The 69,484-nt window shown below is 41.9% G+C and overlaps 7 protein-coding genes across 11 annotated transcripts in view; 3 read left to right on the top strand and 4 right to left on the bottom strand.

The window, feature by feature from the left end:
• Positions 1–184, bottom strand: part of LOC122036855 (double-stranded RNA-binding protein 2-like) — a 4,220-nt gene extending 4,036 nt beyond the window's left edge. Inside the window, exon 1 of the mRNA XM_042596274.1 lies at positions 24–184. The gene's annotated coding sequence lies outside the window, so the exon portion shown is untranslated. The remainder of the gene's footprint in view (positions 1–23) is intronic.
• A 19,022-nt stretch (positions 185–19,206) lies between these two features.
• LOC122036851 (choline/ethanolaminephosphotransferase 1-like) lies at positions 19,207–29,584 on the bottom strand. Its single transcript, XM_042596268.1, has 19 exons — positions 29,401–29,584; positions 28,989–29,125; positions 28,446–28,455; positions 28,287–28,337; positions 27,349–27,426; positions 23,296–23,371; positions 23,191–23,213; positions 22,993–23,093; positions 22,260–22,354; positions 22,046–22,114; positions 21,546–21,615; positions 21,126–21,189; positions 20,994–21,034; positions 20,827–20,911; positions 20,513–20,575; positions 20,287–20,345; positions 20,165–20,217; positions 19,754–19,826; positions 19,207–19,668 (listed from the first exon to the last, which is right to left on the bottom strand). The coding sequence occupies exons 2-19, from the start codon at positions 29,123–29,125 to the stop codon at positions 19,647–19,649; spliced, it is 1,170 nt and encodes a 389-aa protein (XP_042452202.1). The 5' UTR covers positions 29,401–29,584; the 3' UTR covers positions 19,207–19,646.
• Positions 29,585–31,419: 1,835 nt separating this feature from the next.
• LOC122036838 (pentatricopeptide repeat-containing protein At1g08070, chloroplastic-like) lies at positions 31,420–33,366 on the bottom strand. The gene has a single exon (XM_042596258.1). It carries the CDS (start codon positions 33,364–33,366, stop codon positions 31,420–31,422), a length of 1,947 nt encoding a protein of 648 aa, XP_042452192.1.
• A 227-nt stretch (positions 33,367–33,593) lies between these two features.
• LOC122036852 (choline-phosphate cytidylyltransferase 2-like) lies at positions 33,594–36,637 on the top strand. 2 transcript variants are annotated; one of them, XM_042596270.1, is made up of 8 exons: positions 33,598–33,889; positions 34,091–34,204; positions 35,010–35,105; positions 35,571–35,613; positions 35,701–35,856; positions 35,996–36,076; positions 36,248–36,337; positions 36,404–36,637. In XM_042596270.1, the coding sequence occupies exons 1-8, from the start codon at positions 33,654–33,656 to the stop codon at positions 36,530–36,532; spliced, it is 945 nt and encodes a 314-aa protein (XP_042452204.1). In that variant the 5' UTR covers positions 33,598–33,653; the 3' UTR covers positions 36,533–36,637. The 2 variants fall into 2 exon arrangements, with proteins under 2 accessions (XP_042452203.1, XP_042452204.1); XM_042596269.1 differs by having other exon boundaries at positions 33,594–33,889; positions 35,571–35,856.
• Positions 36,638–38,923: 2,286 nt separating this feature from the next.
• Positions 38,924–42,879, bottom strand: LOC122036850 (sucrose-phosphatase 2-like). Of its 3 annotated transcripts, XM_042596267.1 has the most exons (9): positions 42,746–42,878; positions 41,319–41,382; positions 40,932–41,231; positions 40,731–40,832; positions 40,426–40,620; positions 40,040–40,330; positions 39,532–39,718; positions 39,305–39,351; positions 38,924–39,229 (listed from the first exon to the last, which is right to left on the bottom strand). In XM_042596267.1, the coding sequence occupies exons 2-9, from the start codon at positions 41,376–41,378 to the stop codon at positions 39,137–39,139; spliced, it is 1,275 nt and encodes a 424-aa protein (XP_042452201.1). In that variant the 5' UTR covers positions 41,379–41,382; positions 42,746–42,878; the 3' UTR covers positions 38,924–39,136. The 3 variants fall into 3 exon arrangements, 1 of the variants encoding a protein (XP_042452201.1); XR_006127451.1 differs by having other exon boundaries at positions 39,305–39,718; positions 42,746–42,879; XR_006127452.1 differs by having other exon boundaries at positions 39,305–39,718; positions 42,743–42,862.
• Positions 42,880–43,289: 410 nt separating this feature from the next.
• LOC122036849 (rho GTPase-activating protein 2-like) lies at positions 43,290–46,419 on the top strand. 2 transcript variants are annotated; one of them, XM_042596266.1, is made up of 6 exons: positions 43,290–43,419; positions 43,561–43,929; positions 44,285–44,405; positions 44,501–44,620; positions 45,303–45,533; positions 45,624–46,419. In XM_042596266.1, exons 2-6 carry the CDS (start codon positions 43,604–43,606, stop codon positions 46,242–46,244), a joined length of 1,419 nt encoding a protein of 472 aa, XP_042452200.1. In that variant the 5' UTR covers positions 43,290–43,419; positions 43,561–43,603; the 3' UTR covers positions 46,245–46,419. The 2 variants fall into 2 exon arrangements, with proteins under 2 accessions (XP_042452200.1, XP_042452199.1); XM_042596265.1 differs by having other exon boundaries at positions 43,302–43,484.
• Positions 46,420–47,482: 1,063 nt separating this feature from the next.
• On the top strand, positions 47,483–55,385 carry LOC122036853 (rhomboid-like protein 19). The gene is made up of 8 exons (XM_042596272.1): positions 47,483–47,681; positions 51,399–51,523; positions 52,076–52,136; positions 53,811–53,977; positions 54,385–54,484; positions 54,568–54,770; positions 54,852–54,992; positions 55,141–55,385. The coding sequence occupies exons 1-8, from the start codon at positions 47,679–47,681 to the stop codon at positions 55,229–55,231; spliced, it is 891 nt and encodes a 296-aa protein (XP_042452206.1). The 5' UTR covers positions 47,483–47,678; the 3' UTR covers positions 55,232–55,385.
• The last annotated feature ends 14,099 nt before the right edge of the window (positions 55,386–69,484 follow it).

Raw genomic sequence — 69,484 nt, 5'->3', positions numbered from 1 at the left:
TTAAAGGAAAAGGACTGTGTGACCTTCGATCGAATCCGATGGATCCCTATCTGATTTCTGTAGATCGATTGCTCGAGTGACGGAGGCGGAAGAGCGCAGGATGGCGGTCGCCTCTCTCGCTTTCTCTATGGCGTTGCTTCTTTTCGTTGCTTTTGTACCATTAATGGCTTCCGTGCCTTGTTTTGTCGCCATTATTTTCCGATGTGCATTTATAATTAAAAATTGATAAATTAAACAAAATTCAAATTGATAAAAAAAAACAATCACTTAATTAATAATATGACGGGTAGGTTTTATACGTAAACTGCACTTAATTATTCTGCTTTATTATTATTATTGTTGTTATTGGTTTGTTCCATTAATTGTTTACTAACTTTATATCAAAATATTTTTTTATCATTGGTTTCACAAAGTTAATTTTAATTTTTTTATCAACAATTATCTGTTTTGTCGATTAGTAATTGCAATCGAACTGATAAAAGTTTGACAACGCACCAAATCGAACCACTTCTGATTCAATAATTATGCGCAAATATATAAATATTATTTATGATAAATTCGTCAAAAACCAAAATCATTTTGTACCTCAATATTTAGGATCATAAATGAATATGAACCGATAAAAATTTATTTATATTCATTTAATATATATATATAAATAAATAAATAAATAAACTTAAATAATTTATCAAATTAAATAAATAAGTTTAAACATAACAGGTTAATTAATATTCATCAACAAAATTTATGATTAATATTAATAAACAACATTCATAAATAAAATTAGTAAATAATATGGAACCATATTCACCAAAATTCTTATGGATATTGATCCGGTAGTAAGAGCGGGCCCCCCCTTCTCTTGCAAAGTCAACGCCAAGTGGAAGTCACCGGAACAGCCGCCCACCCAGAGGAGAGTGTGGTCCGACCGGACGGACGGCCATAGATGGCCGGTCCGACTGGACTGCCGGCCGGCCGATGGAATCGAGTACCCGGAAGGGGCCATCAAATCGGGGTTCCGACGCTCAGTTAAAAAGGTCATGGACCGAGCTGACCTTTTGACCGATCACAGTCATAAAGCACCCCTGTTTGTTAGTCTCCACAAAGCACAAGTAAACCACTGCGGATGTCCGGTCGGATGTTTAGGTATCTTTCCGCTCGGACTACAAGTTTGGAGCAAAGGAAAGGGCCAGAGGATTTCTTTCTCTGACAACCTGTAGGTTTCACGTGTGTGTCATGCTCCAAATCTTGTGACAGGGGATTCTGCTGTCCCATCGAGGGCATGCTTTGACTGTAGCGATATGGGTCAGGTAAACTTTCTGACAGCCGCGTACCTAGGAAAGGACAGGTAAGCTCGACAGACGCATACCTAGGATAGGACAGGGACACTTATGCACCTTGGCACGCGTGCCCAAACCTTTCACTCTATATAAAGAACCTCGTGTTTCATCGACGGGGATTCGGTATGTACTCGAGACTTCGAGCCACCTTGTTCATCGTGATTTACGACTTGAGCGTCGGAGGGTCGTCGGGAATCCCTTCCCGACCCGACTGTGCAGGATAGCCGGAGCATCTCGACACTAGTTGAAGACCTACATCGCGAGCCTTGGAGCGTCACGTGCCCCGCGTCTGTTGACTTCGGTTCGGCGCCGTCTGTGGGAACGCTCCCGCATCCGAGCATAGACAATGGACGGTGGACGGACACGGTGACGCTTTCAGGAGGAACTCGGCCGGTCGAGATAAGGGCCAGAACTCGTTGAGCAAAGCAAAAGCATCCGCCGGCGGAGCAACAAGCAACGTCCGCGTCGGGGGGCCGAGCGGAAGCACCTCCAGCCACCGTCGCATTCCACCGGGCCTTATTTCGCACCCCTGGAGCCACGCCAGCCCGAAGAGATATAGGATCTTCCTCAGATGAAATGCCAAGGCGGGATGACAGGAAGGGGAAAGCTCCCCGGACGGACTCATTGTTGGTGCAACCTTAGGTCAAGGTTGACCTGGTTGACCCGACTCGAGTTGACTTGACTCGAGTTGTATTTTGATGTTTGACTTGGGAAGATTGTTGATGCAACCTTAGGTCAAGATTGACCTAGTTGAGTTGCATGTTGATGTTTGACACTCGTGGAAGAGTTGTATTCTTGATGTGAGACAAGAATAGATGGTTGGGAGATTATTGGTGCAACCCTAGGTCAAGGTTGACCTGGTTGACCTGAAAAGTCCAAGTATGGAGACTTGGCAAACGAAAAAGTCCAAGCAGGGAGCGCGCGAAAAGTCCAAGTATGGAGACTTGGCACGGAAAAAGTCCACTGATTCGGGAAAAGTCAAGTATGGAGACTTGGCACGGGAAAGTCCAAACAGGAGTTTGGCACGGGAGAAAGTCCCAGTGAGTGAAGCCAGGCGGTGGAAAGTCTGGTGAGTGAAGCCGGGCGGTTGGAAAAGTCCGGTGAGTGAAGCGGCAGGGAAAGACCTAGTGGTGAAGCTAGGCGGTGTGGAAATCACGGTGAGTGAAGCCGGTGAAAATCCTAGTGAGTGAAGCTAGGTGAAAGGAAAGTCGTGAGTGAAGCCGGTGAAAGTCCTGTAAGTGAAGCCAGGCGGTGGGAAAGTCCTAACGGGATGTTAGGCGGTGTGGAAATCTGGTGAGTGAAGCGTGAAAGTCTAAGTGGAAGCGGAAAATCCAGATGGATCGGGATGATCGGACATCCGGTGTTGAGAAAGTCCAAGTAGGTCAAAGATTGACCGGACACTGGGTGGAGTTCTAGCAGTCAAGGGAGTGACCGGATGCTAGGGATGAAGTACCAATAGGTCAAGGTTGACCGGATATTGGTTTGAAGTCTTGGGACTTGGTTTGGGCCAAACAGCGGATCGGTCACCGGACCGATCCGGTGATCTGTTGCTCGATCGGTCGGTGACCGATCAGATAGCTCTGTTCGATTCTTGTCGATCGGTGACCGATCGCCAGCAACAGAGGCAAGAGAGGCGGTGATCGGTCCGCGCATCGATCAGGCCATCTGATCGGTGGGGACCGATCGAGACGATGTCGCTGAGAAAGCAAGGTTGGGATCGGTCGTGGACCGATCCAGGTCTTTGATCGGTCCACGGCCGATCGAACCCGCATGAAGGTGGGCAGCTTCGTGAAGAAAGCGATCGATCCGGGACCGTCGAATAGGTCTGATCGGTCCCCGACCGATCGTACCAGCCGCCGCGCAACGCCAGATTTCTTCGTGTTTTCTGCTTTCGCGGTATAAATGAGGGCTCTGGGACTTGGTGAAATCTCTCCGATCATCGCTTCTTCCTTCCGAAGTTCTCTCTGCCTCAAGCTTCGCTTCGGTGCTCGAGCTTTCTGAGCTCAACCTGAGCTTTGCGTGAGCTTCCCCGACAGTGTTTTTCTTCGACTGGCTTGCTGTTGCATCTGTCCGTGAAGTTGCTACTTCATCCGGGACCCCAGTCGACGAGAAGGCGAGTTAGTGTTTGTACATTGTTCTTATCTTTCTACTTGTATTCCTTGTATTCTATCTTGTTGTTGCAAGTTATTGTGGCGAGGTTTCTCCACCCACAAGGAGTATATTGTATTAGCCGGTTCTCCGGGGACTCATCCACCGACGGATTGACCGGACTCGTCCACCTTACGGACACGCCGAGGAGTAGGAGCCCTAATCTCCGAACCTCGTTACATCCTTGCGTTGAGGTTTGTTTTTCTTCTCCTTAGTTTCTTTCTTGTATTTCCGCTGCGACTAACCTAATCGTAGGAAGAAACGCGAAAGATTTGGGGCGGCTATTCACACCCCCCTCTCTAGCCGTGTACAAAGGATCCTAACAAGTGGTATCAGAGCGAGGACGCTCTTCGTCGGATCAACATCCGTGGGAGCAAAGCTAGAGATGGATCAATTCGGAGAAGACATCACGATTCCACCCTTCTACAACGACAACTTCACATATTGGAAGGTAAGGATGATGTATTTTCTTAGGACTAATATGTTGAACTGGTTTTGTGTACAAGAAGGGTTTTCTCCTCCAATGGATAAAGAAGGAGAGCCACTTGAGAAGAAGGAGTGGACAAGAGAACAACTTCACAAATCCGAGATCAACAATGAGGTAACTAAAACAATTGAATTTTCATTACCTACTAATATTTTGTGTAAGATAGGTAAATACAACAATGCCAAGGAGTTGTGGGATAACTTGGCCAAGTACCATGAGGAGAGCTCCACCTCAAGCCATGAAGAGGAGCCTAGTGAGCCAAGTAGCTCACATCATGGAGGGAGCGAATTGGGAGTTGAGGGCTACTCAACATCCAAGGAAAAAGAGGAGGAGAGTTCCCCTTGTTCAAGTTCGGAGCAAGAAGAAGAAGTTTCCACCTCCGGAAGGGTTGAAGAAGAAAGCTCATCTCCACCCTCAACCCTAGGTAACTCAAGCAATTTAAGTTCAATTAAATTACACATTGTGTGCTTTGAGTGTAGGGAACATGGGCATTACAAGAGTAAGTGTCCAAAGAGGGTAAGAAAGACTCCACCGGCGCCAAAGGTCAAGGAAGCCGGAGTCCCGAAACGCAAGGGCAAGGAGCACATCGTGTGCTTCCAATGCAAGCAAAGGGGACACTATAGGAGCCATTGTCCGAGGGGGAGGCAACCTCACAAGGGCAAGAGACCGGGCACAACGATAAGGGGAGCTAAGGCAAACCCTAAGGTAACCTCTAAGGTTCATTATTGCAATTCTAATAAAACTCATGCTAGTAGTTTTGTTGCAATTGTTAATAATGATAAGCATGTTAACTTTAGGAACCAATACATGTGCTTAGGAGCTAAACATGTTAGCCTAGGTAAGGATAACACTAGAAATACCAACCCTAGGATTAACGCTTCTAAAGTTAAGGAAAACCTAGGTAGAAATCCCAAGAAGACTAGACACATGCCTAGGAATATCTCAAGAGAAAATGACAAATTAAAACTTGAGGTATTAGAGAGGGAAAATCAAGTCTTGAGGTCAAGACTTGATAATTTAGAAAAGGCTCTTAAAAACATGGAGAAGCCATCTCTAGGGTTTAAGAGTCAAAAACCCAAGTCCAAGGACAAGAAAGGTTTGAGTCACAAACCTAAGCCCCAAATGGTCAAGCCCACATATCATAATGTTCCATTTGATTATGGAACAAGACCTAGGGCTAGGAAGACCATTACCAAGGTCACAAGGGGAGTCACCCCTATAGTTGACCTTGATGAGACCCAAATGACCAAGGCTTTAAAGCCTAAGAGGGTCATTAGGAGGGTTGCTAGGGAAGTCATCCCTAGTGAATTTTTAGTGAACCCAATGAGCTCAAGTAGGTATTGGGTTCCTAGGAGCATTTTCTCTACCCCATAGATGGGTTAGAGAGTGTCAACTCCAATAAGAAGGGTAGTTAACCCAACTTTGAGGAAATTGACACTAAAGGAGCATTTTCAAGGTTTTTGGGAACCTTTGAAAATGAAATGGAATAATCTTTATCATTCACTCCTTGGAAGAGTAAAGTGTGCCAAAGTGAGAATATATTAATCTCACTTTAAGTTGACACAATTTTGAAAAACCTAGAGAAATATCAAATTGGGATTTTGATATTCTCTTAGGTAATCAAGGCAATCCGGGCCTTAAATTAGAAGTGCTACTCTTGTAGAATTTTAAATGGTATAAATCAAACAAGAGATCAAGAAATGCCAATTTGGGTTTTGACATTTTCTTGGAGCACTTTGGGCAATCTAGGATTAGGACTTAAGTTAGCTAAGTGATTAAGGATACTTAGATAGGGAATTTAGGTATTTTATTTGTGCTAACTTGCCATGATTGTTTTCCATATGCCATGCCATGACATCATATTTATTTTATTATCATTTGAAATGTCATGATAATGCTTAGGTTATCTATATGTCATGTGTTAGTTTAGTTTCAAACTTTATGCCATGACATCATGACATTGGCACATGTTTTCATTTATGTTATTAATTTATGCCATGTCATCATCTCTTGCATTAATAATCAATGAAATTGATTTAAGGATGAAAAACACATTTTGATATTAAGATCAAATTTGTGTTTAGAAAATGCATGAGACCTTAGTCTAAGATACCTAAACCCATATCTCACATCAAATTGACTTGAATGTGATTTGATACACCTTAGATGTGTGTGAGATATTAGGATCATGAGTTAGGATCAAGGTACATAGTTCTTGTACCTAGATGAGCCTAATTCAAGAAATGGGGGATCATAGGGAAAGCTTGTGTACAAGTCATGTGCATATAGCCCTAAGATTGTGGTCCCAAATTAAAAGGTTTAAAATCATTTTGAAATTGATTTGAAAAACCTTGATGAAGCTTTCCTAGTGATAGCACTCATCATTGAACATTGTGATACAAAACTGACTTAACTTTGAACTATTTCAAAGTTTTCGAATTTTGTATCAAGATTTGAAAATGGAAACTATTTTCATAGAAAATTATTTTTCCATGATAGTGTATGATATGAGGAATGTATCCTCAAAGTTTCGTAATTTTTTGAATTTTCTGGAATTTTCTAGGAGTCTCTGAATTTCCGGAAGGGAAATCGATTTCAGTGGCTGGATCGGTCCGGGACCGATCCAGGGAAGCTCTGATCGGTCTGCGGACCGATCCAGAGTATTGTGGATCGGTCTGCAGACCGATCCAGTGAGTTCGGGACCGATCCAGAGGGGTTCTGATCGGTCCGGGGACCGATCAGGGCGTGCCAACCTGCTGAATTTCAGCTGTTGTCTGAAATTTCAGTTATGGAAGTTGTGATTTTGGATTTCTAAAGGTTTGGAACTCTCAAAGACATTGTTGGTGCAATGGTCAAGGGGGAGTTGACCTTTAAGGGGGAGTTTTTACCTAATTGTCAAGGGGGAGTTGACTTTTAGGGGGAGTTTTTACTCCTTAAAACTTTTGAGGATTAGTGATATGAGATTATCACTAAGTTGATTGTTGAGTTTAGTATCAAGGGGGAAATTAAGAGTTTCAATGAAAGGTATGGGACTTTCATTAGGAAGAAACTTTTGACCTTGATATCCTCCTTTTACTTTTTGATGTGTGTCAAAAAGGGGAGAGTGTTTATTGGAGAACCCAAGTTAGGTTATCGGGTTAACCTAAGCTAGGGGAAGAATGTCAAGGAATGTTCAAGGAAGAACATTGGAATTCTTTTTGATGTGTGTCAAAAAGGGGGAGAACTATTGGAGAACCCAAGTTAGGTTATCGGGTTAACCTAAGGGGAGAATGTCCAGAGAATGTTCAAGGAAAGAACATTGGACATTGGAAGATGGTTGGAAAACCTAAGTTAGGTTATCGGGTTAACCTAACTTGATTATAGTTTTGTCAAACATCAAAAAGGGGGAGATTGTTGGTGCAACCTTAGGTCAAGGTTGACCTGGTTGACCCGACTCGAGTTGACTTGACTCGAGTTGTATTTTGATGTTTGACTTGGGAAGATTGTTGATGCAACCTTAGGTCAAGATTGACCTAGTTGAGTTGCATGTTGATGTTTGACACTCGTGGAAGAGTTGTATTCTTGATGTGAGACAAGAATAGATGGTTGGGAGATTATTGGTGCAACCCTAGGTCAAGGTTGACCTGGTTGACCTGAAAAGTCCAAGTATGGAGACTTGGCAAACGGAAAAGTCCAAGCAGGGAGCTTGGCACGCGAAAAGTCCAAGTATGGAGACTTGGCACTGGAAAAGTCCAAGTACGGAGACTTGGCACGCGGAAAGTCCAAGTATGGAGACTTACGGAAAGTCACAGGAGTTTGGCAGGAGAAAGTCCCGTGAGTGAAGCGAGGGAAAGTCCCGTGAGTGAAGCCGGCAGTGAAAAGTCCCGTGAGTGAAGCCGGCAGGGAAAGACCTAGTGAGTGAAGCTGGCAGGTGAAATCAGTGAAGCCGGTGAAAATCCTAGTGAGTGAAGCTAGGTGAAAGGGAAAGTCCCGTGAGTGAAGCTGGGAAAGTCCCGGTAAGTGAAGCCAGGGGGAAAGTCCTAACTGGGATGTTAGGCGGTGTGGAAATCCGTGAGTAAAGCCGGTGAAAGTCCCGTAAGTGAAGCCGGGCGAGGAAAATCCAGATGGATCGGGATGATCGGACATCCGGTGTTGAGGAAAGTCCAAGTAGGTCAAAGGATTGACCGGACACTGGGTGGAGTTCTAGCAGTCAAGGGAGTGACCGGATGCTAGGGATGAAGTACCAATAGGTCAAGGTTGACGGATATTGGTTTGAAGTCTTGGGACTTGGTTTGGGCCAAACCCAAGCTGGATCGGTCACCGACCGATCCAATGTCTGTTGCCTCGATCGGTCCGGTGACCGATCGGGCGTGGTATCTCGATCGGTCTGGTGACCGATCGCCAGCAACAGGCAAGAGAGGCAGCCGATCGGTCCACATCGATCAGTTATGTCCCGATCGGGGGACCGATCAGACGGCGTCGCCGAAAGCAGGGTTGGGATCGGTCGTGGACCGATCCATGTTTGATCGGTCCACGCACCGATCGTAACCCGCATGTAAGGTGGGCGGCAGAAAGCGATCGGTCCGGGACCGATCGAATAGGTCGATCGGTCCCCGACCGATCAGTAAGCCCGCAACCTCAGATTTCTGTGTTTTCTTCGCTTTCTTGCAGTATAAATGAGGGCTGACTTGGTGAAATCTCTCCGCCTGCCACGCTTCTTCCTTCGAAGTTCTCTCTCAAGCTTCGCTTCCGTGCTCCGAAGCTTCTTGAGCTCAACCGCAAGCTTTGCGTGAGCTTCCCGACAGGTTTTTTTCGATGGCTTGTTGTTGCATCTGTCCGTGAAGTTGCTACTTCATCCGGACCCCGAGAAGGCGAGTTAGTGTTTGTACATTGTTCTTATCTTTCTACTTGTATTCCTTGTATTCTATCTTGTTGTTGCAAGTTATTGTGGCGAGGTTTCTCCACCCACAAGGAGTATATTGTATTAGCCGGTTCTCCGGGGACTCATCCACCGACGGATTGACCGGACTCGTCCACCTTACGGACACGCCGAGGAGTAGGAGCCCTAATCTCCGAACCTCGTTACATCCTTGCGTTGAGGTTTGTTTTTCTTCTCCTTAGTTTCTTTCTTGTATTTCCGCTGCGACTAACCTAATCGTAGGAAGAAACGCGAAAGATTTGGGGCGGCTATTCACACCCCCCTCTCTAGCCGTGTACAAAGGATCCTAACACTCATCTCCCGAGCGGACCAACCGCCAATTTTCGGAAGCCATTCTGCGAGATCCTCTGCCCAAGCACTACGTGCCCCCTACGATCGGCGAGTATAATGGAACAACGGACCCGGATGATCATTTGGGTAAGTTTGATAATATCGCCACGCTCCACCAATACACTGATGGAGTGAAGTGCCGAGTCTTCCTTACCACGCTCTCGGGATCGGCTCAGCGGTGGTTCCGTAGACTGCCGGACGGATCCATCACAAGCTTCAAGGACTTCCGAACGGCCTTCCTCCACCACTTCGCCAGCAGTCGGCGTTATCAGAAAACAAGCGTTAGCTTGTTCGCCATCAAGCAAGAACCAAAAGAATCGCTTCGAGCTTACATCCAGCGATTCAACCAAGTGGCGATGGACATCCCAACAGCCACATCGGAAACGATGATGAACGCCTTCACACAAGGCCTTGTTGATGGGGACTTCTTGGTCGCTCATCCAAAGCCGCCCGAGACTATGATCACATGCTACATCGCCAACGAAGCGCAAGCCGCTCGGAAAAAAGAAGCTCCAACCGAACGTGCACTTGTTCATGCCGAGCGAAAGCTGCACTCCGCTCAGCAACCACCTAGAGGACCAAGGGCTGAAGCAATTCGATCTCCCCACACCAGATCGCACGTGCAAGAAGTGGCTGCCGCTCGGCCCAAGCCAAAGAAGAGGTGGACCCCAATGTTCTGCAAATTCCACCAAACGGATACGCACAACACGAGGGATTGCCGAAGCCTTCCCTTTGTGTCCAATCCTGTTCCCCGGAGAGCCGAACGACGGTCTCCTCCCCTCAACACGAGGCAAAGGACCCAGGAAGCCGACCGGACCCGCATAGAGAGGCGACATCACCATACGTCCGATCGGCATAGATCCCCAAGACAGGAGAGTCGCCGGACGTCCAGGGAACGGTCCCGACCATCCACTCGGGAGGAAGAAAACAGGAGCAATACTTCCCGGGGCGAAATCAACGTTATTGCTGGTGGGCCGACCGGAGGAGACTCCAACCGAGCAAGAAAGGCAGGCGTTCGGCAGCTGCAGATCCATACGGTCGGCTGTAGCCAAGAGCGGGCAAGTGGACCGGAAATCACTTTCGGTCCCGGAGACTTGGAAGGAGTAGAAGTACCCCACGACGACGCGCTGCTCATTAAAGCGGTAATAGCAAATTACACCATTCACCGCATATTTGTTGACACAGGGAGCTCGGTCAACATACTATTCAAGAAGGCGTTCGATCTCCAAATTGATCGAGCCGAGCTTCAATGACGACCCCGCTCTGGGTTTACGGCAATGAAGTTAGGTCGCTGACAAATCCGGCCACACCGAGAAGAGCCGCCAGAGGACCAGACAACAACTGTGGTGGTTGACTCTCCTCATCCTACAACGTCATTTTGGGACCAGGCCGGCGAATTCCGAGCGGTTGTCTCAACCTTCCACCGGAAGATAAAATTTCGTGGAGGACAAAGTTGGAGAAGTGCGGGAGATCAACTAGCTCGGCGTTGCTATATAGAGATGATCCGAAGAGGCTTCTTCCGCTCGGAAGGTCCCCGAATCGAGGTACACGCCATAACCGAGAAACCTCCGCTTTAATTTATGATGAAAAGGAGGAAGTTCAGATCCATCCGACCCGATCGGAGGCCACCACTTTCATCGCCTCGGATCTAGAGGAAAAAAAGAAGAAGCTGATCCAATGCCTCCAGAAAATCATGATGTCTTTGTTTGGTCGACACACGAGTTGCCGAATTTCGCCTAGCCTAGCGCAACATGAGTTGCATGTCCGACGACGCCGGCCAAAAGCAGAAAAAGAGATTTTAGCGGAGCGAATGCCATAATCCGCGGAAGTAGAGAAACTTCGGAGGCCGCCACATACGCGAGGTGCAGTTCCGAGCTGGCTAGCCAACGTGGTATTGGTCTCCAAGCCGGGCAAGTGGCGAGGTTGCATTGACTTTCGGGACTTAAACAAAGCATGTCCCAAAGATTTTTATCCTCTGCCGATAGATAGATTGGACTCTGGATGTGAGTTAATTGCATGCTCGACGCCTACCGGGCTATCACTGTGCCGCCCGCGAAGATCAAGAAAAGGTGAGCTTCATACGCCGGCACATATTGCTACAATGTGATGCCGCTCGGATTGATCGGGCCACCTATCAGCTTGATGAACAAGGTATTCAAGGAGCGATCGGGCGGAACTCGAAGTTTACGTGGGCGACATTCTTATCAAATCCGTCCGAGCGGCCGATCTTTTCAAGGATATGGAAGAAACCTTCCAAACACTGCAAATATGGAGTCAAGCTAAATCCCGAAATGCCTGTTCGGAGCTAAAGGAGGTCTTGGGGTATATAGTGACCGAGCGGGATCAAGCAAATCCCAACAAGGTGAAAGCTCGCAAGACATGCTTCCTCCCAAAAACACAAGGGAAGTGCAACGGTTGACCGGTCGGATAAGCTTGTCCAGATTCATCTGCCGACCGGAGCCTGCCATTCTTCAAGATCCTACGCAGAGCTACTAAGTTCCAGTGGAACGAAGAGTGTGACCGAGCATTTGAAGAGTTGAAAACATATCTGAATTCCCTGCCTGTACTGGCCAAGCCGATCGGAGGTGAGTCACTGTATATGTATTTGTCGTCAACTGAACTTGTAGGCTCGAACGGTGAGGAGCAGTCGGTGTATTTCTAGAGCCATATTTTGAAAGATCTTGAATCTCGCTACACTGGTCTCAAGAAGCTTGCTTTCGCATTGGTTCTAGCCGCTAGGAGGCTTCGCATGAACTTCTTGGCCCACACAATCATTGTCATGACCAACTCCCTCGAGAGTCTTGAATCCGAGCGTCGGCGGCTTATCAAGTGGACGACGGAGCTAAGCGAATTCGACATCCAGGCCCAATCCTTGGCTGATTTTGTGACCGAAGTGCAGAGGCCCGAGCCGGAAGCTCTGTGGAAGATATATGTGGATGGGTCTTCCACTCGACTCGGAAGCGGGATTGGGATATTACTTATCTCACCGCAAGAAGAAAAGATGCACCTATCCGTCCGGCTGGACTACAAGGCCACCAACAATGAGGCAGAGTATGAGGCCCTTATAGCCGGATTACAGGCGGCACGACATGTGGGGGCCGGTCGGGTAACTCTCTATTCGGATTCACAGTTGGCCGCTCAGCAACTTTCCGGCACCTTTGAAATCAACTGTGTTCGGCTTAAACTCTACGCTGAGGCCTTTGAGAAACTCAAAGCTACTTTCCGAGAGGTGCTTATTCAGAAGATTCCCCGAACGGAGAACCAGGCGGCCGATGAGTTGGCCAAACTCGCGAGCTCAATAACGCCGATCGCCATTCAGCAGCCAATTGAAAAAACGCTGATGGTGGCGCATGTCGACCGGATGCAAGGCCTCGCGTTTCCAAGTGACTGGAGGACACCTATTATAGAATTCCTCCGTTCGGGCACCACACCATCCGATGAATATGCAGCCCGGCTCCTCAGAAGAAGAGCCGGTCGGTTTACACTCATCGGAGATCAGCTTTACAAGAAAGCTTTCTCGCGCCCTCTGCTAAAATGTGTAAGCTCGAGGACTCAGCACATCCTCCAGGAAGTACATCAAGGATCATGTGGAGGTCATCCGGGCGGACGTCGTTAGCAGAAGATCCTTTTGGCCGGATACTTTTGGCCAACTTTACAAGCAGATGCTGCTCTACAGCCTTCCATGCCAGAAGTATCACAACTTCTCCCACCGACCGGCAGAGGAGATGAAGGCATCAACCATCTCATGTCCGTTCGATCAGTGGGGAATGGATATTGTAGGTCCATTTCCGATGGCGATCGGGCAGAGGAAATTTTTACTAGTGGCGGTAGACTATTTCTCCAAGTGGGTGGAGGCCGAGCCGCTGGCAAAGATCACTGAGCAAATGGTTAAAAAATTCATTTGGCAGCACATCATTTGTCGGTTCGGCATCCCTCGCCGATTGGTGTCCGACAACGGGCGGCAGTTCACAGGGAAGATGTTGGAGGATTGGTGCCAAAGCTACGGCATTGAGCATATCCTCAGAGCAACGGTCAAGCTGAAGTCGCCAACCGGGAAATTCTTCGTATTCTGCGCGCTCGGCTCGACCATTTAGGAGGGAGTTGGCCGGACGAGGTGCCGAGCGTCTTGTGGGCTATCCGAACGACGCCAAAAGAAGGGACGGGAGTCACACCGTTCCATTTGGTATATGGCGGTGAGGCTGTCATACCGGTCGAAGTCGGCGTTGAGTCAGCCAGGATCCAGAACTATGATGATGACAACACCGAACGAAGAAACATAGAGCTGGACTTGGTAGAAGAGGAGAGGGCAAAGGCGTCCGTTCGGCTGATGGCGTACCGTCAGCGGATGAAGCAAAACTACAACCGGCGCGTAATTCCCAGATCGTTCCAAGTCGGCGATCTCGTCTGGAAGAAAGTCAAGCCGGTCGGCGACGTCGGCAAGCTTGAAGCGCCATGGGCAGGCCCTTTCAAAATCATCGAGAAGCTCGCTCGCCAGACATTATCCGGAGGATGAGGACGGACTAGATAGACCGTGGAGCGAACCACCTCCAGCCTTACCGAAGCGTGAAAGGTTCTCCAGAATCACCCCTGTTTTCACTAAATACTTGAAATGCGAGATGAAAAGTCAAAGGAGCGAATATAAGGCATTATCATCGTGGCGAAGGCCCCCAGGCCGATCGGCCGGGAGGTTTATGTGGTTAGACTTGTAAGCAAATAACCCGTGCCGTTCGGCCGGAATTAAATTGGTCAAGCCAAACGCTCGAAGATCGAAGGCCCCGTACCCTTCGAACGGAGGTATATTATCCGAGCCAAAATACTCGATGAAGTAGATCCTGAGCCGTGCGGCCAGGAGGGCATTATCCAAGCTGGGGGAAAGGCGAAGAGCAACTCCGAACGGAAGTGTCAAAATTAGCCTTGACGGCCGTCTAGCCCAGACGTTAAACCGCAGAGCCGCGCCGACCGGCTATAAATATCCGCGCCGACGAGCACCGTCGTTAAAAATCAAGAGACGAGCCGGCGTCTATAAACCCTCCGAGCGGAATACCGACGAGCTCCGTCGTTAAAGATCGAGAGCCGCGCCGACCGGCTATAAATATCCGCGCCGACGAGCACCGTCGTTAAAAATCAAGAGACGAGCCGGCGTCTATAACCCCTCCGAGCGGAATACCGACGAGCTCCGTCGTTAAAGATCGAGAGCCGCGCCGACCGGCTATAAATATCCGCGCCGACGAGCACCGTCGTTAAAAATCAAGAGACGAGCCGGCGTCTATAAACCCTCCGAGCGGAATACCGACGAGCTCCGTCGTTAAAGATCGAGAGCCGCGCCGACGAGCACCGTCGTTAAAAATCAAGAGACGAGCCGGCGTCTATAAACCCTCCGAGCGGAATACCGACGAGCTCCGTCGTTAAAGATCGAGAGCCGCGCCGACCGGCTATAAATATCCGCGCCGACGAGCACCGTCGTTAAAAATCAAGAGACGAGCCGGCGTCTATAAACCCTCCGAGCGGAATACCGACGAGCCCCGTCGTTAAAGATCGAGAGCCGCGCCGACCGGCTATAAATATCCGCGCCGACGAGCACCGTCGTTAAAAATCAAGAGACGAGCCGGCGTCTATAAACCCTCCGAGCGGAATACCGACGAGCTCCGTCGTTAAAGATCGAGAGCCGCGCCGACCGGCTATAAATATCCGCGCGGAAAATCAAGAGACGAGCCGGCATCTATAAATAATCCGAGCGGAATATCGTCGACACTGCGATTATTCGTATTCCCCGCCGATTCAGACCGAAGCTATTTTCCGATCGGACTCGAGGTATAAAAGGTTCGGATCGGCTTATAGCGAGCGATTCTGGCTAGCAGCCCAGATTGATATTCGGCCGGACGGAAGAGCTGGGGAAAACACTTCATTCTGGAAGAATGCACCTCGAATGCCCAAGGTATGATGTGATAGAAGACGAGCGGACCGTACAAGTGTTAGCCAGGGAACAGTGCAAAAAGATAGGGTACACGAAAGGAAAGCATTTCATTAAAATTAGAACCTTAGGTCGAGTGGCCTAAGTACAAAAAGGTTCATGTTCAGCCGAGTGGCGAAATTACAAAAATTACTCGATGTAGTCGTAGAGGTCCCTCGGAATGTTGCTCAGGAGCTCCACTTGATCGCCGGCTGGAATATTGGTGGACTCCGGAAGAAGGCCCTTCGACTTCAGATAGGTCATAGTGGCCGTAATTGCCAGGTCGAAAGCCGAGTACATCCGCTCGCAAATTTTCTCCGAGAACTCGGGCGATCGGATGTAACTTTGTCGGAGAGCGGCGACTCGGCTCGGCTCGGCATCCTGGTATTCCTTGAAGGTTGCCTGGGAGCTTGTCAGGGCCTCATTCAGACGTTCAATCTTCTCCGCATCGGCCGCGCGGTCGAGCTGCTCCGTCAGCTCCTTTATCTTCAACTCCAGGCCCCGGGCCTCCACGTTTTTCTTCTCCAGATCGGAGATGGCTGTGTTCTTCCGAGTGGTGGCCAGAGTTATCTTTGTGTCAAGCGACTTGACCTGTCGCTCGGACTCGGCTAGGGCGTGGGCCTGATCAGCTGTTTTCTTCTGCTCAGCAGCTAGCAGAGTTTGAGTTTTCTTCAGCTCTTTTTGCAACTCGGAGTAGGAAGGTCCTTGGGAGCCGCTCGGACCACCTGCCGCCCGCAGTTGTCTTATCTCCTCGTCCGCCATAGCCAGACGGTTGGAAACTGCTATCTCTTCCACCCACCTCTGAAACGAGAAGGCGCAGTTGTTAGAAGCCGAGCGGAAATATTTTAGGTAAAACAAAAAACAAAAAACAACGAAGAACTTACCCCCGTAGCCGATTGCCTGTCGCTGTTGGCTAAGTCCTGGAGAGGGATAAGAGCTACGCGCGCCCGAGCGTCGGGCCCTTTCAAAGTAACGGTGTGCTCGGGCACGGTCCCCGCCCCTCTTGATCGGAAGATGAAGAGTAACCATATTGTGCGGCCGTGACCAGGGATCGCCCGGGATCGCGCAGAAGACCGCGAATGGATGGTCGAACGTTGACCGAAGCGAGCGGGGGAGAGTGTCGACGAGTGGCCTCGACCGAGCGTCGTCGTCAAGGCGTCCGGTCGATGATCTCGGGCACCGCCTTCCCTTTCGCAGTCGAGGCGGCCCGGTCAGAGGGTTGGACCGCGGAGGTAGCCGAGCGTAGCGGGGTCTCCACTCGGCGTCTCTTTTGCAGTGGCTGATCCTCCTCCCGAACGGACCCTTCCTCGGGGGCCGTTGGTTCCCTGGAGGGGGTAGCGCCGCTGTCCACATGCTGTTGAGAGGCCGGCCGATTCAGCCTGGGTGCCGCTTTCTCCTTCGTGAGAACCGACCGGCTGAATACCCAGCGTCTCCATTCTGCCTTTCTCTTTAGAACGCCGGCCATCACGAGTCCATGACGATGTCTGCATGAAGAGAAAAAGAAATCAGTTAGCAATTAAAGCAAGTGCCAAAGCAAAGTTCTTACCGAAGCCGGTCGGAAGTGGGGTCCGTATAGGACTCAGCCCAAAAATGTACATCACTCCCTCGTGAAGAAGCTTGTTGATGTCAAGTCGTAGACCGGTAGTACATTTGTGGCGTGAAGATAGTCCGGTCGGTTCTTGAATTTCTTCGGGAGGGAGGTAGTGACTTGCCACTGGGTCGGAAAGTTGGGCATGCGGAGGTAGAAATAATAGTCCTTCCAATGTTTATTGGAAGTGGGTAGTTTATTGAAGAAGACTGAACCGGGCCGAGCTTGGAACATAAAGGTGCCTCGGCTTGCTTAGGATAATAGAAATAAAGAAGACCTCCGGGAGGGGAATGTTGTGAATCTTGAACAAAACGACAACGCCGCAGAGGAGACGAAGGTGTTTGGTACTAAACTTCCGAGCGGCACGCCAAAATAATTGCGACGCCCGCTATAAAAGGATGGACGGGAACCGCAGATGTAAATTGGTCGCGAAGACACGAAACCACTGCGGTGGTGGCCGAGGACCAGCTAGCGAACTCGATATCCTCGGGATTTCAAATTGTCACCAAAATATCAAAATCCGTTGTTCAAACGAGATCGCATGGTAGTATACCAGGGGCCTAAGGATTTCGGGATGAGAAGAACTGGCCATGATCGAAGAAATCAAAAGGAAGTTCCAAAGACGAAGGAATGGAATTTCAAAGACTCGAGCTAGGGGAAGAAATACGGATTAGATACCGGAAAGGAAGGAGGAGAGATCTAAAACCTTACTGAGGGGAGATGAATCGAGGAAAGGCGCCGGAGAGCGTCAGAAGGCAGCAACAAGATCGCCGGAGCTCCACAGCGCAGAGAGCAACAGTAGAGGTAACGGAGGCGTGTGAAGGCGAGAAGGAAACGAAGAATTTATAGGGTGAGGGCCGGTCGGCCTCCACCGTCGGATCCAGGTCACGGGAATCAATGCATACATCTAGCCGTTTATTTCGAATTGCTTCGGTCACATCCAAATATCATGCAACCGCCTCCGTACTCTGATGGCATTGCTCCACGTGGCAGTCAATCATTCGGAGCATTTAATGAAGGTATGATCGACATTGATGTCGAAGATTGGCGCAGAACGCGAGGAGATCCGGCGAAAGCCATCATTGATTCATTCAAGGATATCTCTGCCGCTGACCGGGCGGAGAAGATTAGCATGGAAGAGCCGTTCGGACTAGTCAGTCGGACTATGCGCCTCCTTCGACTAGACTTGAAGGGAAGGCAAGTGATCCGGTAGTAAGAGCGGGCCCCCCCTTCTCTTGCAAAGTCAACGCCAAGTGGAAGTCACCGGAACAGCCGCCCACCCAGAGGAGAGTGTGGTCCGACCGGACGGACGGCCATAGATGGCCGGTCCGACTGGACTGCCGGCCGGCCGATGGAATCGAGTACCCGGAAGGGTCCGGCCGGTTTGCACTTATAGTTGGTAGGCACCCTGTCAAATCGGGGTTCCGACGCTCAGTTAAAAAGGTCATGGACCGAGCTGACCTTTTGACCGATCACAGTCATAAAGCACCCCTGTTTGTTAGTCTCCACAAAGCACAAGTAAACCACTGCGGATGTCCGGTCGGATGTTTAGGTATCTTTCCGCTCGGACTACAAGTTTGGAGCAAAGGAAAGGGCCAGAGGATTTCTTTCTCTGACAACCTGTAGGTTTCACGTGTGTGTCATGCTCCAAATCTTGTGACAGGGGATTCTGCTGTCCCATCGAGGGCATGCTTTGACTGTAGCGATATGGGTCAGGTAAACTTTCTGACAGCCGCGTACCTAGGAAAGGACAGGTAAGCTTTCTGACAGCCGTATACCTAGGATAGGACAGGGGACACTTATGCACCTTGGTACGCGTGCCCAAACCTTTCACAGCTCTATATAAAGAACCTCAGGTTTCATCGACAGGGGATTCTGGTATGTACTCTGAGACTTCTGGAGCCACCTTGTTCATCGTGATTTACCTGACTTGAGCGTCGGAGGGTCGTCGCTGGGAATCCCCTTCCCGGCTCGACTTCTGTGCAGGATAGCCGGAGCATCTCGACACTAGTTGAAGACCTACATCAGCGAGCCTTGGAGCGTCACGTGCCCAGCGTCTGTTGACTTCTGGTTCGGACAGGATCAGATATAATAAATAAAATAAATAAATAAATTTATATTATCAAATTTAATAATTAATCAGCCAAGTTAAAAACCATTTCAAACAAACTTGCAAGCTCTAAAAAACAAAATCAAAACAAACTTAAACAACCATTTCAACAATTTGATTCATTTTAACTTCAACTTGGCTCAATTATCTTACTACAAAACTAAACCCACTTAACTCATCTACAACCGTATCAATATTTACCTCTTTTTCAAAACGAGTCTTGAATTTCAAATTATATCCTTTGCAAGGGATCAAATAATAATAATTTAAAAATTCAAAATATTTTCACAATTTTAAAATTCCCGAGAGCATTAAGAAATAGTTAAAATACAGGATAACAAATCTCAAATTACTCTTCAATACCAAATAATATAAAAAGGTTCATCTGATACAGACTTATACTTGGAAGCCCGGTTGACAAAAATAACGAAATCTGAACACTAAACTGGACAAAATCTATGATATTGAATCATCATCAAATCCTACACCAAATAATTTACTTGCACGACATCCAATCTGCATCAGCATCTATCTGTTCTTCAAATACTTCTAAATTAAAGAGTTTATTTGACCCCTCAATCAAAGGTGTGGACAATCAATCGTAATATTAGCTTCTGAGACTTTGCAGTCGGAAACATACAAAAACAGTGGTAATATTCCCTAGTTCAACTCAAATCTTGCTTCAGTTGCTCCAAATCTCCACGAAGTAAACGAAACAAGTTGACAAAATATCAGGTTGTGTCATGATGGAAACTCAAACTGCGTGTTGAATTGCTTAAGCTTCTTTCCTGGTTATCCTGTTGTTGTTCAAAGTCATAGTTACATGCTCTTGCGGATGTGTTAGTGAATGGAGAGAGAAATTGAAAGGGAGGCGTAGCAAACCTGAAGCAGTAAATGCCAAGCGCGCTTGTGATCTCATGAATGACAGAGGTTGCAAAGTGCAGATAAAGCGACACTGGTTATACAAGAAATGAAACAATTTTTTATGGCATCAGATGATGTTCATAAAGGTATTGAAACTAAGAAGATTAGCCGTTGAATGTGGAAGGCTATGGGCAGGGGGATTAAGGGGGTAAATTGACTCGAATAAAAATACTCCATAGTTTCAAGATGCACATTGTTTTAATTTTTACAGACTAAAAGACGAATTGCTATTTTTAATCCTAAACCAACAACAGGAGAAGAAACAACACAAAGACCAAAGTCACAATGTCATAAGAAATATTTCACATTGTTAAGCTTTATCAGAGCGAAGACATTAACAAGAATTAATCTATTAGTGATAGTAGTTACCTGTGAATAGACAGTAGAAAACAAGAACCACTTGTTCATCGACCAGAGGAGCTCTGCAGGCAAGAAAAAAATTTGAAAACACAATAATTATGAAATCTAGCGGTCCTAAAGTATATACATACCCATCGTTGAGTTTGGCAGTGAGAGCATTCGCTATGGCAAGTGGAAGAAACAGCAGGGACTGTTAAGGGAGAGAGATAGAGTTAATAACTATACGACAACTTATAGTACTTTGCTTTCGCTACCAACAATTTCCTCAAGGTTAATGAATGCAAAGGTGAAGATTTCAAGCGCTCAAGTGCGAGATCTATAAAATCTGTAAATATGCATGATGGAATAAGTAGATACCATGCACATTCCAGTTTTTAAACCTTTGGGTTCATCACAGAGGTGAGCAAGGATCATTCTTCCCTGTCAAAACATTGATATTAGTTTCCAAGTTCCATGCTAACAAAACTGAAGCATAGCTTTCATGAAACTTACAATAAATTATTTACTAAGAAGTAGAATAAAATCAAGACCACAAAATGATGACAAATTTTTTTACAGCATATATGACATCGATGTTAATGTCATAGCAATCACCTCCTAGGAAACAAAAGTTGCATGCACACAGTTACACACAATACGTTCAAAAGCCTGTAAATTGTTAGTATGCTTACCACTAGAAATCCGAATGCAAATCCAGTTCCAGTTACAAGTAAATGAGGATAATTACGCATAATGTCGGAAGGCGACAAATATGACCTGAGATCATAATAGAATGGTATCATGACACACTAAAACTACATCTCGTAAAACAATCAACTAAGTACTAACGTATACAAACCAGATAAGAACTCCAGCCATGAGTACACCAAAAGGAAATAGCTGTCAATAAAAGAAACCACATTATTCAACCCCCAAAAGCAAGTTCATCAAGTATTGATGTACATCCATGATTTAGAACTGAATGAATTACCATAGCTAAGGCCAAAATCATGCTTCCTTTTTTTGCTTGGACAACCTTCTGGACATTGCTAATGCTGCCAAATAGAAGTGAAGTTAATTTTGCAGCTATTTGCTTAAATAGCAAAAGAGAAATTGAATTGATTTCTTGAAACTTCTAGGGATAGTTCCTGTTGAAAAGAAAAGAGGAAAGCACCAAAACTATATGCATCTTCTCCATGCAAGTCTTTCTGGATATGTTTTAAGTGCATCACAGAAATAGAAAGAAAAAAAAGCTATCTGAACCTCACACTAAACAGAAAATGGCTTCAATTAGGCTACTCAAATTAAAACAATAGCTTGTATCATGGTGGAAGATATATTTGTCAGCAAAGTTAAAGCCTAAGATTACTAAGGTAGAAGAAGAAAAAACACAAGAGAAAGGGATACTTACTTGGAACTGAGAGTAGGAACCACAGCAAAAGCAATCATCAGAACTAGCACAATGACATACACTGGGATCTCTGGTTATACCAGCAAGTAGCAAAATAAGTCTTAATTCAGATATCACAAGGTATAAGTTGTATTATAAACTTTTAGGAAAAAACATATTTAATAAAGTATCAGAAATTCCCAAAAAAATCTCTCAAAGAAGCTCCCAGTAAAAGTCTTTAAAGCTCAATTGGACTTATTAAGAAAACTCACACATAACAGCTTGATGTTTGAAAGAATCAACCAAGCAAAATGGCTTTTGTCAACAAATACTTAATCTGCTTAGATACTTATCATAACAGCTTTCGAGGCCTTTATTCCTATGTTTGAAGAACTAGAGTAAATTTTAAATAATAAGTAATAACTTAGACCCTTATGATATTACAGAATTCAAGGGAATTTTTTTTCTGAAAATTCTTCAAAAAAAAAAAACTTTTAAAAATGTAATGGTGTCAGCTTTACCAGGAAGAAATGGCACCCAACCAAAAAGAGGAATTGACTTTCGGAAATCCTGTGCCCACCACTCAGCTCCTGTACACAAAGGAAAACGAACACAGCAGCATTTTGAAAAAAGATGATCAGTCCAACACAAAAGAAGTGGCTAACAAATGAACTGAGAAAAAGGCAGAAGACTAATATTTTCTGTCAGTGCAAAAGGAATTCAAAGTTCACGTACCCAAAAAGAATGTCAGCCAGTGGCAAACATAGATAAGCATGAGGCCTTCGGTAGGCCCATTAAGTATAGGAAGGATGAGTGTATTTGTAAAGAAGCTGGTAAAATAAAAATTAAAAAAAAATCAATAAATGAACCGCTATCAAACATAATAATAGCAATAAAACCACATTCTACAATAGCTAGACGTAAAGATCACCTGAAACCGAGACAACCATTTATGACAAAAGCCAATTTGCCAAACATATTTAATGAGGTCCAACATATCATCAAACATAGCTAATAAGCATCAAAGCAGATCTGTTTTGTTGTAAACAAACACCCATATATATTTAGATCTGATTCTTCTACTAATGCAAAATATACTTTCTTGTCTCAGATAGCTGCTGCATGATGAACGTTTTAAGCTGAATATTTCAAAATATGACGCAAGTTTTAACCTGAGACATTAACTGGCTGATAGTCATGAAGTTTCATAATCAACCAATACAATTCATGCGATTCAGTGTTAGTCAAACGTGCTTATGAAAAAGAAACACAAGCAAATTAGGTATCAAATGACATCAAATTGAGATTATTTTCATTAAGCAATCCACCATAGGTACCATACAAAATGTAAGGCATGATTAAAGGAAATGATGGCCAAATAAAGGAATACTTCAGAAAGTACCAAAAAACAATCTTAACTATAAAAAAACAAATGAATGAATATCAAGATCTAAGAAGAAGAACCCACTGTTCCCATGTTGCAAAGTAAAATGGAATAGCTGCAATCACCCAAAACCAGAAAGTTGACCTGCCACACATAATAGTGCTCCCAAATGCCAAGGCTTCAAACTAGTGAGAAAAATAAAAGAAAAATTGAAGATCACAAATGATAACATAATACAAAGACTATAGGTTAACATAAAAAAGATGAGATGAGAGAGCATACAGCACATGCAAGTGCATCACATCCTGCAATCACATAGTTTTAAAGTATTAAGAATAAGAACAAATCATAAATTAACCAGGTTAACCATTCTGGTAGAATAAATACCATGATCAAAAAGTTCACCCAGAGGACTAGATGAATTGGTACGCCTAGCTTGTTTACCATCAACAGCATCAAAAGTCTGGAACCGAAAAATATTTTGGCATGTGAAGTTAGTTGAAAGCAAGAATACTATAAGCCACAAGTGAAGAAGAAAAAATATAAAAGTAGGCATACAAGCATCAAATGAAAGGCACAATCAAATCAACACAGTAATGGCAAAACAGTCCTACAATGACAAAATCAATTGAGAACATTAGCAACTTCCAATTGGAGTAGCTTATTAGTCTCCACAATAGGCCCACAAAATATTATGCATAAAAAATTGGATCTAATGCTCTGTTTACCCCATAGAGGGAGAGGGAGAGAGAGGGAGAGAGTGGATAGAGGGGGAAAAATCACCTATGGAAACACGTCCACCACCACCAACAACCAAGCCTTATCCCACTAGGTAGGGTCAGCTATATGGATTCTTTTACCACATTGAGCTCTATATCCACTATATCATCATCTATACTTAAATAAATTTTATCTTATTTTATTGTTGCAAACCAAATCTTTTTTTGTCTTCGTCTTCCTAGTTTGATATATGTTTGCCATAATTTCACATCGCTTAACTGGAGCATTTATTGGTCGTCTAAGTGCATGTCCGTACCATCTTAAACGTCTCTCGGAGTTTTCCCTCAATAGATGTAACTCCGACTTTCTCTCTAATGTTCTCATTTCTTAGTCTGTCCATACTCATATATCCACACATCCAACTTAACATCCTCATCTCTACAACTTTCATCTTCTGCTTATGTGCTCGAATCATAACCAAATATTTAACTCCATATAACATAGCAGGTCTAACTGCGATTTTCTAAAACTTTTCTTTAAACTTTAGAGGTACTTTACGTTAAAAAAAACACTCGACGCTCTCCTCCATTTCAACTATCCTGCTTGTATTCTATGTAAGGCATCTCTCAATCCCTCTATCGTTTTATAAAAATGATCCTAAATATTTAAAGCTCTCGATTTCGGGGAACTCATCATCTCCTATCTTAACAATTATCTCATAACGTCTAATATTGCTAAACTTAAATTCCATATATTCTACCTTTATTCTACTAAGTCTAAAACCTTTCCTTCTAATATATGCCACCAAGATTCTAATTTAGCATTTACTCCTTCACGTGTTTCATCTATTAAAACAATATCATTTGCAAACAACATACACCACGATACTGTCTTGAATGTGTGTAGCAAGTTCGTTCATATTTAGTGTAAAAAGATAGAGACTTAGAGTTTATCCTTGATGTAACACTATCTTTTGGAAATATTTCAATTACTCCGCCTGAAGTCTTTACTTTGGTTGTTACATCCTCGTACATATCCTTAATTAGTTCAATATATGTTACGCTAGCACTTCTTTTAATTCTCCATATAATTTCTCTTGAAACTCTATTATAATCTTTTTCTAAGTCAATGAATATCATGTATAGATCTTATTTTTGCTCTCGATATTTTTCAATTAGTTGTCTAAGAAAATGTATAGCTTCTATTGTCGACCTTCCCGGCATGAACCCAAATTAATTTCAATCACCATGGTCTCAATCTTTTTCCTATGACTTTTCCCAAAGTTTTATGGTATGACTCGTTAGTTTAATACCCCTATAGTTTGCACAATTTTGTACGTCTCCCTTATTCTTATATAAAAGAACTAGAATACTTACCCTCCATTGATCAAACCATTTTTTTCCTTTTTTAATATTATGTTAAATAATTTTGTAAGTCATTCAATACCTTGTTTCCCTATGCACTTTCATACCTATATTGGAATATCATCAGATCCAACGGCTTTTCCATTGTGCATCCCATTTAAAATTTGTTCAAATGAAGTTTGAATTCTATGATAAAATTTAAATTTCTATATTCATTTGACCTACTTAAATTACCTAAGTTAAGTTACTCACCTAAACTATTATTAAAAAGTTGATGAAAATACCTCTTCAATGCTCTTTTATTTCTCCATCGTTTATCAATATCCTATTACATTCATCTTTAATACATTTTATTTGAAAAATATCTCTTGTCTTCCTTAAACTATTATATAAATGTCTCTTTCCCATTTTTTTAATCCAATTTTTGATATAATTGTTTAAAAGTTTCGCTTCATTTGCTACTTTCTTAGCCTCTTTATTGACTATTGCATATTTTTTAAAATTTTTCTCGTTCTTATAAATATATAATTCCTTATAAATTGTTTGTTTTTCCTTCACTTTTTCTTGTACTTTCTCATTCCACCACCAAGATTCCTTATTTAGTAGTGCATGTCCCTTTGTGTACACTCTTAGATACTATTTTCAACTTTAATATCATCTTATCTTATGTCGTATTAGAGTCGCCATATATTTCACCTAATACTTGTACTCCTACCTTCTCCTTAAATATATTTTACTTCCTATCCTTGTGTATATCCAACATTACTAATCTATGTTGGGTAGGTAAGCTTTCTCAAGGATGACCTAGCAATCTTTACAAATTTTTCTTTCTTCCTAACCATAAGAAAGTCAATTTGCAATTTATTATTCCCACTTTTGAACGTGACTAAATGCTCTTCTCGTTTCTTAAAAAATGTATTAGCTAATATAAGATCATATGCTATCGTAAAATCTAATATAGTTTTCCCTTCTTCATTTCTAATTCCAAACTCATAACCCCCTTGTACCCTCTCATATTCCTCATTTTTCACTCTGACATGCCCATTTAGATCACCTTCTATTAAAATCATTTCATTTGGCAGAATGTTTTATAATACTTCATCTAAGTTGTCCCAAAACTTTAATTTGGTAACTTCATCTAATCCTACTTGTGGTGCACATAAGCTAATTATGCTCATAATTTCGTTCACCACTATTATTTTAATGGCTATAATTTAATCTCCTTTTCTAACTACTCCTACAAATTCATCCTTTAACGAACTATCTATAATAATACCCACTTCATTTCTTGTTTTACTCTTTCCTGTGTACCATAACTTAAAATCTAAATTTTCTATCATCTTAGTCTTCTCGCCTACCCATTTTGTCTCTTGTACACACAAAATACTAATTCTCCTCCTAATCATCATATCTACTACCTCCATTGAAACACGTCCACCATGGAAAAGAAAAGGAAAAAAAGAGAGAAAGAGGGAAAAAGAAGAGGCGTGGAATGGGAAAGGGAAAGAAGGGACTCCGTGACTTGGCCACCAGATTGCAGCTAGGTCCGGGCCACAAGCTAGCATTCGCAAACTTGCAAGCTTGCAGCTAGGCCACAAGCTCGTTGTTGGCTATTGTTGATTCACCAGAGAGCTTTGCTTGGGAGGAAAAAGAACTCCATTTCCCATATTTCAGGTGGGTGAAAAATTGGTCCAAATTTGATCAACCAACATATTTTAATTCCATTTGTTCCCTAATTTTGCGTAAGTAAATGGAGAAAAGTATCTTGAGTCTCCTGCAGTAAATCGTTTCTCTAATTCATCCTTTGGGTAAACAAAGCATAAGTGAAAAGAGGTAATTATGAAAGTCACTAACAAGATGCAATAACAGTTCTCTTAGAAGCACATAGAATTGCAAAATTCACTTCAGAAAGAAGATATTGACAAAACAAATACAAGCATAAATTGATTCCAAAGTCAACACATAAAACAGAAAAGACTTGGCCCAAAAGTAAAAAAAAAAAAAAAGAAGGTAGAATTATAGGTTTCAATGAACAATCTTGGTGAAATTCTCAAAGTTCAACAATGCTAGTGAAAAGTAACTGATATGGAAATTCTTAAAGATGCTTAACTTATTACTCGAATCATTTTTATCTCTTTTTTTACTCTTTGTTTTGTTGTCGCACAAGCAACATAGCAAAGTATGTGCCTGACATACCAAGAAATGCCAGAAAGAATCCTTGCCTTTATCTTCTATTAGGCACATAAGGTAACCATAGAGAAGCTGCTTAACTGATATCACTTGCACAATTTTACGATGAATTGCAGAATTTGACACGCACATGCATACTGTCACAATAATTCTAAAAAAAAGATACCTGATATAGAAACAGAAGTAAACCATGGGCAAGATGCACCCATCTTGGTGGAGCAGTATCAAGACGAGGTGAATATATCTGTGAACAATAGCACAAACATGTAAAATATTGAACAAAGATAACAAAATAATGCATAAGCTGGATACAGAAAAAGATATAGACATAAGTCCAGATTCCAGAGTAGTTACGGTGCCCAGCGCAAAGGCAAAGCAGAATTCACACACAGAAAATAATTAGTTGACATGATGAACAAATAACTATCAACATAGGGTGCAGGTATAATGATAACCATAAGCAGATGATAAGAATGTGAAACAAATTTGACAAGAAAACTGATAATTAAGCTATGTAGTAATATAAACATAGTAGTTGCAAGAATCAACTCTTGTGAAACATCTACCTACAAGCTTAAACTAATAAAGAAATACTGGTTCTTTTTCCGTCTTCTTTAAAAGCAGAGGCAACTGATGAACAACAGGGAAAACGATCTACCTCCCTCTTATCTATTTAAAAACCAGCAGACAAGGTATGTGGGATTGGAACCTTAGTGGTTATGTGAAAGCATCATAACCTTAGTAGAAAACATAAATTAATCAATGTGGCATTGGAAGATAAAAGTTAACACCATTGAATATAAGAATACCTAGACAAGAGGTTCAGGTCAACTTCTTCATGTTTTTCAATGACCCAGTTTTGTGTGTACTGGTATAATTATTCATAAAGTCAATCTAAATATATGATCTGTACATTATAAGTTCTAACACAAATTTATTCAAGCCCTCACAAAATATCATGGTTCGGCTAGCAGATTCCTTGGATGATGCAAATTTCTGATGAGAAATAATTATCAAACAAAATAAATAGTTAAAAGTTATAACATTAACAGAACTGAAACGATGAACAAGGACCAAAAGGGGAATTAGGTGATCTTCACTTACATAACCAAGAAGTGCAGATAACATTAGAAACAAAAATCCTGTAAGAGTTATCTGAAGAACATATAGCAGAGTTACAGTCCTTTAGCAAGAAAGAAAGGAAGGATCTGAAATCCCAAAATAAAAATAAAAAAGATCAAGTACAGTCAGTTGTCCTCTTACCATGTTTGGTCTGGAAAAGCATCCCGATATGAAAAGATAAAATAGACGCAATAAGTCACATTAATATTCAAAATTCATACAAAGTTAAAATTTTACAGCAACGTAATTGTTTCTGATACAAGCATTAGAAAGAAAATATAATCAAATAAAGTGGAAAATTCACTCACAATATCCAAGAACAAAATACAGGAATAATTATTGTAAATTGTACAGATATTTAGTATTCGTTTTTCCTACTTAATCATCTATCCTTCTTACTAAAGGGCTTCAGGATTTTCAAGGTGTTCAACAAAATATTTGAATAAAATAGTACGAGTGAATGACTCCAAGGAAGGATCATCATGGATTGACTAACTATAAAGATTACTAGATTATCATCCTAAAACAAAAACTAACGAATTAAGAGATGTTAAAATTTTCAAACTAACAAGAACTAGAATTACAGCTTAATCTAGAAAAAAAAAACTATAATGTAAGTTCTTGGTCTGGAAACTAGGTAGGTAACAGATAAATGCCAATTAGCAGGTGAAGCAGAGAACTTACGGCATCCAAAGAGGGAAAAACGTCACGCAGCGGGTCCAAAAGGGCTGCAAGATGTACTTCGCTACCAGGGAGTGGTCCACGCCGCTGTACTTGTACTTGTGAAGCGTCGCCACTCCATGTTGCCCGATGTACCCCATCTGTCATATTCACCGCGCACGAGAAAATTATTATCAAACGACAAACGGTACGAAGATCGTAGCAATCCCAAATCCTCAAACAATATTAAAAAAAAATCAAATAGCAGGCGATTCAACCCAAGCTCCCAACTTTTTCGCAATCCCTTGAAAAGGCGTAGCCAAGCGAAATCGTACCCAAAATGGGAGCAGAAAAAAACAATAACCAACGAACGCAGACAGAAATAGAAGACGAGATGAACAGCAGGGGTGAAGAAGAGAAAGGTAGAAATTTATACACCGGGATCAGATCAGGCGAGTAGGGATGTTGACGAAGAGCGGCGAAGCTTCGACCTTTCGCCTTTCTTCTGCTTCCCTGATGGCGGCGGCGCCCTAGCAAAGGGCGCGACAGAAAGATCGGGAACGACGCTGCGACAACAACGAGCGAGGTGATGGAACGTAAAGAATGGTTAATAACAAATCAACTATGCCTATATGCTATTGATGATTTAAATAATGAGGGAAGTTTTAATCTAGATTTTATGTTTTTATAAATACATCCCTCATAGTTTTAAAATTCTCAAATTTCATACAGAGATTTTATTATTCACCCCTGCTCACCAAAAATATTTTATTAAATAGTTGTTTCACATCTCTTAACCACTCACTTGTAAAAAAAAATATTAATAAAAATGTTAATAATTAGGATGAGATTTTGAAAGCCTTCAAGCGGTATGTCAAAATTTGAAACATCGGAGGGCATGTTGAAAATTAAGCTAAATTCAGGGCAAACTAAGAAAAAAATCCCATATTTTTGGGAAAAATTTAATCAAAAGTATGAGGGGGAAAAATGGAAATATACTTAGAAGGATCACATATTAATAAAAAAATATTATAATTTAATTAAAAGTTAAAACTAATCAAATATTATTTAAAAGTTTTACAAAAAGAAGGATGAAAAGAGTAATTTTAAGATAAGGGGGGCCTCTTTGATATTGTTTAAAATAAAATGCCTTTTTCCCGAATAAAACAGACGGCATAAAAAAATCAGACGCGAAGGATTCTCCTGTCAAGCTTAGACACGGTACAGATTCTCAGGAGTAAATAAGGCAGCACTTTAATCATCATAATTTAAACTCAACAAATAAAAATATACATTAAATTCAGAGTAATAGGGTACGTTCTAAAAAAATTGCTAAAATTTCTTTTCTGGAATTCGTAAAAAGAAGAAGTTAAACTAAATATTTATTCTAGATCTTAATCTCAGGATAAGCTTAATCCCTGTATCTGTTTACTTTATGGCAAGCGATCAAAAGTGGTTCCGGATTTCCATTAATTAATTTAGCTTTATTTCTGAGACCACAATATCACATTAGAAGATGCTCAGCTCAAAGGATATGCCCTTTGTTTTATGGAATTGGATTCCCTCTGTGTTCTATTCCATATTCTACTAATTTTTTAAGCTACTTGCCTTGTGCCAAAGCTAATGAGGGAAATTATCAGTTTTCTGTGAGAGTTTATCTCAGAAAATACTTTACAGATCATTTGTATTATTCATATCCAGTTTCCAACAACAAACAATCTGAACAAAACACAGGCTAAAAGTTAATGTAAATGGATGACTGACCTCAGTTCATCCAATATGGTATTGGAATGCATAAGGGCAGACAGTAATATAATCATCAATCTGCACATTATATCACAGTATGTTAGAAGAGATTTACAAAAGAGGTAATTAATAAACATGAAGTCACTTGTGCTTGAAGTAAAGATGGTAGATGGGTTTTCTTTCCCTATTTTTTCCTCTCTTTCTTTTTTTGATCAAAGTCGGTTCTCCGCCGAAGATTTGCCAACCTATTGCTGAAGACAGCAAGGGAGTACCGAAAGCTTTAAATTCCATGCAAAAAATAACCATCCTTTCAAGTTGCAAAACATGAATTCTCTTGAAGGGAGCCTTGTGCACAAACCTCCCTGTCACCGAAAATCTCCGCACAAACAAAACCCAGTGCTGAAATGATGAAATAATGTTCAGTCTCAAACTGTTATTTCTGACTTTTCAAGCTCAGATACCAATTGCAAAGCCCTGTGACAATCACTGCAAATTCTCAAATTCTTAACTATTCTCACTTGTGATCTTGCTTCTGAACTAATTACAGCAAATCCAAGGCCAACTTTTCAATGTGTCGGTGAAGAGCCTCTTCCTTGTTCTTCTCATTCAGGTTTCTCATAACCTTTCCCTTGTCTGCTTCATATCTAACCTTCTTGACATGCTTTGCCAATTTGTCCCAAGCTTTGTAGATCTCTTTGGATCTTGGGTGTCACTGGTCACTTGCTTCGAATTCATGAACGACACCGTCCAACTCCACTGCACTGCATCCTGGCTTCTTTTGCACTCGGCATGCCTTCATCAGTGCCCTCACCTGTGCGGCTTCTGTCCATTTCCCTCTTGAGGCATACACATTAGAGAGAAGGACATAGTGACTATCATTTCCTGGGTCTAATTCAATAACCTTTTGTGCCGCCTTCTCTGCTAGTTCGACATTTCGATATGATTGGCATGCGCTCAACAAGGAACTCCAGACAACAACATCAGGCTTAATAGGCATGTTCTCGATGAGTTCATATGCTTCACTTAGTTTTCCTGCCCGACCTAACAAATCAACTACACTACCATAGTGCTCAATGCACGGAACAAGACCATACCTTTTCTGTAACAGTTCAAGAAGTTTCAGTCCCTCCGCAATAAGTCCTCCATGACTGCAGGCAGTCAGTAGGCCAATAAAGGTTACTTCATTAGGAACTGGCCCATGATTTTCCATAGAAGAGAACAGTTCGAGAGCCTCCAGACCTCGCCCATGAATAGCGAGCCCCTTAATCATTGCATTCCAAGTGGCCAAGTCTTTCTCAGGCATATCTGAAAACAGATGTTGAGATCGGTCTATGTCTCCGCAGTTTGCATACATATCAATCAGAGCAGTGCTTAAAATGGTGTTGCATTCTATTCCATTCCGCCTGATGTAAGCATGAATCCATTCACCAAGACTTAAGATGCCAATTTGAGCACAACAATTGATTAAACTAATCATCGTCACACTATCGGGCATGACTCCAACTTGCAAACTGCATCCCTGCATCAATTTAAACAACTCAATTGCCTCAACTGGTCTCTGATTCTGAGCATAGGCAGCTATCATTGCATTCCATGCTACGAGATCCTTCTCTGGAATCTGCTCAAATACTGATCGAGCCTCATCAACCCTGCCAACTTTAGCACAGAGACTCAGCAGAGCAGTTGAAACAGACGCCGAATTTGCAGACTTCAAACAGCTAATAACATGATTGAGCACATTCTCACTGACCGAGCATGCACCAGTGCAAGCAGATGCAGCAGACAACAATGTAGCATTATCAGGTCTGAATCCAGCAGTGATCATCTGTTCAAAAATCGACAATGCTTTATCATTTTGCCCATTCTCAGTGTATCCAGCAATCAAAACATTCCAGGAGACTGAATCCCTCTCAGGCATTTCATCGAATAGTTCTTGAACTGTGTTCATATCCCCTGCCCAGGCATAAGCACTCAACAGAGAGTTCCAAGAAACCACGTCTCTGCGAGGCATTTGATCGAACAAGTGTCGTGCATGGTTGACATCGCCAGAGTTCAGAAGACCCGTCATCAACATGTTCCAAGAAGTCGAATTAGGTTCTTCGATAGCCTGGAAAACCTTCCGAGCAGCTTCGTTCTCGCGGCACTTGAAGTACATGTCGACCAGCGAATTCAGCGCGATAACATGGACGGACGTCTCTCGAAGCTTCACCAAGCTTCCGTGGATCTGCCGTCCGAGGCTCAAATCTCTGAGCGCGGCGCAGGCCTTGAGGACGTAAGGGAAGGTAAAGCGATCAGGGGCGAAGCCTCGGCCGAGGACATCGCGAACGTAAAAGGCGACGGCTTGGCGGTGGAGAGAGTTGAGGGTATAAGCCCGGAGCATGGCATTGAGGAGGACGAGGTCGGGTTCGGGGAGGGAGAGGAAAAGGCGCGTCGCGTAGGCTGGGGCTCCGGCGGAGGAGCAGCCGGAGACGAGCTGGGTGAGGAGGATGCGGTCGTCGTGGAGGGAGCGGCGGAAGAGCTGAGCTTGGATTTGTTTCAGGTGGAGAACGGAGAGGTTGCGACGGAGTAGGAGGGAGATGGAGTGGTGGAGGTCATTGCTTCCCGTTGACGGGGAAGGCGGCGGCCTAAAATAGGATAAGACGACGATATCCGCCATGGCTGATTGCCTGCGGGCCGACACATTCACTACTTTTATGCATAAAAATTTGAATTGATTTAAATTATATATTTTAATATTATCATTTAATGTCGGCATCTAATATAATTTATTTTAATATGCATAAAACATTCCAAATAATTCAGTACGTTTGGAAGTTTTAATTCCAATTTTTAATCTGCAAAATAATAATAATAATAATAATAATAATAATAATAATAGGAACTAGGAAGCGAAGAAAAGGCCTTATTTCCTTGACTCCGTCGCTTTGTTTCCCACTCCGGTAAATGGCAACGGCCGATCTGAAGCTGAAGACGGCAGAAGCGGAGCAAGTGGTAGGGAAGGAGGAGGCTGAGAAGGCGGACAATAAAGATGCCGCCAACGATACTGAGACCGAGGCAAAGAAAGATTCCACGGAGGCGGAGACTGGAGAAGGAAATTGCCCCATCCGGGTCTATGCCGATGGAATCTACGATCTCTTCCACTTCGGCCACGCCAGATCTCTGGAACAGGCGAAGAAAGCGTAAGCCTTGTTGCACTCTTTGATTCCTTCTTAGTTGTTTAACTGTTGGTTTGGATTGAACTGTCCCGTGTGCTTTTTTAGTTAGCAGGGCTGTAGAAACGTGGATCTTCCATGTGTTATGCTTTATTTTCTGAAGATCTACCTATCTATTCAAATTTTGGATTTGGGAAATTGATCAATTGTTGCTTACCTGTACTGTAGGTTTCCCAACACATATCTTCTTGTGGGTTGCTGTAATGACGAAGTGACGCACAAATACAAAGGGAAGACTGTCATGACGGAAGACGAACGTTATGAGTCACTGCGTCACTGCAAGTATTGCGTTCTTTTACTTTCTCCATCGTTAGAATTGAAACTGTTCTGTATGTTAAAAGTTTTCGGTCATGAAAATTATGGAAAATGAATTAAACTATATATTCAAATAGTTTTAACTTTCTCTCGCAGGAAGTTGGTCTGCAAACAGATAAGCTAAGTTTTAACTTTCTTTTAAGAACCAATTCTTCTTAGAAATGAATTGCAATTCCACATTAGAAAAGAATTCGTATGCAACATCTAAGGTTACAACTTTCACCTATTCGTAACATTGCAAAGAAGGCAGATATGTGAGTTAGAATAGGCACACAAGTGTCATGATGATGATTTGTTGACAAAATCCTAGTAGAAATATTAAAATGTTCTAGATGTTGTTGATGTGCCAGTGCGAACTTACCTAGGCTATTCCAAAAATTGACATGATATTGATTCCTCATTCCTATAAAAAAAAAAAATATACTGCTGTAGTAGTAGTAGCTAGAAGCTTTCTTTGATTGGTTGTGCTACTTTGGACTAGTATCTTAATTTGGGTTCTGAAGATGTTGTTGATATAACACATAGTTAGGAAATTCCAAAGTGTACTTATGATATTTATTGTTGTAAAAAGTATTGCCGCTATATTAGCTAGAAGCTTTAATTGATTGGTTATTGTCCTTGCAACTAGCTATCTTGGATTGGTTCTGAAGATGTCTTGCGATTCTATTTGTCAAGTGTTTGACTTAAATGGAATGTTCAAAAGTTCATCTTTTTCGTACTACTGACCTGTTAAAAAAACTATTTTGTAACTAAAAAATGGTTCTTCTCACAGATGGGTGGATGAAGTTATACCTGATGCACCTTGGGTAATCACTCAGGAGTTCCTCGACAAGCACAAGATAGATTTTGTGGCACATGATTCTCTCCCGTAAGGTTACACAACCTAAGTGTATTACTAGTATTTGTCTAAGTTGTCTACCATCAAATATTTCAACTATATGCCAGGTTGCAAGTCTCTCCTACCTATAGTCTCTTTTGAGTTCATCCTTGTTTCTATTTTTAGCTTTTCCCTTTATAATATATAGGTATTTATCCGGGTGTTTAGATACATACCCACAACAAAAACATGGAAACAGATACTATTTTTTAAAAAAAAAAAAACATTTTTTCAAATTGCATTTTACCATTTTGTCGGGAGCTTTAACACATAAATGTTTGCCAAATGAAATTGTTTGGATTCCTCTTAAAACATTTGTTTCACTAGTAGTAGATTGTCTCTCTTATCAGGGATGCTGGATGCTTATCAAGAATATTATGGAAGAATCAAGTATCTTTATATATAATTTTTTAAAACAAAATGTGAACTCTTTTGTTTCTTTAAAAATCTATGTAGATATGCCGATGCTAGTGGAGCTGGCAATGATGTCTATGAATTTGTAAGCATTAAACAATTCTGTGATCTTACCAGTAACTATTTTCTGTGTTTCTCATCTTGTTTACTACTCATTAACACATTGTACCAGGTTAAAGTTGTTGGAAAGTTCAAAGAAACAAAGCGGACAGAAGGAATTTCTACCTCTGATCTTATAATGAGGATAGTTAAAGATTACAACAAGTATGTGATGCGTAACTTGGCCAGGGGATATACCAGGAAGGATCTAGGTGTCAGCTATATGAAGGTTGCGTGATTAGTTTTTGTAGATGTTGTATGAAAAAGTTTCTTTTTCCCACTAACTAGTCAATTTCATGTCTCAGTGCTCGTCTTTTAGCTTAGCCACATTATTCTGATGTTTAGTCATTTGTGTTGTTGTCTTTCAGGAAAAACATTTGAGGGTGAATATGGAATTCGAGAAGATCTATGACAAAGTCAAAGAGAAACAAGAAAAAGTGGGAAAGAAGGTACAATGTCTTCCTCATAGGGTGAAATTTTAATTTATGCCTTTGGTTTGTAATAAAGGATAGACTGATTATATTGGCAGAAATCTATTGCTACCATTCGTTGTTCTCATGATCAGTGTTATGATGTTCTTTTATGTCGTTTACTTATTGTACTTTGAGTGGCTTGTGCAGTTAAGTGTGCTTCATGATGAGTGGGTGGAGAATGCTGATCGCTGGGTCGTAGGTTTTCTCGAGAAGTTTGAAGAAGGTTGTCATCAGATGGTGAGCATCCTTTTTGCAGATGTTGCATGTTTGCTGCAATTGCACTGACGTTGCTCTGATCATTAGGGAGCTGTCATCAGGGAGCGAATTCAGGAGAGCCTCTTGAAAGGGCAGAAAGAACTAGGCATTTTGTACGACGACAGTGACGACAGTGACGATGAAGATGAGGAGGAAGAAGAGAGAACAAATTTTTAGCTGATGTATTCTCTGAATCCAACATTATCTGGTCTTCTGTTTTATTCTACCAAAGTTTGGCATGGTGCACAGTTGATGTCTCATCCATAAGCTTCACCGGTCAGTTGAGCAGGAGAGGAAGAGACCTCTGAATTCTGCAGCAAAGTGTAAAGTAATGAAATATGAACACTGCTTGTGGTTGATTGAAGAAAAGGCAATGCTCCAGATCTTGAGCAGAGCATTTTCAAAGCTTTTGCAACTTTTCAAGAGCCTTTTTCACCACCTCTTTTTTTTTTGTGTGCCTTGTGACCTTTCACTTATTCCAGATCAAATTGATGTGCATCTATTTCACATAGCTCAAATTGATCCAAACACAAATAAGACAAGTTGCACCCAGTTCAGGTAGATGATCAACACCTGATCCACCTCAAGTTGAATCACATCGTAAACTAGACTACCCTACGAGGGAATAGAAGCAAAGTCCAGTTTTGCCTGAGCCACAGTTTCCCCGACCAAATTAAACTGAGCCCCATAAGCTTAGAAGTTATGGTCTTATTCATAAAATTGATAGTGATCCGGTGGTAAGATGTGATCTATCAGGCAGGAGGTCAAAATAGTCAATGTCCTAGGCAGGCGTCCAATCGGGCGAACTACCTCCCCGATCAGCAGGAAGAACAACCGGTCCGACACTTCGACAGCTTGGTCAGACACCGAGCTTCCGATGCTCATAAAGCTCAGAGAAGGGAGGGATGAAGGCCGAGCGCCCTTCCCGCTCGGCTAATCAGTGAACGCAGTCTCGACCCCGACAGACAAGGCTCCCTCGCTCGGCAGGGCAGAGCCAAGTAGCAGGTCATTGACCGAGCGGACGTTCGGCCCGGGCAGTGTATCACCCAGATGATAAACTGGCCGAGCGGCTCTCCCGCTCGGCCCAATAACAGACAAAAGGGGCAGTTGGCGATATCTTCCTAGGGACCAGTGTCACTGACAGGTTACATGGTTGGCGGCATGGTCGGACAGAGAATCGTATGGGGGAAGCTTCCACTGTCGAGTCAGGGATATGCTCGGGCTATTTGAGTATGACGGCAGACACGCTTTTCTGACACGTTCTTTCCAAGCATGCTTTGAGAAGCATGCACACCTTGGGAAGCGTGCACACGCCTCCCGGTAGCCCTATATAAGGACCTTCAGGCTTCGACGGATTTATGTTCACTACTGTACCTACAGTTACGCTGCTGCTCCTTTCTTCTCTACTTCGTTCGTTTGCCGCCGGTAGCTGACTTGAGCATCGGAGAATCATCGCCAAGAAACTCTTCCCCGGCTCGACACTAACGACTTGTGGTTACAGGCTTAGCTTGTTGGAGGTCCACGTCGTCTTCAGTCGGCATCCAATCAACGTGAGTACCACCTCCATAACATCTGTCGACTCACTCTCGGACAGGATAAGATAGAATACTACTTAATCTGTTGTGACCCGACTATAAAACATTCTGAAGCTTACTCGGTAAAAAAGGCTAGTTCTAAATGGCATACTTCGTTAAAGAGAACGGAAAAAATTAAGACAGTGCCATAAGTAATAACTTTAGGAACTCTTTAGCAATTGTTAAATCATACCAATAGAGCAAACAGCTGCTCCAAATAGCTTCCACGATTAAGTTCTTCAAGTGACAAAAGGTGATTCGCTCAATTCTAAAGTCTCCGTCAATCTGCCTTTAGGCTAATATGAAGAAGATAAATTACGGATGATTAATAGTCATTAGAGCAGATGGCCAAAACATAAGGAAAGTCATACTCGAATGCGCCAAGTTCGATTCCAATACTTCATATGACAACACTCCATGTCTCAACTATCACATCGTCCCGAGAGGACACTATTAAGTTCTTTATGCTTCTTTGTACAGGTTGACAATCTAAGAACAATCCCAAGTTATTGTTGTCCCTAAACCCATTGTCGCTGGACATATCTTGCTCTTTGTTTAGCGCCATCAAATTTTCAAGTAAATAAATGGCCTCAAAATTCATATTTTCCTCTCCTCTCCTCTTAATGCGACTTGAGTAAACAAGTCTTAAAGCCTGTCCATTGCACTAGAGTAAAGCATCTTATGGATCTACATGAATGAGTTACGAAACAAAAGAAGACTTCAACAAGCAGGAAGGTCCAAGGGATATGGCCCAAGATGTTCACTGCACGCTCATGTAACTTCATCCTTTCAAGTTTCAACATTCATCTTGACTAGGTGGAAGTGCGAAAGCTTGAAAAAAAAAAGGTTCGAGATGATCTGAACCCACTTTGATCACACCATACCAGAAGCGATATAATATTGGCAATACCCACAAAAAAATCAATGATCATCAGCTTCACTAAATCTTGTTTGAATTGCAAGATAATCACTGGTCACTGAACAAAATTCCATATGCAAAAGTGTTGCAATGGGCCAAGAAAACACCGTTGCCATTATTTTCATTTTGCTTGAAATTAGTGCTGGCAAATGTAGTTTTGCAATGGTATTATTGATAATGATACTCTCAGGCCAAGTGTATTTGGTAGCCTTGGTACAAAAGCACTGGTTGAACACAGGAACTCGAAAAGATATCAATAGCCATATTCTATAATCGGAAAATTATGAATTAGAATAATCTAGGACTTTGAGTTTTTGCTGCAAATCCTTCAAGCCAAGTCTGATGGAGATGAACTAAGCTGAAGCTACCAGGGTTCCCATGCTGAGAAATGACAAATTTCAGGTACAGAAAATGAAGCTACAAAGATATTTGGGCAACAATGGTATTTTCACTTACCTTGGAGTACAGTAGAACAGTGGTTAGACAACAATTTTGTCCATCATCTGTAGAATATATATATGTGAAGGAAAATTATCAAAATGGGGAACAAGGGGGAAACAAATAACAAAGAAAACTGGGATAAAACATTTGCTCTAAATGAGAAGAAACATTATCGGTAAAATTGACACTGGAGAATAAATGGAAGGCAGAAATGGCTATATTAGTTGAATTTAAACACTCACCAGTTAGTTCCCGCTTATCAAACTTTACCAGCCACACATCCGATCCAATTTTTGAAGCAAAAACTCTATCCAGCCACACTCGGAAAACTTTTCCTTGCTTATCACCATAGCATGGTCCCAGTAATTCTATGCATTCATGAAGAGAATGTTCAACTCCGGAAGCATGAACAGCAACTCCAGTTGGTTCCTACCAGACAAATAAAAGAACTAATCAGCACATATGAACTCAAAATGTATCCATGTGTCATGTAAATTAGAAAGAATTACATTGATGTTTATGCACAAAATCATTGCAGTATTAAATATTATCCTCTTTTTTTCTTGGAGATGAAAAGAAGATGAGTTTTAGATGTCAATTTGCAAGAATTTTGTAATTCTTCTCCAGCTATCTTTTTGAAAGATAAGTTAAAACTAGAATATCTTAAAGATCATAAAGTTTATATAGACAAACTCATATACCCCTGTGTCAGATAAACTGTAAAAACTGATGAATGGAAGATGTGCTTACAAGTATGCCCTTCAAACTTTGGATGAAAGATTCAGATTTTTCCACTTCAGCTCGGAGCCACCTTTCATATGCAATAAAAAAATTTACTACTATGTTTGCTGGGGTACTGTTATCTGTCTTGCAAGATAAGAGATCCAAACCATCTCTTGGAGATGCATTAGGACCAAGCCCAAAATGGCCAATAGCTTCAATAATACCAGCTGCACATCTTTGGGTTGCATGAATTATCTTCTTGTTATCTTTTGCGTTTTCAGCATGCCACTGCAGTAATTCCTCCTGGGCATTGCTGACCTGAAATTCAAGAAGGCAAAAAAAAAAAAAAAAAGTTTAACTAAGTACACTACCAACATGCAAAGTAATTCATGGATTTTTATTATAAAACTCACCATGACACCATAAACATCTGGAATGCTGAACAGCTCTGCATCATTCCCAGAATCACCACAGACAAGTGTATTAACAGGTAGTTTGCTTTCAGCCTTGAACTTTGAGAGCAAATAAGCAAGAGCTTGGCCCTTGCCAGCACCTTGTGGCAATATATCAAGATCCATACCTCCACTGTAGATTATTTTTACATCTAGCTGTTTGAAAATGTATGAAAAGGGACAGTAAATCCGATAGAAGCATGATCTGGTTAGATTAGTTACAAGAGAAAAAGCATTCAAAACCAAATTGTAGTTGCTAATCTTACCCCACGTCTCTGGAAAGCATCTGAAAGAGACCTTATTACTTCCTGAGCATGCTCCTTGTCAACATAATAGCTAATCTTGTGTGGTCGCTGCTCAGTTGCAGCCTGCATGATACAGCATATGAAAGAGGACCTATCATCTGTGTAATTCATGCACAGCAGAATGGCAATAATTAATGTCACAATGAAAATTTTGAAGATCACCTGAGCAGTCAGCTGGGGAAACTTGGATGTTTCTTCAAGAATGACGCTCTTATCCCAATTTTGATTGAGAAGATCTACCCAACCATTGTCAGGCACCATCAAATTGCCATAAGTGATCTCAGAGCCAACAGACATGATTGTTATATCAGGAGTCAACATTGGTTTTTCCTTCCTCAGCTGTTTGTAAAGTGTAGGCGACCTCCCAGTTGAGAAAACCAGGAGAGAATCATGGCGATAAAGTGACTCCCACAGAGCATTGAACCTAAGCAATGATGTGTTCTCTGAGTCATGATGATCAACCTGCAAGCACAAATTCATTCAACTCTGGTAGCAGCAGAATGATAAAGTTCTAAATTACATTGCCAATAGGTTGATTATATACTGTACCATGGTGTGATCAAGATCGGAAACAATCATGAGACGTGCAGGGCCATCGAGACAATCCATTTTCCTGCAAAGCAACAGTTTCATTCTTCATCACCAAAGAGATTGACCTTCCAAGTTTAGCTATTGATAAGAATTTCAACAGTTACTGATAAGTTGGTCCAGAACTCCAGGCCTATGCGAGACCCAGGAAGAAGAAGCACTTAGTTGGTGCTCAATACTAATGACTAATCCAACGTCCTTATCAGAATAAGAGAAGACATTGCCTAAACCATGCTACGAATCCTTGACCAGAGGTGCTACAAGCCTACAACATTCACCATGTGCAAATAGGGCCAAATACCTTCCCAAATGAAGGGGTCCATGCAACCATGATTTCCTCCACAATTGGAAGAAGACTGAGACCATAATCTAAGAAGAAGATGACAAGGTAAAATCCCCATATATATCCAAGACTCTTATCCTTCAGCTCTGCATTTACCCCCTTCACTTCCGATATCACACTCTGCTGTGATTCGTGGTTACACAACGAGGGCGTTGTGTCTTTAAGTAGGGATTTGTCTATGGTGTGATTCGTGGTTACACAACGAGGGCATTGTGTCTTTAAGTGGGGGTGATTGTAATATCCCGGTTCTGAGATTCTGGTTAAGTATGGCTTAAAAGGTTAGATGGTACTATCCATATCACCAAGGTGCACCTTCCTTTTCGGAAGCCCAAACTTAAGAACTCCAAAATTAAGCGTGCTTGGCAGGACAAAGCATGCTGAAAGGACTTTCGATGGTCAGTGGAGCTAGTCATCAACCCGATGGGCAATTTTGGTGGCGTTCCCGGTTCAGTCCGGGTGAGGCCCGCCCGGGCCGGGGCGTTACAGATACTCTACACCTCTACTTATCATATGTAAAAATTATTCCGAATGCTCATGCTGGACAATTAGAATACACAAATACTTGCCTCTTATGAGTAACACAGATGCCAAGAACACCATCAAGAGGCATAACAACTATGAACTCTAGTAATTAGCATTCCCTATCACTATATGATCCTCGACTTGATCATCGGAGGACCTACGAAGACCAGTGGGCAGCATCCTAACCTCTATTCAGTAGGATGGTCCATGTCCAATTCTCCTTGGAACTTAGAAATGCAATGAGACCAATTCCTGAACCTAGCCCCCCAAAATATGAACTTTTTTATGGCACAATCTTCCTTGGACCTTTATCCTCTCTCCGGTTCCAGCTTACTGATCCATGGTTATTCTACACTATATAAATCGAATTAAAAGCATACAAATACGAAATAAGGTAGGAATAGAAGATAAGTTGGCCACAATCAGGAGCAGACAATGACGAAAAGATCGACTACAAAAGGAAATCATGCGCATAAACAACAAAGAAAATTTGATTAGGAGAAGAGGAAAAGAGTCTTACTACCGGAGTAAGAGGCTGGATCTGGAATCAGAGGTGAAGAAAAGAGCGATGAAAATCTTTTGAGGGGGGGGGAAGTTTGGTTGGTTGCGTCTGCGACTCCGAATGACGATGAACGAAGATAATACAGGAATAACGCGAGGAATAAGGCATCGGATCCGAGTTCTCTGGGCCGCGCGCGGCCCATCTTCTCTTTGATAAAAAACATTATTTTATTCGAAATTTTTGGTATTCGATAAATTTTCTCATATTCAATTTCAAAAAATTTCAAGTTGAATATATATATTTTTATTTTCATTTGACGATTAACATTGAGTTTTTTTTTCCATCAACATTTTTTAATTAAAAACTGATTGTAGATCAGTCGGTTGCTTTAAAATTAGTGCAATTTATAGCAGTATTTTGCAAGATTTTATGATTTTTCACGCTCAAAAATATTTCAAGGGTTTTTTTTTTAAGAAGAATGATATTTGGAAGCAATTTTAAAGAAAGTAAATGGCATTTTTGCTATTAAATAGAAAGGAAGGGGCAATAATTTGTAGTGCTCTACGGTAAATAAAGTGGGAGTTAGAATTTGAATGAAGTGGCCATTTGAACTCTTCCCCTCTTCACGTCACTCCGCTTCGCTTCCCTTCACTTTTTTTAAATCTCCCAGTCGACCCAGCTCGCACGCCTTCCAGGTTTCTGGATTTATGAGCTCGGCAACCCCCAAAATCTTACCTTTTTGATCTTTTCTTCCTCTACGGTCTTTGCCTTCCCCAGATCTGTAGCTTTTACCTCCATGCTTCACCCCCTTTCATAGATCTGTTTCGATTTGGCAGTACTAGGAGCAGCTGAGCTCAATTTGGGACGGGCCGCAGAGAAATGGCCGGGGTGGTTCTCGCGTCGTCGTCGGTTGGATGCAGAGGAAGGCGAGGGGAGGAGGAACGGAAGAGGGCGAAGGAGGAGGAGCGCCGGAAGCAGCAGCAGATTTCGGTCCTGGAGCTGCTCCTGGCGGCGATCCGGAGGTCGATGGCGTCGTCGTGCAGGTTGGAGCGGGAAGAAGTGATACCGGTGCTGCAGCGCATGGAGATCGGGTGGCCGACCGACGTCCGCCACGTCGCGCACGTCACCTTCGACCGTTTCCATGGGTTCCTCGGCCTCCCCGTCGAGTTCGAGCGCGAGGTCCCTGGCCGCGTCCCCAGTGCCAGGTCTATTTTTTCTCTGACTTGCCTCTACCATCTCGAGTAAGCGGATACCATCCCTTTTTTTGTTCTCGAGAAAAAAAAAGAATCTTGCGGAGGTAAATATTTGATGCTATTTATTATGGCTCCTCCCCCTAAAAAGATAGGGAATACAGAGGAAAATTATCAAAATTTGGATTTTCACCTTCACTAGATGCTTGTGTATTCCTTATGTTTTTCACATTTCTACTTCCAGGAAACCCACGTATGCTGCTTTTGTTCTTCTCGATCTAACTTCTAAAATCAAATGCTTCATTGGAAGATTAATGTAAAAAAGAGTTTATGATTGCATATGCTGACAATTTGGCCTGCTGTTGTACAGTGCTAGTGTCTTCGGTGTCTCAGCCGAGTCCATGCAATGCTCTCTTGATTCCAAGGGCAACAGTGTTCCAACAATCCTCCTGCTAATGCAGGAGAGGCTGTACATGCAAGGAGGTCTAAAGGTAAATCATACCCTTCTCGTTAAGAAGAAGCTCTCAGAATGTAGCTCAATTATTTAGAGAAGGAGATTGCTAGTATGACATGGTGTGAGTTACAGGCTGAAGGAATATTTCGGATAAACCCAGAGAACAGTCAGGAGGAACATGTAAGAGAGCAGCTAAACAAAGGCGTTGTGCCGGAGGACATTGATGTTCACTGTTTGGCCAGCCTTATTAAGGTGCGATTTTAGTTGGTGACTGAATTCTTATTCTTCCTTTAAGTGATTGCATTTAAGAAACATAAAAATTTTGAATGTTAATACCTCTTGTACCATTTACAGAGTTAACCAACCTGTTTGTGCTTGCTTGTTGATATTATTCCAGTGTGTGCTTAAGAAGTTGACGATTTTTGCACTGAGTTACGTAGTTCTTCCTGCCAGTTACAAACTGCTTTTTTGGGTCTTTGCAACTTGTTGGCATAGATTCAATGTTCATCTAAAGCACATGGATTTTCATCGTAGTTTTGCATCTGGTGTAGTAATTACTGAACACTCGAGCAATATTGTAAAAATCAGTTTGAGGATGCCAAAAGTTGCAACTTTTAGCACACATAGGAGAAAGTATGATTAAATGTGTGTGTTACTCTCAAGGAGGTGCCTTTTGGTGGAATTGTCTCGATCATTGGTAAATACTCATTAGAGCAATTTTGTGATGAGTGATCATCTACTACCATGGAATCAACTGTGAGGTGAATGGTATATGATGTTTGTCCAAGCCAACAATATTTTGATATTGCTGAATAAAAAGGTTTTGAAAATACTATAATAGTTCGACAGTTTGGATGAAATGACTGCAGAAATAGATCATGGTTCTACATGAAACATCATATCAGAAACTTATGCTTGGTCCTTCTATGTCCAGGCATGGTTCAGAGAACTTCCAGAGGGTGTGCTGGACAGCCTCTCACCTGAACAAGTTCTTCAATGCAACACAGAGGAGGACTCGGTGCGACTTGTGAAGCGTCTTCTCCCAACACAGACTTCGCTTATCAATTGGGCCATTGAGCTCATGGCTGATGTCGTTGAAGAAGAAGAAGTAAACAAGATGAACGCAAGAAATATAGCCATGGTCTTTGCCCCAAACATGACCCAGGTATCAACTATGGAACAGACTCATGCATTGATCAGTATTAATAATTGTATAATCTAACATTTGTGATACCGTTGCATTTCTTCCTACCAGATGTCAGATCCTTTAACAGCTCTTATGCATGCCGTTCAAGTTATGAACTTTCTCAAGACACTGATTCTGAAAACTCTGAGGGAGCGTGAAGAGGCAGACGTGAGTGGGTATTCAGATTTCTCATGTTCTCCTTCTCATGAGCCAGGAGAGGACGATGATGATGATAGCCAGAGAGATATGGATATGTGTGATGATTCCAGTGAGATCACATCAGACAATGAACCAGCAGAAATCTCTATCCTTCAATCTGAAATGGGAGCGAATGATAGTGATTCTGCTGCAAGATGCAGTTCAGAAAGGCATACAAGTAGCCAGCATTGCAATCGTACCTTCGTCGAGGAAGAATATGATTCTTTATCTGACATTGAAGTGTGCTTCCTTAGACAACTGGAATGGAAGTCCAACGATGGAATTCTAGTAGAGAAGGATATTGCTAGTCCGCTATGTCCTGATTCGAATCCATTGATTGAGAGAAAAGAAGAAAACTCAATCACAAGCAATGGCGAGTCTGAGGTCGAGGTGAAGAATGATCCATCGGAGGAACAAAATGAAAGCCGTGAGGTAGAAATGGAAGAATGCAAAGTGGATTTCTTGTTGCGCGATAACCTCGCTTGCTTCTGATCCCATGTTCTAGGGTAGTACCACCTTGCATTTTGAATGGTAAAGACTTGTTAGATTTGTTTGTTGAATCTTGATCAACATGCGGTTGAGTAATGATGTGGCTTGTTTGTGTGAAACTGAACGTACTGTTCACCTTGATATGCTTGCTGAACATGTATTGTGTTATATTTGTCTACGTTCAGTTTTATTGAATAGATAGGGATGTAAATGAATCAAATCAAGTTCAATCTTCGTTATATTCGGCTCGTTAGCTCGTGAACATATTCATTAAGCTCATTAAGTAATTTTTAGATAAAAAAATAATAATTTTAATATTAAATTTATAGATTTTACACTCTATTTATAAAAAATATAGACAAATATATTACATTTATTTATTAGAATAAAATTATAAATTTTAATAATATTATTATAATTTTCTCTAAATATATAATTTAATTTTTAATGAATATTTAAATTTATGATTTATATTTATTAATCTCGTTTAAGCTCGATAAAAGCTCGAATAAGCTCGTGAGGCATGAATATATTCATTAAATAAAGTTCGAGCTCGGCTCGATTATAAACGAGTCAAGCTCAAATATTCAAGAGTTTGACTCGACTCGGCTCGATTCGATTACACCTCTATATACAGAAAGGTGTGAATAGGCATGAATATTGAATCTCGTAGTATCGATAACTTTGAAGGGTGACTGAACAAATTTGACTAAATGGATAGAAATATTTTTAAAAACTTGAATAAAATCTGATGTACTTTTTTTATAAATTCAAAAAGAAAAAGAAAATTAGATTTTAAGTTTTGTAATTTGTATTTTTTTTTTCAATTTTAATCATGTAACATGTACTATTTTTTAATTTTAGTAGTTTTCCTTCAAAACTAAATTTTTTCATTAAAAAATGTTTAGTTGACAGTGAGAATGTTAAGTTGTAAATTGAATTTGAGGATTTTAAATCGATGATTAAAAAATTAAAATTCTTAAATTTAATTTATAATTTTGATCGTCAATTTGATATTTTTTGATGAAAAATTTTAATTTAAAAAAAGAATGAAATTAAAAAATATTATTAACTATTAGACTAAAAACATAAATCGATTCATAACAGATTAAAATTAGAAGAAAAAAACTACAAATTACGGTACCGAAAACGTAATTTTCTCAAAAATAAAATACATTCCATGCGGCTTTGTTAACAGGCTGAAGAACTCCAGGCATGCCTGCTCAACTCTTACTTTAATAAGAAATTAATTTTCGTTGGATATTTTCATCCCATCGGAGATTTTCTTGCCTATTTAATAATCATTATCCGTCGCAACGGAGTACAACTGCAGCTTCACCTACTGAGTCAGGCCTACAACGGTTCCGCCTCAAACCCTGCGATCGAGCGGCGGGAGGCAGAGGAAGATTGCGACGGCGACTGCAAGGGCTGATACTAATGGTATGCTTCCTCTACGCCGATTGCTTCTTGTCCCAATAAGATTGGATCTCAGGCTTCAGATTCTTACTTCATCGTCCTCCTTCCCCAATATCTTGCCTATGGATCCTCTCCGATGTCGAGATCCAGTTCTCCGGTACCATTTCCGATCTACATATCCGTTTGGATGTAGATCTGTGATTGATCGGGGATGTCATACCGACGACGTCGCCGGCGAAGGAAGAGGAAGACAATGCGGACCCCGAATGGAATCTCGATTCCTTGACACCTACTTCCCTGATCCTCGATCTGTACCCTAAGCAGCCGCCTAAGATTACTGTCCCTACTCTTCCTCCTCAGATCTCAACCTTTCCGATCTCCCCGGTGTCGGGATCCAGCTCTCCAGTATTTATTTTCTCCAGTCTGCCATACGCGTTCGTGTAGGAACGGAAATGATTTCGTTAGTCTCAATGCCGTCTTCTTGCTTATTTTGATCAACAATCTTAACCCTACACCAGTTTTGGTCATAGCTCTTCCTTTTGATTCTATCCTCCCGTCTCCGGATCTCTCCCACTGGTTTCAACTTCTGGGTCCCGGAGGTTGATCCGTTCCTGATCCTTTCCTCTGGTTTCTTTCTGATTATTTATGCTCAATTTACTCCGGAGGGCGTTGTTTACTGGATGCTAAATTATGGATTGTTGATGCATCTGCAGATTGATTTTTAGCCAAAAATTTATCCGCCTAAAATTGTGAGGAAAGACTCTTTCTTTCTTTCCCGAGCACCCTCCTTTGGAACACCTCTTGAGCACCGCCCACCTCCTCGTGAGCACCGCCCTCCACCTTGCCAGCAAGCGCACCTAGCTCTATCCCTGCCTTCTAGCTTCACATTCAACTGTGATCCTGTGGCCTGCTCGTGAGCCCACCAGCCGCTTGGTCTTGAGTTTGCAGCCTTCTAGCCTGCAGTTCCCTGGCTGCGAGTTTGTGGTCTTCTGATCGTCTAGCCATAGTAGGAGTCGTCCCACAAATCAGACTTTTCTTTTCGTTCTTCCTAGTTTGTAAACCAGATGAATTCTTTCTCTTTCCCTTTCTGAATCTTTGTCCGTAGGTATAGTTTATCCCTCTATTTTCCATCCTTGAAGTAAACTGGGCATTAGATGTTTGTAATTTGGAGTTAGTATCTACAAATAATTTGGTTAGAGGTCCATAATTTGTATGAGTGCCAGTGAAATTCGAATGACCATCTCTGAAGCTTGAGGTTTGAGTGAACTTCAACTCGTGATTTGCTAAGAGATTATAAATTTGGATGGAACATTAACACATGATTTTCTTATAGGTTTGAAGTTTGAATGAATGCTATTGAAGGTCTAAAGATCTTTTAGAAGCTCAAGGTTTGAGTAAACATAAGCACATGACTGAATATAGGCAAATGATTTACTTAGAGTTTCAATGTTTAGATGAGCGTGAGAGAAAGGTCAAAGGATCATCCCAAACTAGATTTCTTATTGTCACTGAGTTTGGATCTGTAATATGTAGTTGGCTATTTTGGTGAGTAATATGGTGTCTCAGTTTGGATACACACCTCAAGTTGAGAGCTTGGTTGTGTTTGTTAATCCAAACAGCCCATCCCTGAAGCAAATCGAGCGACATGTGTAGATATCCAATACCGTGTTGTGCTGGTTGGCTAAGATAACATTCACTATTTCATAATGAAAACATCCAAGCTTGTGTGAATGTGTTGACCAACTCTAAGTTCTTCTTGAAACAAAAGGCTCACGGCAAATAAGTCTGTCCTTGGTAGCTTGAATAGGTCCCATAACAAGAGCCTGCCTGTGGACTGTGGTAACTATGTGGCAAGAGAAGAATAAATGGTAAGATATTTCATTCGAGCTTCTAGAATGCATTCATAGGGTATCATCATTAGGGATGCATTTTCATTATAAAACATCCTTAATATTTAATTTCTAATGGAGTGCCTACCAAATCAAAAATAATCTTGATCCTAGAGATATCCCAACTCTTCTAAACTATTGAAGATAATTTGTCAACTACATGAATGATAGTGAGCTATATAACTATATAGATAAATATTGACTTCACTCGTTAATAGTTCTCAAAATACAACAATTGTACTTATCACTTCCTTCCTTTATATGAAGCTCTTTCATTTTGTATTGTTCTACACAAATTATTGTTCAATTACCATTCTTACCTTGGATCATGGAGGGCTGAGTTGGTGGGGCAAGTTGATGACTAATTAATTGCATTCTGAGTGGTTGATACCTTTGGATCTTTGAAGCTTTAAATGTTGTAAAGTTTAAATAAATCTTTATGAAGGGTTAAAATCATGAAGAGCTGAATTGGTGGGATGAGTCAATGACTATGCACATTTATTAACTTTGTGTTCGGGAGCAGTTGACCATTTTATACAAGCATGTATACTTCATTTCAGCATTATTTTGTAGAATATGGGAGTAACATCACGCAACATTTGCCTATCAGTTATGTTTATATTCCTATCTCAGCTGAATTTGTGGACAGGAAGTACGACACACTTGGCCTATTTGAGATTTTGGCCTGGTCTGCTTGAGCTTCAGACCCAAGCTGCTCAAACTGCCCAACTCGACTGGACTACCTGAGATGCCTCCCTGGACTACCCTAAACTGCCTGCCCCTGCCTTGACTGCCTGAATTATACAGATTGCTTGCTCAGACTCCCAAACTCCCCAGACTTCCTTCCCAACCACCTAGCCACTTAGCTAATATATTGGGACCTACAATTTGGGAAATTTGGATGTAATGTATGGTGTTCTTAGAGTTCATTTAGGATTTTTCTGTATGTATTTTGTTATTATTTCTTCTTATGCCTTTTCTGTTGTTCTTTCTGGTGTTGAATATGTACACTACATTTGCCTTTTTGAATTGTTGATCAATATAAGCTTAGTTAGATATTAATATAAATCCAGTTCTTGTTATATTCTTTGCTTGATCCATATAGACACTTGTATTTCTCTTATGCCGAAAAATAGAAGCATACTGTATATCACTGAAATTCGATAGTACTTGACATAGAATTAATATATCATGTGCCATTGTATTAATCATGTTCATGAGTATTTGCACGTCTAAATGAGTTGAAATAATATTTATTATTCTTTTATGTAACTTGTGCTCCTACAATACAATGTAAAAACCATACCATTTTAGATGACATGCAAATTCCGACATTAGGTATAAAGTTGTGTTCTCTTTTTCTCTTTCATCTCTTTCTCCCTTCCCCTCCACTTTTCCACCACCACCATACGTCAAACATTGGCACAGTAGCAAGAACTATATCATTCTTGTCAAAATCCAAAACTTCAGATAGATCAAGATTTTAAACCTTGATGGTAAGTAGTAAAGGAGAAAGGGAGCCTTGACGCGGCAGTAAAGTTAATTGTTATGTGACCTAGTGGTCACGATTTGAGTCACAGAAACAACCTTTTGCAATGGAGGGTAAAATTACATACAATAGACTCTTCCTTGGAACCCCGCATTAGCGGGAGCTTCATGCATTGGGTTGCCCCCTTTATTGTAAGTAGTGAAGGAGGTGTTTATGGCCGACAATATCCGCTTTTATGGTTGTGGTTCTGCAAAGATTTCTTAGTTGATAACTTAATATTAACCTGTTTGTTCATTACTTGAGTATAAAACTTTTGTAATTTGTCTTCAAACATATTACTCATGTTGCGTTTCCAACATGCAGAGTAGCAACTTTTATACAGGGTTTACTCGATTGTGCAAGGGTCTTTCCGTCATCCTAATTGGAGGATATGTTTTACTCCAAATATTTCCCTCAATTCTTCCTTATGTTGCTCTTATTCCCTCAAGGTAAAAATTGGAGTCTTTGAAATGCTTAAATGCAGGTATGACGTAAATACTGATGTGTGTGTGTGCGCGCACACACACACATGCTTATGAATGTAATAATGATGCTATTATGCAGAATTTCTGTTTTTTCCCCAGGATCTTTTATGTTTGAGATCCATCTTTTCATTGCAGGACATGACAATCTAATATTCTAAAGAAATGGAATAAATCTTTTTGCTTTTGTTACAAAAAGGAAAAAAGGAAGATACATATTTGTTTAGTGATTATATCCTTAAAAATATTTTCCATTAGATTGCTACACCAACAACAGCTAATCTGTGTTGATTCAACTATTTTGGGTCAGTCCTGGATATTGTCTCAAAATTAGTTATATCTCTTGCATCACTTTTAAGTATGTTAACTAGAATTTTATTTAGTCTTCCCCTACCCTTACATGGTGAACTCTAATTTGTGGAACGTAGATATTGATGTGTAAAGACTGTTCCAAATAATTTGTGTATTCTTTTATAAAAGTATCATGGTTATGGATGTTGACCAATTACCATTTTGTAGGACAATTCCATTTGCTTGGAATCTCATTACTGCTGGTTACATTGAACAATCAATTTTAGGGGTATATGCATTTCCTCTTTTTTCCTGTTTATTTGCCTTTATTCGCAATTTGTTGCACTTGAGAATGGTGATGTTATCTCATGCCATGCACTGATGTTTTTCTCTTTCCATAATACAGTTATGATTACATAGTGGTGATTTTGCTGCCTATGTATATCTAGCATTGTTTTCTATCCATCAGATACCCCTAAACTTTAGGGCCTTTTCTTTGTCACTTGCATTATTGTAACCACACATGTTTGTAAAATTAACAAAAATTTTATTCTGCAGCAACTTGAGGTGTTATTTATAATTGTTATGTGGATACTTGTGCTAACAAGTGTTGATACAGAGATATATGACCATATGCCCCATTGGTTTTTTACATGGAAATAATAAGAGTGTAGGCAAAAATGAAGTAACCTCATTGAAGAAGAGAGTGAAAAATCACAGTTGGTAATAGATATGGTCTGGAAATAAATTATCCCAAATAAGGTTAATCATCCTTTTGTACTTTTTAGGATTTGAGTAAAGGGCAGATCAGTGCACGAAGCTTATGGCAATGCAAGGCTCTAGTGAAGGATTTATTATACGTAGCCTTACCTTGTTTTGTAAGAGATTGTTTCCGAGACTCAAACTCATGACCTCTAGGTCACACAACATTGCGCTAAAGCTCCCCTTCACTTTTTAGGATTTGAGTGTGGTAAAAAAAAAGAGCAAGTCCATTTCAATTTCATCTAATGCAGGGTTGGGAGAAACCTCATGTTAGGAATAATAAGAACTATTGGCGTAGGGCTGTGACTTATTTGTTGATTAATTCATTAGGATTAGAGGCTAATTTATACATGGACTATATCTCTTTCGGGCCTAACAATACTAGAAATTTCTGCTCAATCTGGTGTTTAAGCTATGTTTTCCTCTTTGTTTCTGCCCACCCTACTCTTGCTGTCTATGTCAGAATTCTTCCCAAAACTCATATAGTTCCACATTTCCTGTCAACTCCTTCCCCCTATCCATTGATCATTTTCCTGTTGAACTTTCTTGCTGATCTATGTCCCTTTCCATGCCTTGCCCTTCCTCTTTGCATCATTTGCCTTCACCTCCACTAGCCTTGTTTGCATCCCCTACCTCACCTGCATCTCACCTTACTTTTCTTCTTCGATCATCCTACCTAGTTGTTTTGAGTTCCATCTGATCATATTTTATCTTTATGAAGTTAATTACCTATTTGTATTTCAGTTCTGTATTGTGTTTGGCCTTTATACTAAAGCAATGGTAAATTATTTTTTTTAGAGTTTCTTTAGATAATCCATTTAGATTTTATTTTGAGTTTTTTTTCAAGGGTATTGTTGGACATTGAATTCCCCAGTAATCTCATTCTTAAGAAAGAAAAATAGACTTGTATTAACCAACTTTATTACTTGATGATACATAAGCATTTTGGCTTGTCTTGCAACTTGTAAGGTCCAATTCTTTTCATGGATAGAAAAAAGCTATTTTTGTCCATTATACTGTCAGAATTTGTTCCGAATTAAGCACATGATAAATGAAAAAGGTTCTATAGAAAGTCTTTACTTCAATAACTAAAATAGTTTGTCACAAAGTAACATGCTGCATAAGCATCAAATCTAGTCTTACGGCTTATCTAATAATTTTTGCCATGTGGCATTTGTTCTGATTAGACTTGTATTTCTAGGTGGCGATCAGTACAGTTGGCCTTCTTTCATTTGGGAAGTTACTAGAGCCATTGTGGGGTTCAAAGGAATTCTTGAAGTTCATCATAGTGGTGAATTTACTGACATCAATCTGTGTCTTTGTAACTGCTATTGCTCTCTACTACATAACAAGACAAGAAAGCTATCTGTAAGTCTCGGCTTACTTGAGGCTTAACTCAAGCTATATTTGCAACATGCCACTTTAACCGAGAGCAAAATTAAGTTCAGGACAATAAGTAACATTTTTCTTTCCTCAGGATAATGAGTAAAATGAAGCTCAGAGTTCCTTTTCCATTACACCAGAAATGACAATTGCCATATTGCTATAGTTGTAAAATGTATAATAGCTGATAGCTCTGTCATGGATTTGATGTCATATGATATTGATGGTACTGAGCATGGTATACAGTCAAACTTTAAAGGTCATTGTTTTATGTTTGATTGGACTGGATGAATATTAAACAACTTAAATTAAATGCTTTTTTTTGGGGGTTTGTGTTTGAGCTTTGCCCTTCTTTATCATCATCGGTTTCCTCACTTAACATTATTCAACAGATACACACCATTTTCTGGCTTCTATGGGATTCTCTCAGGTTTTCTGGTAGGCATTAAACAAATTTTACCAGATCAGGAGATTTTGAAGATCAAAGCAAAGGTAAGCTTTGCTTCATAATTGACCAACTTCTTTGATCTTCCTAGTGATTACTAACATTTTCTTTTTAATCTTCGCTTCCAAAGTGGATACCAACTCTTGTTGGCTTGATCTCAGTTGTCACAAGCTTCTTCACGACAAACTCTGTCTCTTATCTTCCAACTTTATTGTTTGGCATGTATATGAGTTGGATATACCTACGGTACTTCCAAAGGCGGGTAGAAACAAGTCTTAAGGGAGATCCAAGTGATGAATTTTCTTTCTCTAGCTTTTTCCCTGAATTTTTACGGTAATCTTTGTGTTTCAATGGTTTAATTTTTGGACCTATCTATTCTAATCTATAACCAGGATCTATGTATTATACACGCAGGCCAATTTTGGATCCTATTGCTTCTCTATTTCATTTGATTTTTTGTGGAAGAAGATCCAATAGCTCTGGTGAATCAAGAGGTTATGAACTTGATGACTCTCCATTGCCTGGTTCTGATTCAATTGAAGCAAACAGGAGGAGGTTTGCTCTGTGTTGTTTTTTATGGGAATTTGGTTACTTTCTGTTTTTTTTACGCCTGTGGTTGATTTTCCAAATATTTTAAATCTCTATATAGTATTATACTAAATGGAACTTTGATGTTAGAATTCAAATCTCCTTGTTGCTGCAGAGAACGGGGAGCACGGGCACTCGAACAAAGATTAGCTGCCGAGAAACCATCTGCTGTAGAAAAATCAGATGGAGCTATTGAATCTGTGTAGTTTCTGAAAGAAGTCTTTTGCCGACTAATGTGCTTGTTATTTGTAGAATGTTATATTTTTGTCTGGCCAATCCTTTAATCTTTCAAGATTACTCAAGAACTATAACGATTCATATTGCAACCATGAGAGTTAAAATGAGAATAATTTTCATCAACCGTTTGAAACTCAAAGTAGGTAAAATTCTAGCTTTGTGCTTCGATGAGAAGACCTTGTGCTAACAGATGGTTTGTTATTCTTTACAATACTATTTACAATGCCCAGATTAGTAGCGATTACACTTCTATGTCCAAATAGCAATTCCTCGTTGCCCAAACTGAAGGTTGAGGTTTTTGATTCTTTTTAATTTTTGTCATTAAATTATAATTTAGATAATTTTATTAATCATGTATTGTGTTGATATGCCATATTCATATCAAATATATAAGCAATCATAATTTTGTGGCATGAGAGTCACATCGTATATGGTCATAGGGACGCAAAGAGGAGAATAAAGTATTTTTACGCATAATCACGTAAAGAATTCTGTGCGAATAAAAATTATACGATAGTACTTATGTGGTATTTAGTTTAATGATAAAAATAATTATGGGTATGATTTTAATAGAATGGGAATGGAAATGAAATCTATGTTAATTTTCATAAATTTAAAAATCATTCTCAAATTGTCATTTCTAAATTCACAATCTAAATATTATTTTTTACTATCATTCAATTTCCTTGTTCCCAAATTCATCAACCAAACAACCCAAACGTTTACATTTAATTATTTTTTTAATCATCTATTACAACCAGATTATATCACCTATTATAAATAACTGAAAGCGTATATATTTCCTTCCAACGGACTGTGAGCTACGATGAGGGACGACATTAAACGTAATCCTCTTTTTACTATGAAAGTATATACATTAAAAATTGACCTTTTTAATATTTATTATAAGTACGCATATATTATAATTAAATAGATTTACTTTTAATTTAATTGTCAGGCTATAATTAAATAAGAAAAACCTACCATAACTAATAAACTAAAGTTTATCTCAATTAAGATATTGATTGACATTAAGAATTGATCATTATCAACTCAGCAAATTCTTTTTATTCTTCTCCCTTCACATTTTTGGTTCCATAATAAATAAATACGTTTTTTTTAAATGTATAACGGTTAAAAATGGACATATGTATATATAGTTTTAATTATTTTTTTTAATTTTCAACCCCTAATTTCTAGAAATAAATTTTAATTAGCTTAACCGCAAAGCTTAAAAAAATTAAATAAAAAAATAACATATTTCAATTAGGAAGTCTAGATCAATTCAAATGCCCCAACAAATCAGTCGCGGACCGTTCCACGGTCTTGGTCAAGGCGCTTGAATTGATCCAAGCACCTCGATATTTTTTATTTTTTAAAAATAAAAATTTCTTAATCATAAAACACCCTAAATACATATATTATACTCTGTAAGCATCTGTTTTTTTATTTTTTAACTTAAACACTATGACCCAACCCCTAAAGACATTGAAAAAATCCTAAGTGATCTTTTACTCATCGTAGTTTCTAAGAACCAACTATTTAAAACCCACTGTGAGAACACTTTGGTGTTTGATTTCAAAGAACATAATAGTATTGATTTTCAAAATTGCAACATTAGTGTTGGTGTTCAAAAACTAGCACAAACGTTGGTGCTTGATTTCAAAGAACATGATAGTGCTGGTTTTAAAAAATTACAACATTAGTGCTGGTCTTCAAAAACTAGCACTAACGTTGGTGTTGATTTTCAAAAATCCACTGACTACATGTTGGTTCTAGTTTTCAAAAATTCATTGACTACATGTTGATGCTAGTTTGCAAAGACCAGCACCAACTTTTGTGCTAATATTGCAACATCATTTTTGTTATTTGTATTCTTCAACATGCTTACCAGTAAAAGGTTTCATTAACTAAATTATAAATTGATAATGATGAAGTAACTTTAAATACCCCGTGGTAGTTTTAATGTAGTCAATCGAGTTAAGTTATGTCCTGTTTGTATTTGATATCTTGTGTCTAAGTGTGCAGGAACTTAGGAGGATAAAAAATCAAGCAAAAGACGTAGTTAGCGAGAATGATGACACGGGGAGCGAGTCGATGAACTCAACGGTGCATCCGAGGGACAAGTTGCTGCAGAAGAGTACGTCGGTGAATGAGAAGGACGTGTGCGACATTCCAGGGATGAGAAGTCGGGAGGAAGCCAGTTCGAGGAGGTTAGAATTGGGTTCGGGTGAACTCAATTCAGGACAGCTAGAGTATCACCCGTACAAGAAAAGTCAACTCTAAAGTTGACTTTAAAGTCTGACAGGAGCCGTTAGAGGCGCCTTCAAAAATATGGAAGGCGCCTTCAATACCTGGTTATGGCAGGTTGTGTAGGACCCTTAATGGCCGACAAGAAGGAGGTGAATTGCTCTGCAAATACAAAGAACCTTTCTCAGACTTTACAGCGTAATTAAAACTAACATTTGCATAAAAGGTGATCCTGTCCGAGAGTCGAGGTAATGGATGCTGGGGACGTGGCGCTCCTGATGACTGGTGGTGGACTCCTCGTCAATGAAGCCTACAACCACAGTAATGTCAGTGCCGAGCCGGGAAGGGGTTCCTCGGCAATGGTCCTCCGACGCTCAAGCCAAACACCGGCGATGTAGAAGAAACGAGGAAGCAAAATGGCAGAGTAACTGTGGCTACAGTAGAGATTATGCATACCTCCGTCGAAGCTTGGAGCCCTTTATATAGGGATCCGGGGAAGCGCGTGCATGCTCCCCGAGGCGTGCATGCTCCTCAGAGCATACCTTAAAAAGACGTGTTAGAAAAGTGTCTCTGACACCATACCTTAACGACCCGAGCATATCTCTGACAAGACAGTAGAAGCTTTCACCATACGATCCTCTGCTTGTCCATACCGTCTGTCAGTGGCGCGAGCCCTTATGAGGATATCGACTGATCCTCCTTTTGTCTGTTAGTGGGCCGAGCGGGATGGACGCTCGGCCAGCCCTTGGCCATTCGACGGGCCTTGTCCTTGGGCCGAGCGGAATGGTCGCTCGGCCAACATCCCACTGTCCTGGCTCCATGTTATGTAGGTCGGAGTTGTATCTGAATGTAGCCTACTCAGTCGTCAATGTTTCTCCGATGTACGTCTGAGCGGGCTGGCCGCTCAGCGCCTACTTCGTATGTTCTGAGCGTCGGAAACTCGGTATGGAGCCAAGTTGTACTGGTATCCGCCCGGACCCTCTTCCTCCCGAGCGGGAGAGGGGGTTGCCCGATTGGACGATGATGCCGGGGCTTTGACCAGCTTGACTTTGACCTTCACCATGTCGTTGACCACCCTGCTAACCGGGGCCCCTCTTTATCACCGGATCACATGTCTCCCCTTCAAGTCTAGTCGAAGGAGGATGCAAGTCTAACTGATTCGACGAGCTAGTCTGGAGATCTGTCGTGATACTGGTTGGAACTCCTATCGGTCTGCCCGAGGGTGTCGGACGTCCCTGCGATTGCTCCTTGAGGCCGATCTGTACTTCGCCACTCGCACTTGGAGAAGTTTGCAGTTTCTATCCTTGGCTGAGAGCGGTCAACGCTGACATCATCTGAATCCCTTCGAAATTTGTGCAAATCATCTCCATTAAAGTCGAGCACACACCCACGCCTCTTAATGGTGTTCATTAAATGCTGCCCTGTAGGCGTGTGCCATGTGTCACTACCGCCATCATCGCACACTCGAAGCGACAGACGTTGATATGGCGTTTAGTGGTTTGCATTCAATGACTGGATCTGCGCTTCGGCTTCCCGCTTCCGTGACCTGGATCGGACGACCCTGGTCGGCCAAGCTTAAGCTTTATAAAGCCGTGATGTCAGCATCTTTCTCCTGCGCTTTTGCGAAGGTTGTCGGCGTTCCTCTGCGTGACCAGTGCTCCGGCGATCTCCGCTCCTGTTTCCAATGACCTTTTCTTCTCTTGTAAGCTCTCCTGTTCCTTTCTGTTCTTCAATTTTTTTCATTACTTAGTTGTTTTTCGTTATCCGCTGTGTTCTATGTCTGCCTTTCTTCACGTCGAACCTGTCTTCTTGTTTTCCTGCAATGGCCAGTTCTTCACAGCCGTCGGACCCCTCGCCTGGGCTCTGGTATTCTACCATGGAGACCAGGTTCGATGCGGGCGATGCTGAAAGCCTTAGAAACGGCTTCGGAATTCCTTATGACCATGAGGTCATTCTGGCTTCTTCGTCCGATCGGCCACATTACCCGCCGACCGGCACCATCTGCTTGTTCTGAGACCAGTTTGTGGTCGGTCTTCGCTTTCCGATCCACCCTTTCATCCTTAAAGTTTGTAATTACTTTCATGTTCCTCTCCCCCAACTAGTACCCAATCCCTTTCGTCTACTGTGCGGCGTTGCCATCCTGTTCCGGCTGCACGACATCTCTTTAACCCCTCAAGTTTTTCATTATTTCTACTATCCCAACTAGTCCGAGCTGGGGACCTATCTCTTTCAGCCTCAGATCGGTCTAGTATTTTTTGATAAGATGTTTACTTCGAATAAACACTAGAAGAATTATTTTTTCTTCATGTGGCTTCCCGAACGGCCAAGCTTCCGGACCCAATGGCAGGTCGGACTACCACTTCTGCCTGACCTGAAGAAGTAAAAGAGCCGACCGGATTACCTTCACACCGCGAACATGCTGGCTAACCAGAAATACGATATCGACAAGCTGTTGCACGAGGGCATCATGTATAACTTCGGGCTGAGTCTGATTCGCACGAGGCTCCCGAACGGCTTAGGTATGAAATTTCTTGGCAGTTCTCCTTTGAGTCTAACTGATTTGCTTTTTCTCTCTTGCAGCCAAAACCATGATGCGAGCGCGCGTGGCCGGCCTGACGAAGCTGAAGGATGTCGAGATCGAAGCGGCTGCTGCCAAGGAAATGGCGAGCCTTGGCCTGGCGCCGGTCGGCTCCAATGAAGGCACGCAAGCCGAGAGTAGGGAGACCCCCACCACCATTCAAACGACCAGCATCAAAGAAGTTGTTGTGCCACCCCAACTCTCGAAGCACATCCCACCGCTCAGACCGAGGCTTTCGAGTCTTCCGATGAGGGGTTGCCACTCATCAGGCGTAAGAGGCGCTGTACGAAAAACACCTCCCGATCCGCCACCTCGGTCGTCGGTACCGCCGGGGTCACTTCGTCTCCCGTGGTTATCCCAACAGCGGAAGCCACCTCGTCCGATCTGACGCCCTCTCTGGTCGGACCGTCGTCGGAGGCCATCACCGGTCCTCCAGTCTCATTTTTGCCGACGCCTCGAACCCTACTCCAACCACTGGTGTCTAGGATCGATCCGGCGTCGACTGCCGCTCCGGGTCCGGTTGTTTCCTCCTCGTCAGACCCGAGCGGTAGGCGGTCAGTGACGGCGACTATCACCCTTCCGACGGAGGACTATCTGTTGGATCGAGAACGCGCTAGAGGGGGGGTGAATAGCGCTCGTGACTTTCACACATTTCGGATTCGTAAAATATTCGAGTAAATGCACAGCGGAAAGAAATAAACAAACACGCACAGAAGACCAAGGTATTTACTTGGTTCGGAGCTTGTGTCGAATCCTACTCCAAGGCCCACGTTCGTTGAATGTTTACTGCGACCAACACCTATAATATCGTAAAAGTGTTACAAGCTAAGTACAAGAAGAATTATAACGACAATGGAAAATAGAAATTCGAAAGCTCCGGGTCGTCGGTGTCGAGTTGTAGCTTTGACGAATTATCTCGTTAGCAGCTAATCGAGGAAAGATTACTTGTTAATTGATTCCTTTGTTGCTGCCTCGAGATGTTCTTTTATTGGACGTTGAGGGTGCCTCTAATGCCCCATGGAGGCGCCTCAAACCTCAAATCTCATCTCGCTTCCTACGCTGCGATAAGTCTTCGGGTCGCTGCCTCTTATCCGCCTGGAGGCGCCTCCATCAACCATTGAGGCGCCTTCAAGCCAGCATCCAGGGTGCCCCAGGTTCCCTTGAGGGCGCCTCCGAGCCCACTGCGCAGCCAGCTTCTGCCTTGCACTCGAGGCGCCTCCAAGCTCCATGGAGGGCACCTTGGGTACTGTTCATCCGAGGCTAAAGTGTCTCCTTCGTCCCTGCAAGATGTGTTAGTTCACAAAACAACCATATACCCTGCAAGACAAAGTTAGCACATAATAAATATAATAAATAAAATGTTTGACAGCCTTCGGGTTATCCGATTCTGACTTCGGATTTCCTACTAAAAATCCTAGGTCGAACCGATACCTACTGTTTCCTCTTCCGGGGAGCGCGCCCTTACCTACTCTACTCAGGAGAGTTTACCTTTTGCCAGTTCGATCCTCTAGATCGACTAAACTTTTGCTCGGCGCTCGAGTCTTCCGGTCTTCATGCTCGTCTGGTCTACAACCTGTCCAGTCTTCCACCCGGTTCGCAACACCAAGATTTCAACCTAGGGTTACCACCCCCTAGGATTTTTGCCCGAAGACCTCGACCTGCCAAGGCTTTCCGCATAGGGTTACCACCCCTTATGACCTAGGGTTACCGTCCCCTAGAGTTTTCCACTTGCATAACCGCAACTAGGAATTTTGCCTAAGTACTCTTAGGACTTTTCCTGCAACGCTCATTCAACATATTAGTAAACAAAACATCTTAACTTTGAACCCTTTGACATAATCAAAACATAGGTTCGATCGTCGGATGTTTTATGCACCAACACTATCTTGAGCTGTAAAATACCGAAAAATAGGCGAATATTAATAAGGGATTTTTCCGAAATTTTTGGAAATTTTTCGGGAATTTTTCGGAGCTCGTACGGACGAGTTAACGGGGATAAAAATGGGGCCCGGAAAAGCCTGTTTAGGTTACCCTGTTTTAATGAGGAAAAGTTTTCTTTTCTTTTCCTTTTCTTTTTCTTTTTCTTTTTCTTTATATTTTTCTTTATTTCCTCGCTGTTTCTTCTCTCCCTTGCGCACCCGAGCCTTTCTCCCCCGTGCCCTCACCCGCGCCTCTCTTCTCCCTCATTCCCGAACTCGACGTCGAAAAGCCCTAACCGCCGGCGCTGGCGGTTTCTTTCCCCCGTGTCCTCACCGCGCCACTCTTCTTCTTCTCTTGTGCCCTAGAGAGCAGTGAGCCACCATCGCCGCTCCTCGTTGCACACCGCGAGCCCTATCTCCGATCGCCGACCTCCATCTCGAGTGCCTAGCCGGATCTCTTCCACCGCCGGCCAAAGCCCTGAACAGTGCCGATCAATTGACAACTTCCCTGCCCAATTGTCGTTGATTTTCTTCCCTTGTGACCTAGCGCTACCGCCGGCCTTCCTCAGCCCTAGTTCTCCGGCCGACTCCTCCTCCTTCCCGGGCCACACCGTGCCCTAGATTTGGGCCACAGCCGACACCCATACAGCGCTGTGCCTGCTTCCCGAGCAGTGTTCGATCTCTCCAGTGATCACTTTTGTTACTGTCCCTGCTGTTCCCTAGCGCCGGCAGAGAGAAAAACCAGAAGAAGAACTTGGCTTCGTGCAGGTAAGGCATATTTGGGTATTAGATTTTGACTGGGATGTTGACACATAGGGAGAAGTAGTTCTTTGCAGTGTAGGCAACAGAACTGTGGCAACGGTTTCACCTCGCTCCGGATAGGATTATTGGCAGCAACTTTGTCTACTGTGCTGCAACAGCGAATCTTCTCCAGCTGTGATTTGAGGTGAAAATGTGTTTTATGTATGAATTGATACGTACCTAATTTGGTTATAGGATGATACATTGAGGGCGGATCCTTGTTGTAGATTGAGTTGGTTTTAAATGAATCTAATGGAACGATTAGGGTTAAGACCATTAACTTTAGTCAATGGTTAGAATTAATTTTGGGTAGGCAATTGGTTATGTTAATTAGGGTTTTCCCTGATATTAGTTTCGTGAATTTTATTAAGCTATTTAAATTCATTTGAATTGTAGCTAAATAAAATATATCTATATGTTCGACACAGGACTTTGATTTGGGGCGGTATCTCGATGAGTATCTTGATTAACGGATTGGACCACTTTATTGGAGGCGGGTACTTTGACTTATGTCTTTGATATGCATAATAATATGTTTAACATATAGCAGTGATTGTGTAATCATTTTGTTCGGTTGGTCACTACATGATAGTTACATGGTTGCTTGTTTATTTATTCTGCACTGCATATTATTTACCTGATCATATATGCTTTAGGTAGTGACCCAACCATATGCTATGTTATCTTCTGGATCTAGGGTTTATTTGATGCCCTATCTGATTTGTGTACCTTCTATCTAATACATCTTCCAGTGGTACACACTTTGTATTATTTATTTGGTCATTACTATGTTATTCATGAGATTGTCATGCTTAGTGTCATGCATTATAATTGCATGCTGTGCGATTGTCGGCTCCACTATGGTTGAGCCCATCGCCAGTTACATGTACTGCACACACCACCACCCATGGATTAGTGGTATATCAGGCAGGTGTGTGGCGGTTCTGTTGTTTGGCTCTGTTGGTCAGGTGACTCAGCGTGGTAGCCGGCAGTCAGTTCCGCTCTGTTTGGCTCCGTTGGCATTTAGTGTAGCAGCGTGGTAGCCGGCAGATGGTGGACTCTATTTGGCTCCGTTGGTCAGATGACTCAGCGTGGTAGCCGCCAGAGATATCCTCCCCGTCATCGTGTACCGGGAGATGAGAGCATTGAGCTCCCCCATTTATGATTTGGGGTCAGAGGACAGGAGTACTCCGACAGCATCCCATCCACTCGGTCGCTCATCAGGAGCAGTGATGTCAGAGTGCACGGTCACCATATGCATTTATTGCATTTATTATTTGTGATTGCTGCATTTACTTGCTGCATTTATATGGATGCATATGATTGACATGCATACAGGATTATGACTTCCCCGGTCTGACGACCCTGTTACCTTTGTACTTTGATTCCGGTTAGTACAGTTTCAGTTGCATTTATCCTTCTTGTATTCAGGAGACTGTACGCATGATTAGTGTTGTCTGTTATTTATTTTATTATGCATATCAGTTGTACCTGCTGAGTGTTGGACTCACCCCGCTTCCATTGTTGATATATTTTCAGGTTGAGCAGTTCCAGTCGCTGGTTCCCACAGCACGTAGTGCTAGTCCTCTGCTAGTTTTGAGTTGTTATTTTATTTTAGTTTTTCTCTATCAGACTTTGTTTTAGTCTTGTTTTGGATTTTACATATGGATATTGTATGGAATCCTTCCGTTTAATGGACTTTTGGTATGATTTGGGTTTTATTCTACTACATGCCTGCCTGGACGGCAGAAGAGGTGAGTTCGTCGGATTTGAGCTTTACGAGTGTAGTTGAGTAGGGTGGATTTCGAGTCAGAGTGCTATTGTTTGTGATTACTATTATTAACTGCGTGGTTGTGACAGTCAGAGGCTGAATATCTATATAAACTGCGTGGTGATTGTTTTTATTTATTGTTATAATTCCAGCCGCCTGTGGCTGAGGTATATGTGTTATGTAGAAGTTTCAAATTGTCCGCCGTATAGGGGAGATGCTGCCGAAATTTCTTCGGACAGGGACTCCTCTGGGGCGTGACATGAGCAATGCGCCCGTCCGACCATCCCCGAACACAAGATCCTAATCCGCGGGCCGCTTGCTGGTGTTTGGGAGGAGACGAGGGCTGCGGTCACGATTGCTCCCCGGGCAGCTCGACAACAGCCATGTGCGAATGTCTACGAGGGTACGTTTTTCAATTTCAGTTCATGCCTTACCTCTGATCGGTGCTTGACCTTTATCTTTTTATCTGCAGTACTAGGTGGAGAGCGTGGTCATGTGCCAACGACTCGCCTTCATGGAGGAAGAGCTGAAGAAGCTCAAGCTTTCGGGAGAGGCTTCTTCCTCCCAGGGACCATCAGTCACCCAACTGCAGGCTGACCTGGAAAAGGCCCAACAACTCCTCGCGGCAGAGCAGCAGAAGTCTGCCGATCAGGCTAGTAGGCTGGACCAGATCGAGACCCAGTTGAAGACCTACGACAGAAAGCTTGAGTTGGCCTCCACGAGGAAGCAGCGAGCCAACACCGACTTGGAACTGAAGAACTAGGAGGCTCGATGGCTCACCCAAAAGCTCAAAGAGGCCGAGGACTATCTGATCATCGAGCGGGCCTGCCGAGCGGATGGAGAGGAGTCTCTGAATAAAAAGCTCAAGGAGGCCGAAGATTTCCTGGAGGCCTCTCGTTCTGCCCTGACAGTCTAGCAACAGGAAGAGCAGACAGCGTTATCAGCCGCGGTCAGCCCAACGACTCCATGCCTAATGATGTATTTGACTATATAGAGTGAGCTGGAGTCCTGTAAAAGTTTTGAGTCTTAAATGTAATCCTTTTGCTCAGCAGTATCTTTTTGCGAAATGAACGTTTGCCTGCTCTGCGGGGCTTTTCTTCACGATTTATTTATTTCCATGCTTGGTACCAAGTGTTTCTGCTCGGCTATAATCATGGCCATCCCGGTGACTTGCGGGTAGTTGATCGGCCATTTGATGAATTCAAACAAGGTTCACACCTTCTCCTGGGTTTAAGGTCGTCGCTCGACCATTGTTGGAGACCGGGGTTTAAGGTCGTCGCTCAACCATCGATGAATACCGGGGTTTAACGTCGCCGCTCGACGATTCGGTGAAGACAGGGGTTTAACATGGGCGCTCGATGATTTGGTGAAGACAGGGATTTAACGTCGCCACTTGACGGTTTGGTGAAGGCAGGGGTTTAACGTCGCCGCTCGACGATCTTCATAGGGGTTTAACGTTGCCGCTCGATGGTTCGGTGAACATCGGAGTTTAAGGTCATCGCTCGACCGTCGATGAAGATAGGGGTTTAACGTCGTCGCTCGACGATTCAGTGAAGACAGGGGTTTAACGTCGTCGCTCGATAGTTCGATGAAGACAGGGGTTTAACGTCGCTGCTCGACGGTCTACACAGGGGTTTAACGTTGTCGCTCAACAATCTTCACAGGGGTTTAACGTCGCCGCTCAACGGTTCGGTGAAGACCGGGGTTTATGGTAGCCGCTCAACCGTCAATGAAGACAGGGGTTTAATGTCGTCGCTCGACGATTAAGTGAAGACAGGGATTTAACGTCACCGCTCGACGGTTCGGTGAAGACAGGGGTTTAACGTCGTCACTCGATGGTTCGGTGAAGACAATGGTTTAACGTCACCGCTCGGCGATTCGGTGAAGACGGGAGTTTAACGTTACCGCTCGACGGTTCTCACAAGGGTTTAACGTCACCGCTCGACGATTCGGTGAAGATGAGGGGGAGGCATGTGACCAGCTCCGCCTTCTGCTTAGCTCCTAGATCGGATGCGATGAAAGTCATTGCCTCCGCTCGGCAGGGGTGGATCTGTACTTCTTCTTTTTTTTCATAGACTAGAGTAGGGGGCTTTTCAGTGATGGTGTTTACCTCTAGTCGGGGTGTCTTCCGAGCGGTTCTGGCTTCGGTTTTGACCATCTCGACATAACAGTGCCGAGCGGCCAATTAATCACCTTTAACCTCTCCTACCCGATCTTCTACTGGGAACTTGATCTTTTGGTAGTAAGTTGAGACTACCGCTCGAAATTCGTTGAGAGTCGGCCGGCCTAGAATGACATTGTTGTTGGAGTGTATACTGAAAGCCTAAGCTTTGTAAACATTCATTATGAATAAAGAATCACATTTGGTCTAATTATCTACATTTGTTTTGTAGTTGTTCATTTAATTTATATTGTAGATAACATAGTATGTGGTGTCACATACAGAAGATGATGTTATCAGTACCTTATAAATTATAAACAGTAGCTCACGACCAGAATGGAAAGGAACAAACCATTAGAAGGTCGTAGTGTAATTAGGTATTAGTTTATCTTGACTATATAATTACACTAGTACACTCAGAGTGTATTGAGTAGGACCATTTGAGGTCGTTCCTTTTATACTGACTTTATAAAGGAACAAAGACCTCAGTTATTATGGAAGTGTGTGCTCTTAATCCTAATATAATAACAAGCACATATGTTTGATATTTATTTCTTTAATTTATCAATGGGTGAGATTTAGTTCGATGAATCAATAAACCCGATAAATTGGGAAATGGTATCACTCATAGTGTGTGTTGTTGATTATAGAAGGAAACTGTGTCCTAGTGATACTAGGTTGATAATGTCCTCAAGAGGAGCTCATAAAGATTGTCATGTTAAACCCTGCAGGTGGACTTAGTCCGACATGATAATAAGGTTGAGTGATACTACTCTTGGATTTAGATATTAATTAAATGAGTTGTCAGTAACTCACTTAATTAGTGGACATTCGATATCTTAAACACAGGGAGACTAACACACTCATAATAAGAAGGAGCCCAAAAATGTAATTTGGGATTGGTGCGGTAGTTCAATGATAGTTCTCTAGTGGAATGAATTATCATTGATAAAATTAAGTTGTGTGTTCGGGGCGAACATGGGATGCTTAATTTTATCCGGAGACCAAAACCAATTCCTCCTCTCGGTCCCTATCGTAGCCTCTTATTTATAGAGTACTATACCCACATATACCCACCTTCTATACCCACCTAAAGGGGCCGGCCAAGCTAGCTTGGGAACCAAGCTAGGGCCAACCTAAGCTGGTTTAGTTTAAGGTGGCCGGCCCTAGCTTGAACCCAAGCTAGTAGGGCCGCCATAATTAAATAAAAAGAAATTTAATTTTAGATTTTATTATTATGTGGAAGATATATTTTAAAGAGAATTAAAATTAAAATATCTCTCTTGTAAAAGATTTACAAAGATTAAAGAAAGAGATTAGATCTCTTTCCTTATTTGTAGATTGAGAGTTTTTATTTTCTCTTTAAAATTATTCACATGTTAATAAAATTAAAATTATAGATATTTCCTTTTATTAACCATGAAGAGATTTTTAAAGAGAAATTTTATTTTTTTAAAATTTCCGGAAACAAATAAGGAAAGTTTTAATTGTTGATTAAAACTTGTCCAATTTGCTTCCTCTTGATGTGGCCGGCCATTAGAGTTTATTTGGGAAATTTTATTTTATTTTTCTCAAATAAATCATGTCAAGGAAATTAAGGAAATTTTATTGTAATTAAATTTCCTAATTTGCCTAGGCCAAGGAATATAAAAGAAGGGGTGAGGGTGCCTTCACAAGACACAACCTCTATTGTTTTATCTCCTTTTCTCCTTGGTGTTGTGGCCGGCCATTACCCTCTCCCTCTCTTCCTCTTGTGGTGGCCGAATACTTCATCTCTCTTGGAGTTCTTGTGGTGGCCGGATACTACTTGGAGAAGAAGAAGAAGAAGGAGAGAAAGCTAGCATCTCTTGGAGCTTGGTTAGTATTTTGATTTTCTTCTTTGGTGAAGTTCTTCCTTTGTGGCCGAACCTTGCTTGGAGAAGAAGAAGGTGGTTGGTGGTTTCTCATCTTGGTAGATCGTTGCCCACACAACGTCCGAGGTTAGAAGAGGAATACGGTAGAATATCAAGAGGTTTTTCTACAAGGTATAACTAGTAATTTCTATTTCCGCATCATGCTAGTTATTTATGGAAATAATACCAAATACAAGAGGCTTACGTTCTAGTATTTCGAATATGTTTTTTCGAAGTTGTGTTCTTTTGTTTCTTTCTTTTCCTTGTGATTTGATTGTTCTCTTTGGTTAACCTAAAGTTATTTTAGGAAATTAAATATTAGCTTTCTATTAAAGGTTTTGTCTAGTCGGTGGTGGTTGCTCCCATATCCAAGAAGGCCATGTGCCTCGCCACGTCAGTACTGGGAACCTTTTATGGAAATTAATATTTAATGGAATTAATAACTTAAGGAGACTTGGGTCAAACGTGTTAAGTTCCGCAGGAGATCCAAGTCAAAACCTAAAAGAACAAATAGATTAAGTTTTGGATCAAACGTGTTAAGTTCCGCAGGCGATCCAAAATTTAATTTAAAAGAACACATGGTAGCTAGGAAAAGGTTCAGACCTTTGTACAAAATTTTTGTACAATGGAACCTATAGGCTTTCCGAGTAGCAACCAACAATTGGTATCAGAGCTAGGGTTTTGCCTCTGTGTATTTGGTATTTAGTTTAATTATGCACATGTCATACATAATTTAGGCAGGTTAATAGTAGGATGTGCTAACTCTATAGATGCAGGATCCAACTATTATGGCTTTTAATTAATTATGTGTGTGATTGGACCCTTGGACATGTCAAGGGCAATTTATATG

This window comes from Zingiber officinale, unplaced genomic scaffold, assembly GCF_018446385.1.
Source record: "Zingiber officinale cultivar Zhangliang unplaced genomic scaffold, Zo_v1.1 ctg222, whole genome shotgun sequence".
Classification (NCBI taxonomy): Eukaryota; Viridiplantae; Streptophyta; class Magnoliopsida; order Zingiberales; family Zingiberaceae; genus Zingiber; species Zingiber officinale.
The sequence above is the reverse complement of the archived record's forward strand: the minus strand, read 5'-3'. Positions and strand labels throughout refer to the sequence as shown.

Coding starts and splice junctions, on each gene's coding strand:
- LOC122036852 (XM_042596269.1), top strand. CDS start 33,654: ATGGCAACGGCCGATCTGAAGCTGAAGACGGCAGAAGCGGAGCAAGTG. Junction 35,106..35,570: donor GTGGCACATGATTCTCTCCC/GTAAGGTTACAC, acceptor AAATCTATGTAG/ATATGCCGATGCTAGTGGAG. Junction 35,857..35,995: donor TAGGTGTCAGCTATATGAAG/GTTGCGTGATTA, acceptor GTTGTCTTTCAG/GAAAAACATTTGAGGGTGAA.
- LOC122036853 (XM_042596272.1), top strand. Junction 53,978..54,384: donor ACAAGACAAGAAAGCTATCT/GTAAGTCTCGGC, acceptor ATTATTCAACAG/ATACACACCATTTTCTGGCT. Junction 54,485..54,567: donor TTTTGAAGATCAAAGCAAAG/GTAAGCTTTGCT, acceptor TCGCTTCCAAAG/TGGATACCAACTCTTGTTGG.
- LOC122036851 (XM_042596268.1), bottom strand. CDS start 29,125: ATGGGGTACATCGGGCAACATGGAGTGGCGACGCTTCACAAGTACAAG. Junction 21,616..22,045: donor TTGGGTGCCATTTCTTCCTG/GTAAAGCTGACA, acceptor TGGTATAACCAG/AGATCCCAGTGTATGTCATT. Junction 19,827..20,164: donor TTTCTACTGTCTATTCACAG/GTAACTACTATC, acceptor TTGTATAACCAG/TGTCGCTTTATCTGCACTTT.
- LOC122036849 (XM_042596266.1), top strand. CDS start 43,604: ATGGCCGGGGTGGTTCTCGCGTCGTCGTCGGTTGGATGCAGAGGAAGG. Junction 43,930..44,284: donor GGCCGCGTCCCCAGTGCCAG/GTCTATTTTTTC, acceptor GCTGTTGTACAG/TGCTAGTGTCTTCGGTGTCT. Junction 44,621..45,302: donor GTTTGGCCAGCCTTATTAAG/GTGCGATTTTAG, acceptor TTCTATGTCCAG/GCATGGTTCAGAGAACTTCC.
- LOC122036850 (XM_042596267.1), bottom strand. CDS start 41,378: ATGGATTGTCTCGATGGCCCTGCACGTCTCATGATTGTTTCCGATCTT. Junction 41,232..41,318: donor CCGATCTTGATCACACCATG/GTACAGTATATA, acceptor TTGTGCTTGCAG/GTTGATCATCATGACTCAGA. Junction 40,331..40,425: donor CAGATGTTTATGGTGTCATG/GTGAGTTTTATA, acceptor CTTGAATTTCAG/GTCAGCAATGCCCAGGAGGA.
- LOC122036838 (XM_042596258.1), bottom strand. CDS start 33,366: ATGGCGGATATCGTCGTCTTATCCTATTTTAGGCCGCCGCCTTCCCCG.